Raw genomic sequence first — 60,948 nt, forward strand, 5'->3', positions numbered from 1 at the left:
TGAGAGTTTGAATTTTGTGTTGTGCGATCGCAGAGGTTTGGATGCGATCGCATAGAAGAAATCTGGGCTGGACAGAAGGGTTTTAATTGCATTTTATCCGCGAGCCTAAGTATATTTCCACCATTTTTGAACATCCTTGAGAGCTTTTGGACGAGGATTAAAGAGGGTTTCAACTGGGATTGATTGGAGGTGAGTCTTATGACCTAAAAACATCATTTAATTGTAGATTCAATATCTAAATTCATGGAAATTTGATTAAAAAGGGAAGGATTAGGGCTTGACTTATGAAATAGAAATTTGGGGGTTTGAGGGAGCATTTGAACTCGGATTTCGGTAAACTTGATATGTATAGACTCGTGGCGAGATAAGAAATTCGGTGATGTCAATATTCTGATTTTTCGAGAAGTGGGCCCGAGGCTCGGGTTTTGCCAACTTCGTGATTTTCGATATTTTTTTAGTCTTTTCGATTGGGTTGTATTCCCTTAGCCTATTGTAATGTATTACTTGTGGTTTTGATTAGACTCGACGCTCGAGGAGGTTGATTTGCGAGGCAAGGGAGTAGCGAGCTAGGATTTCGGCCTGCTTGAGGTGAGTAATGGTTATAAATGATGTTCTGAAGGTTTGAAACCCCGAATTTGCACAACGTGGTGCTATGTTGAGATGAGACACACGTTGTATGATGAGCGTGAGGTCTGTTACTACTGGGGATTTGGACTCGGTCCATCCCGTTTGATGACTCTACTATACTTTTGACTGAGACTTAATTAATATCATTATATTATGGGCTAGTTGCCATGTTTGGGGCCTTGTGCCGATCTGTAGAACCCTTAGGGGCATTTGTATTGGTTGACCTCACTTTTCTTGTCGAAATCATACCCTCAGTCATGTTCTTAACTGATAAACAAAATATGAACCAGCTTTAAAAATTCTTGAATCCTAATGAGAGTAACGTGTGGGTCGAGAACCCCGTCTTATCTTAGTGTGCCCGAGAGGCCAAGTCTATATTGACTAAGAGGGGTCGAGAACCCCATGGTGAGGGTATTTGATATGCTATGGATCGGGTTGCACGCCGCAGTAGTATATATATTTATGTGGATCGGACTGCACGCCGCAAAAGTATATTATATGGATCGGACTGCACGCCACAGTAGTATATTATATAGGTCGGACTGCACGCCGTAGTAGTATAGCGCTTGGGATGAAAGAGCCCCTCCGGAGTCTGCACACCCCCAGTGAGCGCAGTCGACTATTCTTGGATCGGGCTGCATGCTGCAGCAGTATATATATATATATGGATCGGGCTGCGCGCCACAACAGTATACTATATGGATCGGGCTAGACGCCGCAGCAGTACAAATATGGATTCGGTTATCGTGAGGAGTAAATGAAATGAATACTGGCTTAAAGGACTTTTAATTGACTTCTTCATTCAGTTGTTGTTTTTGATATTCTCACTATTTTAATATAGAACTGCGTAGTGTTTTACGAGTTTTCTTTTTGTCAGTCATTATTTATTGCCATTACTCACTGAGTTGGAGTACTCACTTTATTCTCTGCACCATGTGTGTAGATACGGGTATCCCAGAGGCATAGTTTGAGCTTTCTGATGCTGTTCAGCGTATTTCGGAGCCATCGAGGTAGCTGCATGGCGGTCTGCAGGACCCGATTTCTCCCCCTTATCCTCTTTATTTTTCGCACTCTAGACAAACTCTATGTATAAGTTGCTACACAGACTTGTATTAGAGGCTCTTGGCTCGTGACACCAGATCGGTGGGATTTATATTGATATTTTATGGATTTTCCGTTCTGTTTATCTATTACTACAGAGTCATAATCATGTTAATTTGACATTAAATCCTATTAATTGGTAATGAATTCTACATAAGGGATTGTGATTGACGAATTGGTCGGGCTTGCCTAGCATCGTGTTGGGCGTCATCACGACCGGGGATTGGGGTCGTGACATTTATAAATAACGCTAAATATATATATGATGATCTTAAGTCTGGAGAAACAATTCAAGTAGAATTTGGTTTCATATGAAAGACATGTAGTTTTGGACATGTAGTTCAAACACTTGAAAGTATAAAGTCAATGATATGTGCAATTAGTTTTTCGATATCTTATTTGTCTAGCATGACATTAAAACTTGATATGCATCTAATTAAAGTCTATTATATGACTTATATGACAATCCTTGAAGGATTTAAATTGCTTGAAGCATATACAATACTTGGTCCTAAAGTACTATATCCTAAGTGCTATCTGCGCACATACGTATCTTGCTATAACTATAAGCATGATAATGTGATAGCAAGGATTTTGAAGGTGCAACATATTCATCGGAATTAATATGGCTATTTTATTCATCAAATCTCTAGCGATGTCAACCTTCAAGAAGCTGGTGCACAAGATTGGAATGCGAAGGCTCAAGGATGTGAATTGATGCTCTTACCAGGGGGAGTTAATACGCATTGTATTCTTTTTCCCTTATAAGGTTTTGTCCCAATGGGTTTTCCTTCCAAAGTTTTTAATGAAGTAACCAAAAGGCGTATTGTTAGATATGTGTACTCTTTTTCCTTCACTAGAATATTTTTCCCACTAGTTTTATTTTAGTTAAGATTTTAACGAGACACATTATCTGTTGAATAGACATTCAAGGGTGGGGGTGTTATAAATAGTATTTTATTTATGGTGAATGTCTATATTTTAGAGAGATTTTAGGGTTTGTTACTTGGTGGTTAAATCACTCTTTCCCTATAAATAGTTCTTTTTTTTATTGATTTATAACACCTACGATTTTTATTTAACCATATATTCGATTGAAATTTCTTTAAAAAAACTTATTAGTAGGGATGTACTATATTTGTATCGATCGACTTCTCAAATTAATACAAATGCAATAATATATTATCTTACATAATTAATTTAAAATCCTGGATTCACTTGTGATTCAATCCCAAGGTCTAACCAAAGAATAAAACCTAATACTCCACTATACGGAGGCAGGGCTATAGTTCTACCTTTTTTTTTTTGATAATAAGGATATTTATATTATAAAAGCATTAAAGATTGTTCTTAGTACATAAGATCTGAGAATGCAGCTTGTCACAACTTGGTATCCCAATGTTTGTGACATTCTAGTTGCCTAGGAGTATTAGTCTATTACAAGCCATAATGTCTAGTGACTTCTTGGAAAGGTAAACAACATCCATATCTTAAGCAAGTTGAGAGTTAACAAAATGAGCTGGTGTTGGATGTAGTTTTGGTGACTTCTTGCATGGTTGCCAAAAGGCGTCTTTGTTTGCATCTGTTGCCAAAAGATGAGCTACTTGGTTTCCTTCCCGGAAGTTATGCCGTAGGGACATGTCCTTTCGCTGGAGCATCAATAACCTGCATGCATGAATAATATTAGTCATAACAAGATGATCATTATTAAGTGCATGTATAGCATCAGTGGAGTCTGTTTCGATTTCTAGTGGAAATAGGTTGTAATAGGTTGCTATTTTCATGACTTCATGGATTGCCTGAAGTTTTGCATGCAGAGGTGATATAGCCTTATCCATTTTCTAATAACCTAATATCTATCTTCCTTTGTTGTTGCGGAACACTCCCCCAATACCAGATTTGTTACCTTCGTGTTTAAAAGCACCATCTGTGTTTAGTTTGTACCAGTCGTGTTGTGGGGGATACCATTTTATGTTAATGCTGGGTTTATCCATAGTTGTTGTGCCAGTGGAGTTGAAAAAGAGGAATTCACAGGCTAGGTTAGAGATGTCTTTCATACGGGGGGAGTAGTGGGTGTTATTGATATTATTGTTGTTTCTATTGATCCAGATCCCACATAGAAGGAAAGGTAGGAGATTGTTCCAAAGAATTTTCAGGGGAATTGGGTTTATGTCTCTTAGCTTGGTTAGCCAGTGTTTGTCCGGATTAGTGTTCATATTTGTGATATTAAACTGTCTCCATATCGCTGAGACTATGGGACATGTGAGGAAAATATGAGTGATGGTTTCCTCTTGGTTTTTGCATCTAGGGCAATTGGGGTTTATATTTATTCCAATGTGATGGAGATATGAACAACAAGGAATCTTATTGTGAAGGATTTGCCAAAGAAGTATCTTATTTTGTTAGGGCAAGATAGTTTCCATATCCACACAAAGTCTTGGTTACTAATGTCCCTTTGGATTAGTAAGTTGTAGCAAGATTCTGTGTTGAATATCTCGTTTGGGCTGAGACTCCAAAGGGGTTTATCTATACTTTGGAGGGGTAAGGGGATAGAATTGATTTTGTCCATGATAGAGGAAGGGATAGTAAAAGAAGTTTCCTGAAAATTTCATTTTCCTTTGTGGTATAATTTCTTAATAGGAAGGTTAGCTTCATTTTTGTTTAGAGGGCCCTCAATGCCAGCTCTAAGAGTTAAGAGTTGAGGGATCCAGTGGGTCTCCCAACTATTAAGATTAGAGCTTTTGCCCGGAAGCCATTGAATTCCTTGGTTACAAATTTTCCAGCCAGTAACAACACTTTTCCAAATGAAGGAGGTGTGTTTGATATTCCTTTTGCAGTATTTGCGTATTAGGAGATTTGCCCAAGGTGATGAGGTATTGTTAACGAGTCTCCAAGAGAGACTACCTAGTAAAACTTTATTATTTGAAAGGGCATGTTTCATTCCTAGACCTCCTAGAGTTTTGGGCTTGGTAACAGTGTTCCAATTAATAAGGTGAAGTTTTTTCTGATTTGATGTAGTGCCCCAAACAAAATTCCTTTGAATTTGATCAATAAGTTTAAGGGTTTTTTTTTGGAGCAAAGTATATTGCATAGCATGGTTTGGGATAGAGTTGAGAGTAGCAAGGGCTAAGGTAGTCCTACCAGCTATGTTTAGAAAATTGGTTTTCCAATTTGAAAGTTTGGCCCGCATTTTCTCAATAATGAATTGGTAGTCTTTTGCTTTGGGAGCATTGTTAAGAATTGGAAACCCCAAGTAGTTGCCAAACTTATTGTCTATATTGATGTTAAAACCTGATGCAATTTCTCTGGTAACTTGAATAGGACAGTTTTGGGAGATAAAATCTTTGATTTCCCCCTATTGATCTTTTGACCAGACATATTGCAGAAAATATTAAGGCATTCTTTGATGGTTTATTTTATCAGCTTTTGCCATGAGGGTAATATCATCTGCAAAAAACAAGTGAGATATGCTAGTATTATGGTTGCTTAGTCTAATGGGGTCCCAAAGATTGATGTCAACTTGGTGACAGATTAGTCGGGATAGCATTTCCATGCACAAAAATGAATATAAAGGGGGATATGGGGCAGCCTTGTTTGATACCCCTACTTGGTGCAAAGAAAGAGGTTGTAGTGCCATTTACTAAAATGGCAATGTTGCTAGTGCTGATGCAATTCATAATAAGATTTTTTTTATGTTAGTAGGGAATTGGAAGTAAGAAAGGGTTAAGTAGATGAAAGACCATTCCAATCTGTCGAAGGCTTTTTTCAGATCTAATTTTAGAATCATGTTGCCTTTTTTCCCTTTCATTTTTTTAAAATGGCACATCATTTCTTGGATTATGATGGCATTATCAGAAGACCTTCTCCCTTTTAAGAAGCTAGCTTGGAAAGGACTTATAATTTGGTTGAGGAAAGGTTGAATTCTATTGGCAATGATTTTGGTAATGATTTTATAAATAGTATTGCAAAGTCCTATAGGCCTAAAGTTTTTCAGATTATTGGCATTTGGGACTTTGGGGGTTAGACAAATGTAGGTGTTGTTGATATCATTAGGTAGAGATTGAGTATTAAATACTTGGGTACATAAATCTATAACTGATTTGCCTACAATGCTCCAATATTTCTGGTAAAAAAAGGGATGTATGCCATCTAGACCCGGGAATTTAAATTGTTTGAAGGAAAAGACTGCCTTGTAGATTTCTCCCTTTATAAGATGATTGTCAAGGGTAGAGAGATCAAGGTTGTTAAAAAATTTTGGATTGTTTTTAATAAGAGACCAATTGGAGGCAGAATGATCAATTTGGAAGGCATTCTTAAAGTAGTTGAGTGTGTGGTCTAGGGTTTTGTTAGGTTCATTGATCCAATTACCAAATTCGTCTTTGAAATAAACGATTTTGTTTTTCCTAGCTCTATTGGTTGCATTAATATGGAAGAATTTTGTATTCGTGTCACCTTCTTGAATCCAAGACATTCTGGCTCTAATTCTCCAGTATTCATCTTCTAATTTAAGAATCTCTCTATACTCTTGTTGAAGATTAGATTCTAAATTCTAAATAAAAATTTGAGTTATAGTTATTAGAGCATTGAATGCCGTTTAGTCTAGCAATAATCCTAGATTTTTTAAGTTGAATATCTCCAAAATGATTCCTACTCCACTGTATGATATTATCTTTAAAGTTTTGGGAGCTATGAATATAGTTGGAGTTACTCCAACTATTTCTAACTAAATTTATGAAATCCGGATGATGGCACCAAAATGTCTCTAGTCGGAAAGATTTTTTAAAGGTGTTACATTTTATAGGGTTGCAAGTGATCAATAAGGGGTTATGATCCGAGTGGATTCTAGAGAGATGGGTAATGTAAGCATCAGGGCAAGATTCAATCCACTCCTTATTGGCAAACACCCTATCTAACCTTTCTAGAATGAGGCCTTTATTTTTTTTCTTTTATTCGACCACGTAAATTTAGGACCTTTGAAACCTAGGTCAATAAGATTACAGTGGTTAATAAAATCCTACAGGACCTTTGCTCTATTTTGATTAATTTTTCTACCACCTAATTTCTCATCGGAGCATATGACATCATTGAAATCACCCCTATTAACCAAGGGCCACTAATTTTACTATGAATATCTAATAAATTATTCCACATAGTGTTCCTCATTTTACTATCAGTACTAGCATAAATAGAAGTAAAATACCAAGTTTTGTTAAGGGAGAATACCTCGATTGTGGCACTAATTTCCTGGCTTCTACGCACAAAGCTATGGACCATAACCTTGGTATGATCCCACAAGATAACCATACCTCCCGACTGACCATCTGCTAGAATCTCTATCATATCTGTGAATCCAAAAGGATTGAGGAGAGAGGTGGATGTCCATCTTGGTTTCCAAAAGTGTAACCATACTAGGGTTATGTGTTTCAATTAGATCCCTGAAGCTTAGCCTAAAACTATCATTGTTACCCCCTCTTATGTTCCAAATTATTAACGTGGTTGATATATTCATGTTTAAGACCGGGTTGTTCAGGTCTCCATTTTACCTCATTCTCCTTGGGAATATGGGATTCCTCCTCTGAAAAGGAACGAGAATCACTGCGTGTTTTCCTATGGTAGGGTCTGCTGGTGGTCTTATGTCCATTGTGCACTTGTACAGGGCCAACGGACAGTAAAGAATTTGCTTCTGCTCTTGCCTTTCCATAAATAGAAAGATTTTTAGCTCGTCTAGGTTTGAATCCTCGACCACATTTTGAGGGATCAAGTTTATTGGATCGATTTCTTCCTCCATTTCCTGCTCCATTTAGTTTTGATTTTGATAAGGGTGAAGGGTTTGCATGTCTTGGACAACTGGTACATCCGGAGGTGGTGATGGGTTTGCATGTGCAGTCCAAGGTGTGAACACTAGATTCATGGTGGTTAGGAATTCCGGGGTGAAGAAGAGTAGATCTACAACCGAAATTGGATTCTAAATTTGGACAAAGTTTGGAGGCATGTTCTAGTCCCCCCCCCCCCTTATTGCTTGAATTTGGTTGGTGGTGAGAGATGGGGCTATAGGGTTTAAGATGTTGTTCAACCATATTTGGTTGATGTAATTGTTCATCGCCATGCGAACTCCTTCGGATATCAGTTGAGCAATGTAGTGAGAATTTTGGATCACTATCAATGTTTCCCTCCCTTATAGTGTGATGTTGAAGGAGAGCGCATGGCCTAGAAGCCCTATTTCCACCTAGGATAATGGTTGATGGTTCTGAGGAAGAGGAGGTTGGATCAGTATCCTCCTTAGCTGATTGTTTTGGTTCTGATTCTGGTGGTTTTGAGGAGGATTGGGTTCCATATTTGAGTTGAGTGTTATTCTTTGGAGTTGGATGAGACGATGGCGTCTTCTTGTTGAGATTGGGATTCTGGGCATTTTGATAGAATTTTGACAATTTAATGGGGACAGAGGAGAGTTAATGTTTCCTAGGATCTCAATTATTGATTTGTTTTCTTGCATGCAAACTGACTGGTTTGGCGTGTATTTATTAGAGATTTTCTGGTTCATGAGCGAATTAGGATGGGGTGTCTTTTGTAGGGAATATCAATGGCCATTTGTTCATTGGCTTGGTTATTGTTTGACAGACATTTACTGTTAGATTCTGCACGCAAGGGAGAGGAGTTGGTTGGGATAATGTTGCACAATAGAGGGGTGTTAGGGGTAGGATTAATAGGATCTTCATTAGTGAGGAGTGTGCTGTAAGGTAGGGTGGTATTATGGGTGTTATTAGGGTTTGATTGGGTGAGTGGTATGGTGGGTGTAGCTGATAGGGGGGAAGTTTGGGCGTGTGGGGTGAAAAATGGGCCCATTATTTTATCTATTATTTTATTGGTAATATCCTTGTTAGGGAGATTAGTATTTTGATTATTTTTAACGGGTTTTTTTATTGTGTATTGTGGGAATATTATCGTAATTAATATTGGTAACGTTTGTATTAAGGTTGTTACTCACGTCATTAGAGTAATTATCATCTGAGTTGGTTTGTTCCAGCACATGAAAACTACTAGAGTTTTTGCTAGGGTATGGGAGAGGGTTATTTTACCATTGTTGGAAGATTGTAATTGGTGAGATTTAGTTTTGTAACAAAACTTTTGAGAGGATAGAAATTTACCTGACTTGGCTTCAAAAATATTTACGCTAATACCTGGTCCTTGAACAATCTCTGGCAATTCTGAGACATTTCTTGGGAGATCTCTTCGTTTACCTCTTTTGAAAAGGACAGTTTTCCATAGTCCTTCCAACTTGGTTTGCCCGAATTGGATTGTGTCTAGATCTTTGATGAGTGGTTCCTGCCTTTGAATGGTTTTGGGGTGATTGCACTGAGTTGTTACATGGCCTAGGTGACCACATGTTGTACATAGGAATTTGTCACCTTTATAGTGGATATGTTGTTTGTGAGATCCTATAAGGAGGAACGGGGTGACAGGTTTGTTTAGAGTGAGTTCCACACAGAGATGAGCATATCTCCCTCGGAGGGCTGTCGACGTATAAGCATTAATTTTCAGGAGTCTTCCTATTGGGCTTCCTACTTTTTGTAGTATTTCCTTATCGTAAAATTCAGTGGGAAGTTGGGGAAGTCGAATCCAGATTGCAGTAAAAGATTGTGTTGCTTTAGATGCTACAAAATTTGGAATCCATCGTTGGACTGAGAGGAAGTGACCATAGATAAACCAAGGACATTTTGGAATACATTAGCCATGTTCTCTTCTTTAATGAATCGAATGATATAGTAGTCTTCTCCTAGATCAATTAGTGGGAAGTTTTCTGATGATTTCCAAAGATCTATTAATTTCTTTTTCAACAAATCATGAGTGATCCTCTTCCCTTGTAACTTAATGATTAAAGAGTACCTCCATGGAAGGTAGATTCTTTGTTTGTCTTCATTCGTAATAGATACTGAGATGTTATACTCGTGGGAGGGAATTGATGGTTCGCTTAGGATCTTTGTGCCATAGTGGAAATCCATTGGGACTTATTGTGGAAGTGATGAATCATAGGTTAGATCTATATTAAGGCTCATCTCTTTGTTAAGGAGTTTATCCTTAAAAGAAATAGGTTCTTTTGTCATGGATTTGGCTTCCATGGGGCTGGTGATTGGGTTGATATCCGGCAGTTTAGGGGGAATTGTTAAGGAGTTGGGTGTTGGTGGCATTTAGACACACTGGTGGTGTTTCAAAGTCTTGACTAGAGAGAAACTTTTTAGGCTTAAGGAATTATGCATTATTCATAAAGCAACTTTTAGTTAACTCCTTTAGTCTCAATAAGTTAATGCGGCACTGCTCACTCATCGACTATAGTTCTACCTATGTGTTCTACAGAACCTAATAACTTTGGCTAATCATATTATGTATTTATGTTAAAAAATTCATGAAATATATATAAACTAATTTATTTAAAACCCAATAAACTTCTTTTCTAGAGGGCAGCCTGGTGAACAAGACATTCTGTATTCATGCAGGGTTCGAAGAAGAGTTATCGTACCTCAAGGAGTGTGATGCAGACAGTCCACCCTAATGCAAGTATTAGAAGTTGTTTCCAGGGTTCACACCCGTAACTTATAGGTCACACGGAAACAACTTTAACGTTACTCCAAGACTCCCCTTCTAATAAGCTTCTTTTCTAAAATTCAAAATTTATAAACTCAAAATTTTGGATACAGTATAAAACAACTCACTATAATAGAATAAATTAAGTTCAAGAAAAGATTCAATGAAATCACCTGATAAGCTGATAGAGCTCAAACCAAGACTTGCCAAAACCAACCAAAATCACACCATATCTTTAGTCCTGTACACACAAAATATGCATGCTGAAGCTTGTTTCTGTCTATCACTCTGTGTGTGTGTGTGAATTTCTATAAATAGAATGGTATAAAGAAGAAAATGAGTTTAAGTGTTGATACAAAAACCAACATCTGAATTTCAGGACCCTATTTTTCAGGAAACTCTTAAGTTATAGGGAAAAAACACAAAAAAGAAGGAACAAAGAGAAAGAATAGGAACAAATCTTTCAAAGTATATATCAAATTGCATGAGACTCTTACAACAGGATTTAGGGGAGGATTAGTTGGGGTTGAGTTCTGCGGCGGATCTAGAATTTTAATTCTATGTCAACATTTAAAGTTTTTATAAGCATTGAACCCATTATATTTTAAAATTATTAATTCATATCTATTATTTATTATAATTTTAGTGATTTTTACATTTAAATTTATGTTTCGCGTCGAAAGTATTGGATTCAGTTAAATCCGGTAACTATATGTTGCATTCGCCCATGGTTGAGTAGATGCCGCAGCTTTAATCATTTCACCAAATACTATCACTTTTCACTATACATTTACCAAGTAACTTTATTGAAAAAAATATAAATAAATAAAAAATGACTAATATTTTATTTTAATATTTGCTAAAAATTTGTACCTGTATTTCATGATTTTTACTCATTTTATTAATGTTCAAGGCCTCGGTTGTGTAATTAGGTATTAACAAGAGTGATCATTTGTACATCTTTTTCCGCCCAAAATATATATATATATATATATATATATATATATATATATATATATATATATATATATATAAAATCTTCGCTTTTCACATCATTTTATTAATTCCTCCATTACGGTAGTCAATTAAAATATAATCCGAACATTAACATTTTGTTTGGATGGTTGTTCCCGATGTATCGTATTGTATTGTTATCCCAAAACAATATTTGTTTTAATTGTTTCATTAAAATTGATTGTGTTGTATTGTTAAATCTATTGTTCCGGAACAATGAAAAATCCCCTTTTTTGAAACAACCGATTTGGTGTGTTGGGATTGTTTCCTATTTTTCTTTCCAATTATGTCCTAACTTATTACTACACAATTCTATTTTACCGTTTAGCTTTTTTTGTTATTTTAACTCCAAATCTCCAACCTATGACCTACTTTTTTTTTAGAACTTCTGTCGCCAACATTAAAGGTGTTTTGTCGCCTTCTATTTTATTTTTTTTCCTAATTTGCTTTTAACTCAATTTTAATTAGTTGTGCTCCTTTGTATTTTCTTCTTCTGTCTCGCTCCTTTGTTCTGCTTTCATAAGGTGTTTTGCCTTCTTCTGTTTTATTTTTTAAAATTATTTTTATGCATAATTTTTGATAAATTTAATATTTAAATAATTGAGGGTATTTTAGTAAACTTATCAGTTACGGTACACTACAATACAGTCAAACCAAACAGCAAAATATTATTTAACAATAACAAACAATACAATCTATCTAAACATTGTATTCATAAAATGATACGATACATTATAAAATGACGGGAAACAATGATCCAAACAGAGTGTAATTAAAGGTCTAGCCTTGCATCAGAAATGTGAAGAAAGCCCACTTTTTGCCACAACTCAAATATATGGTGAATGAAGATCTCTACGGTGTAAGCAGAATTAAGTCTCTGAGATTGCATGAGAGAGAGGAATAGAGAGGAAAAAATGAATTAAGCTTAGCATGTAGAGGAAAAGACAACCCATCAGTTTACGACGTTTTGTGATAATGTAACACAAATTTATAGTTATATTTATTTCTGTATGTATTAGTATATGCTAATTTTGTAGAATTTCATCGACAGACTCTGATTGACCTGGAATTTTATAGGTCTATAAGAAACGGCCTAGTGATCAATACTCATTTCTTTGCCATGATTTTCGGATTTATTTTTTGGTATTTTAGAGGTAATATAACACAAATTTTTTATTATTTCATGGAGAGGCAATTAATGAATATTTTTTATTAGGTCGTTTCTGATGGGCTAACAAAATTTTACGAATCGGGGCCCGTCGCCCGAATTCATGAAGATGACATGGATTCCTGTTTTATAGCACTATAATGCCAAAAAATGAGAAACGGTCATGAAGAAGTGATGATTATTGTTAATTAGGTCATTTCTAATAGTCCCACAAGATTTTAGGTGATTCGGGGCCGATCTCCCGAATTCATGAAGATGATGTGGACAAACACGAAAAATCAAAGATCGTGTTGAATTTCTATTTTATGGCCCTAAAACGCCATCAAAATGAGGAACGACTATGGCAAGGCAATAACTGTGGTTCATTAGGTCGTTTTGTATGACCTATAAAATTTTAGGCAATTTGGGGTCACTTGCCCGAATTTACGAATATGGCATGAACATTAGCACACAAAAAATCGGAAATCGTCTTAAATTCTTGTTTTATGGCACTAAGACGCTAAAAAATGAGGAACAATCATGGCTAAGCTATGAATTAGGTTATTTTTGGTGGGCCCAAATTTTTTTAGGCAATTCAGAGTCGTTTGTCTGAATTAATAAAGATGGTGTGGACATTAGCGCATGAAAAATCAAAAATCGTGTTGAATTTCTGTTTTATGGTCCTAAAATGCCAAAAACAAGGAAAGATCATGGTGAGACAATGACTATTGTTCATTAAATCGTTTCTGATGGGCCCATAAAATTTTAAACGATTCTTGGCTAGTCGCCGAATTCATGAATATGGCGTGAACATTAGCACACGAAAAATTAAAAATCGTGCTGAATTCCTATTTTACGGTCCTAAAATGCCAAAAAACGATGAACACATATGGCGAGGCAATGACTATTCTTAATTAGGTAATTTTTATGGGCCAACAAAAATTTGACGAATCGAAGCTTATCGCCCTAATTCATGAAGATGACGTGGACATTAGAATACAAAAAATCGTAAGTCATGTTGAATTCCTATTTTATGGCCCTAAAATACCAAAAAAAAAAGGAACGGTCATGGCGATGTAATGACTATTGTTCATTAGGTCATTTTTGATGGCCCAAATAATTTTAGGCGATTCGGGCCGATCGCTCAAATTGATAAAGATGGCTTGGATATTAGCACACGAAAACCAAAAATCGTCCCAAATTCCTGTTTTATGGCCCTAAAATACCAAAAAATAAGGAACAATCATGGCGAGGCACTCATTATTATTCATTAGATCGTTTCTGATGGACCTACAAAATTTTAGGCAATTCGAGGCCGGTTGTCCGAATTCATAAAGATGGCATGAATATTAGCACACGAAAAATCAAAAATCGTACTAAAATCCTGTTTTATGGCCTAAAATGGAAAAAATGAGGAATGGTGATGACGAGGCAGACTGAAATTTCGTTTCTCATTTTTTCGCATTTTAGGGCCATAAACTGAAATTTCGCCTGATTTTCAAATTTTTGTGTGTTATAGCCCACACCATCTATATGGGCCAGGGCAATAGGACCCGAATCGCCTAAATTTTTGTCGGCCCAACAAAAGTGTCCTAATGAACAATAGCCATTGTTTCGCCATAACCGTTCCTTGTTATTTGGTATTTTAGGGCCATAAAACTGAAATTCCGTGCGATTCTCAAATTTTAGTGTATTATAGCTCACGCCATATATATATGTTCGGGGGACCGAACCCGAATGGCCTATTATTTTGCTGGCCTATCAAAACACCTAAGAAACAATAGTTATCGGCTCGCCATGGTCGTTTTTTGTTTTTTAGTGTTTAAGGGCGATATAACTAGAATTCCGCCTCATTCTCAAATTTTCGCATGCTATAGCCCACTCCATCTTCATGGGTTTGGGTGACCAGACCCGAATTGCGTAAAAACTTTTCGGCCCATTAAAAATGATATAAGAAACAATACTCATCGCATTGCCATGACCGTTCCTCATTTCTGGAAATTTTAGGGCCATAAAATTGGAATTCCGTCTGATTCGTTGATTTTCATGTGGCATAGCCCATGGCATATGCATGGGTGATAATAGGCTAGATTCACATAATTTGGCGACTGTTTATTCCCCAGCTTGACGATGTTTCACTGTTCTCGGATAGTTAAATGACGATAAATTGGCTCTAATTGTGAATTTCATGTTTTGCTGGAGCGAGTTGCGCTTATGAGGACTTAGGACTGTGTTTGGAGCTAAATTGAAGCAAGGAAAGCCCCTCGGAGTTGAGTACGTTGAAAGAAGAGAGAAAAGAGGAGCTGAAAAAATGATCAAGCTTAGCGCGACCGCGCTAACCTAGGATTTTGAGGCAGAATACTATGCCATATGCGCAGTCATTAGCACGCCTACTGGCGCGACCGTGTTAGTCCAGTTCAGAACATATAATTCGGGGGTAAACTTGGAAGTTCGAGGGTAATTTAACTTAACCTACAAGAGGTCCAGCTCGACCAAAGGGACATTATCAAGGTTTTTACAGCTTAGTTGAAGGCAAGGAGAGGTAAGAGGCAAGGAGGATAATTCAACATCGAGTTATTCCTTTCTTCCTTTTGTATTTTACCATTTATGATGAATTTTGCTATTTTTATGATGAACAAGATTATGAGTAGCTAAATATTTAGTCTAGGATTTTGATGGAACCTGTTGAAGGATGAACTTCGTGTTATGTTAATATAGTTTGCCCGGTTTAATCTCTATTTGTTCAACTGCGTCTTTGTTGTAGTTAATTGATAGGATCCTTAATTAGTTGTGCCTATTTAGTATGTATTACTGAGGAGAGAGTGTATATTTAGGTAATTGTTGAACAACACCACTCCCAAAGTATATGAGGAATCAATAACTGAGAGTTTAAAGGTGGGATTAGGGATAACGAAGCCTTGGGTGCGATCTAAAGTGAGCTGTAATAAAAGTCAACTAGTGTAACTCAGGAGAGTGTGTCTAGTAAATTGTCGTAATTACTCAGGAGAGATTTACGGTAGTAAGAGTGCTCATGATTGATAGAGACGATTAGACAATTCTATGCGAAACATAACAGGAAGGGATTCCATCAATAGGGGAAATCATAACCTTACATCCTTCTCTTAATTGCTTACAACTCAATCATAGTTAGTTGTTAGTTTACTTGCTTTTATTCAGTTATAGTTAGTTAAACCATCACCAATTGTTATTCAAATATCTGGGAAGTTGATTACAAAGAATTTAGTGTGTCTAACAAAAGTAATTGGTAGGTTAATTCTCTGAGGATTCGACTCTGAGCTAAATACTAGGATTATATTTGCAGCGACAACTTTATCCTTTTTACAAGACATAGTTTGGCGTGATCAAATTTTGGGCGGTTGTCGGGGAATTAACTATGTTATCAATTACAGTTGAAAGAAATACAAAAAAAATTCTTAGTGTAGTCAGTTTTCTTTATTTTTAATCTATACATTGAAATTTTAACGATTGTTGACTTGGTTGTACAGGTGCATGCCTAGAAGCTCATCGAGAACCGGTGAAGTATTTGAAGCATTATCAGATCCTGAGAAAGTTCTCAATGCCTTGAATCTGGCCAACCGAAAAAACAAACAACAATAATCAACTGAACAACTCGAACCAGACATGAGGGACAATATGTTAGAACCAGCTGCACCATTGGCGCCAGTGGCACCTCTTCTGCCAGAGGCTGCTCTATATGACTGGGCACAACCTACAATAAAGAATTTGGCCACAACGATATTAGTCCTGCAGATACAGGCCAAGTCATTTCAAATCACGAACAATATGTTGCACTTGTTGCAAAACAAGGGACTATTTTCGCGGTCATACATTGAGATCCGCAACAACACTTGAAGAATTTTCTGTCAATCTGCAAAACTCAGAGGCAGCCAAATGTAACCCAGGAAGCAATAAAGTTGTTGTTGTTTCCATTCTCAGTGACAGGAGCTGCCCAGACCTGGCTAACCTTACTCCCCATTAATTCCATCATGACTTGGGAGGAGTTAGTCAAGCAATTCGTGAATAAGTTTCATCCACCCAACAAGACTACTCATCAAATTGATGAAATTTTGAGATTCAAACAGAAATCAATGGAGACACTACAAGAAATGTGGGAACGATTCAAAGGGATGTTGGTTATATGTCTGCACCACGGTATTCTAGATCAGATGTTGAGGCAGTGGTTTTACATGGGTTTGATAGATAGCGTGAAGGCTAATGTTGATGCTTCAGCTGGTAGAGCATTCTTGAGAAAAACATGGAGAGAAAACCAGAGCCTGCTTGACAAGATGGCACAGAATTCGGGGTGGACAACCAGGAATGCACCTATCACTCCAGTAGTTCATTCAGTGCCCTTAGATCCATCCAACACTCTTGCTGAAAATATGGTCACATTAATGACACAGATGAGTATACTCACCAAAAAGGTGGAAGAATCTGGGCAGAAGCAGCAGGTACACATTGTTGATATTACCAATGGGGGCTTATGCACATCTTGCATTAGTCAGCCAATTGGTAACCAGTGGAATGCAGAAAGTGGGCATCATCATTATCCTGAGGACATGAATTATGTGTCTAATTATGGGGGCCAGAGACAGGGTGGTCAGAATTGGGCCCAACAAAACCAGCCATATAGGCCAGTCCAGCCACAACTCAACAATGTATATATGAAAGGTATGCGACCTCACAATAATATTGCGCCTTACCAAAGGCCACAGGGATATAACAAGCAAAATCAGCAGCAGGATTATCATCCTCCTCAGCAACAACATGGTGGAAGACAGGAAGATGGGTTTGCCAGACTCGAGGCAATGATGCAGCAGGTTATTGGGTCAAATGCAAAAATGAGTGAAAGGTTAGATGCACATGAGTCAGCTATAAAGAATATTGAAGTGTAGATGGGCCAGATTTCGATGTCTTTGAATAATCATCCTCGTGGGACATTACCTGCAGATACTCAGATAAATCCAAAAGATCAAGGCTCGAAGAAACTAATGGCAGTGGGTCTACGTCATGTCAGAGACTTAGACTTGGAGCAAGAGAGGGCTCGAGAAAGTAGACAGGCTAAAACACTTGTACCAGTGCCTATTGAGCTAGATGATTCAACGAAACTGACAGAGGTGACAATATAACTTGCAGATTTTGTGATTCTAGATTGCAAGGTGGATGAAGAAATTCCCATAATTTTGGGAAGGCCGTTCTTAGCCATAGGGAGAGCTCTCATTGATTGTGAAACTGGGGAGCTCAAGATGAGGTTGAACAATGAGGAGATAACATTCAATGTGCAGAAATCTATGAGGCGACCAAGTGAATTCGCTAATTGTTCTCTTATTGATATCGTGGATGTAATCGTAGAAGCAGATGATGAGATGTTGACCATTGAGGACCCTCTTGCTGGATGTCTGGAAAATTTGGATGAGGTGAATGGGGAAGAATTGGCAGAATAGGTGTTGGCTTTAGAGGCAGAGGGTTTTGGGATAGAACACTTGATTTCGAGCCCCTGCACTTAGAAAACAGAGAAACTCCTCCAGCCAAGCCATCCATAGAAGAACCACCAAAGCTGGAGTTGAAGCCACTGCCCGCCCATCTCAGGTATGAGTTCCTAGGACCTATCTCCATATTACATGTTATTATCTCATCTAGTTTGTTAGATGTGCAGGCACAACAACTTTTGCAGGTACTCAAGGAGTGCAAGACTGCCATTGGGTGGACCATGACAGACATTAAGAGGATCAACCCGACATATTGTATGCACAAAATTCTGCTGGAAGAGGGGCACAAACCTTCCAGGAAGCATCAAAGAAGGCTGAACCCCAACATGAAGGAAGTGGTGAAGAAAGAGGTGATTAAGTTGTTGGATGCATGAATCATTTTCCGTATCTCTGACAGCAACTGGTTTAGCCCTATGCAATATGTTCTTAAGAAGGGCGGTATGACAGTGGTAAAAAATGATAATAATGAGTTGATCTCGACAAGAACCGTCATAGGCTGGAGAATTTGTAAGGATTACAGGAAATTAAATCTGGCCACCCGGAAAGGCCACTTCCCACTTCCCTTCATTGATCAAATGCTTGACAGATTGGCAGGGAGGTCCCACTTCTGTTTTCTAGATGGGTACTTAGTGTTGATATCCAATTTTTCCCTATATATTTTAAATATGCATAGATATTTCCAAAATAGTATATATATGCATATATAAGCATGCACAATGTTTTTATAATTTTTTCCATAATTTTAAGTATTTAAATTGATTTATTTCCTTCCCTTTTATTCATAAAATCCCCAGTAATTATCCCTCAAATTATTGTTATGGTGATTTAGTCATTTAATTTCTATATTTATGCCAAAATATGGTAAAAATATTTTTTATATATCTTTATAATTGCATTTGGTATTTTTTAAAACTAAATTGCATATAATTACAATATTAGCCCCATTAGTATATAATTACATTTATATGCGTGAAATTGATCTCCTATATTTTTAAAATATTAAATATCTATTTTAAATCATTTTAGTATATAAAAATATTTTCCAAAAATTATTTATTATTTATTATAAATTATATAGGGAAAATTGGCTATTTAAAATATATCCAGATTTGCATTTCAATTGTAGACCAATTTAAACCCAACCCCAACCCAATCTCAGATTAAAAACACCCGACCCAAACCCTAAACCCGCCTACCCGACCCAAGACCCATCAAATCCTGGCGGTTGATCTAAAAGATCAACGACCCTCATGAGTTCTTACTTTTTTGATCCCAAACGACTCCCTAACCCTATCTCATTTCTCAATTCTGTCGCCTCTGTATTCTCTCATCTCCTCTCCTATCTCAACCTCTCAACCTAACCCTAGCTCCTTCAACCTCTAACTCCCTTCTTCGGTCTTCTAAGGTGATCTCCTTTCAACTCCTAAGCCTCCAATGGCTCCTCTATTGTCATGGCCTTCTCTGAGGCCTTCAAGGGCCTGGGCCACGCTGACTTGCATCTAGGGTTTGCTTTTATCTGTTCTTGGCTCCTTCAGTGTGATTTCAAGCAAAATCATGATGTGTTTGGCACGATCCTTGAGATTCTATACAGGTTCTTGCATCTCTCTATGGATTTCTTCTAAAACCCTAATTTCTCCTGGTATCTCCTAGATCTGTACAGATTTAAGACGATTCGAGTTGATTTCTTTAGTATTTAACATTGTTCTTGAAACTCTTTTACGAGAATTATCAATTTCAAAGTGTTTTCGTCTTCTTCTAAAATTAGGGTTTCGGAACTCTTTTTAAAACTTTGTTTAAACTGATTCTTTATGTTTAAACTTCTATCTCTTGCATATTTCTACTGATTCTATGATTTTACTCCCTTTTCAACTCGCCTCTTTTGAAAACCCTAATTTCTTAGTTCTAATCTTGGGGTTTCTGAGTTTTGTTTGGAAAACGTGTTCAGTTAATCTATATGTTTCCGTGATTCTGTGATTTTACCCTATGATTGCTTGTTAAGGTTCCTAATTATGGTTATCTCTGCCTATTGTGTGATTTTGCCCTATTTTGTTCACCAATGTTTATGTTTCTTCACTTCTCCTACCTGTATCATGCTTATTCTACTAATTCAGACTATGCTCTACATGAATCCCTAATTTATACATGATTTTTGTCCTACTCGACCTCTTAGAGTTCTGGTTTTTGCTTACTATGTGCTTGTTCTTATAAAGTTGTGCTAAATCAGTGCTATTTTCTACTTTTGAATCCTTGAGTCTTTGTGATTAATCTTTCACTGATTTTACATGATACCTCTACTAATTTTTAACCTTGTAAAATATTTTCTGACCTTATTCTATGGTCAGTTATGCTATTAATTGATTTCCTAAGTATTTTTCTTGATTGAAATATGTTGAACCTAGCCTCTATTACATGTTGTGTACTTGTACTATGCTGAAAATATTTTCTTATTTGTTATGTTCAGCCTTATACGATTTCCTTCCTTATTTGTCACATATTTATTACCGTTTAGAAGTTAACTCCTCAATTAAAGGGAGTACTTGCCTTAATTTCATGACTGATTGATTCTGAGTCCCCATAATTACTGATGAACTTTGATTTTTACCTTATTTGCTACCTGCTTCAAACTATATATACGCATTCTCTTATTAGCACAAACACACAAACAATTTGGTTCAAAAGCTCTCTCTCATACTTAAACTTTCTGCTCTCTTTGTGCTACTTGCTACTATTTTAAGTTGGCCGGCTGCAAGCCAAGGCTAACCATTGTGTTCTCCTGCTCCTTCACTTTTGTTTACTGTTTTCTCTACTGGTATGTTCTAGTTTCAATTCAAGTTCCAACAACAATATGGTTTTTTTATTCCTTCAATTTATCCTATTTCTAGTTTGCTTTTATCTATGGTTTTGTTGTGAGACTTGTAGTTAGTATGCTTACATGACTAGCATGTTATGAACTCCCCTTCCTTAGAATCAGTATAAACATGTTCCCCCTCTATGTCTGATCAATCGTTTCTGAGCATGTCTGTACCAATCACCTCTGCATGTTATGTGTTTATCTTCATATTCTCCATGTACCCCAAATCCCTATCACCCCTGTATGTAAGTTTGTTCTTTATGTCTAGTTCTGTGACTATGTCTAGTTAGTTGTGTCTGAGCATGTCTGCACTAATCCCTAAGACCTTTGCTTGTTATGTGTTTACAATCAAGTGTTCTATGTATCCCCCAATCCCTTGACCCCTATTTGTGATGCTTTGGTTCTGTGGCCCCTGACTGTGTATGAACCCGTCCTAAAGGTGTTGTGTTTGGACTGTTGTTCACTACTCCACTCTCTTTTCAAACTGCCTTGTTGTTTTACTAAATTATTTCAAACAAACTTCCTTTTAAAAACCTTTCAATTTGTGTCAAGAACTCTCACTCTACTCCTAAGTCAATAAGTTCTGCCCCCTCTAGTATGTGTACTGTCTTGAGATCCTCTTGAGAACCCTCTGAACTCTGGCATACTGAGGCTGGCCCTTCCACACTACACTTATTCAATTTTGGTTACCAAGTCTGGGTGTAAGCACTGTCCGGGATCCTTGAGATACTTAGAAAACTTTGATGCACCTAGACTATGAATTTGTCTATGGAATTGAGGCATTTGAGGCTATTGAAGTCTTTGGAGATCTGGGCCTATCTATAGGCTCCCTATATAATAACTTCTTATTTCCTTTATATACTTATGTAATTCATTCATATGGCCTGTAATAACCTGTAAACAAATATTGGGGTAATTAGTGAAAAGGGATGGGTAGCTACATGTATATGGGGTAATACGGGTAGAAATCATGTTTATAGGACTTTACATTTTGATCTGATTGCCTTACCACGTAGAAATCATGCTTATAGAACTTTACATCTTCTCATGTTTATTTCACCACGTTAAAAATCATGCCTATAGGTTTCAAATAATTACGTAATAGAAATCATGCCTACAAGTCTTAAAATCAGCTTCACAAATAGATGTCATGCCTATAGGATATAATTTAATCCAAATTCTATTATGACAAGTGTTTACATGTGTTCATGCCTGCAAGTTTCTAAAATTAGTATTCGACTAGATATCATGCCTATAGGAGACAACACCAGAAATTCTGCATGTCAATCTGAACTAATTCGGTTTAAATAAACTAAGGATTATCTCACTTCTGAATTGGCTTAATTAGCGGTTTATATTTCCTGAAACGAGTTCTTTAAAAACTGCCTTAAACTGTATTAGACAACATGCCTATAGGGATTAAAAAGTCCGTTTCAAAACCTGCCTTGTTTCATTCTATATAAAGTGTAGTCTAAGGCTGTATTGTGGTCCGGGACCGGCCCAGGACCGCGGGCCCGGTCTCTAGTGGTGCATAAGCCCGTAGCGGGCCGGTCCAACCCAAATAGCCCGTGAGCCCGGGACCGGCAGGCGGGCCTGGGTCGGTTCAACCGGGCCAAACGGGCCCCAATGGCTATTTTGTAAATTATTTTTTAAAAAAAAATGGCCAACGGTCAGATTTTTAAAATCTAGTCGTTGGCCATCAAAATTCAACCATTTGGCACTTTAAAAAATAGCCATTTGGCCCCCAAACTTTGTTTTAACCCCAAACTTTTTATAATTATATTTTTTCCCAATTCTCAACTATAAATACCCCCCCCCCCCATTCTTTCATTTTTACTCACAAATTCATCAATCTCTCTCTAATTTTCTTCTATAATTGCTTACTTTATTATTGCAATTTCGTGAAAAATTGTGAAGTTGGTGAATTAAAGTATTCAAGTCTTCAACGATATTCAATTTTCAAGAAGTTGTTCGTCAATTCGGTAAACTCGTTCCAACTCTTAAGTTTTAATATTATAGTTTTGTTAGTTTTATTTAGTATAATTATAATTAATATGGCATTTTCTTTGATTTTTTTTGGTGGTAACGGTAAGGGAAAATCTAAAATTGGTGAATCTAGTAGCCAAGCTACTACTCCTCCCCTGGCTCCCCGACCCAGACCTGTTACCTATCCTCCCCCACTTGTTATTCTTGATAGTGATAACCCTTGTTTTCAATTTTTCGATAGTCAATTTTGCCATGATGTTGCACCAGGTCAACAATTAAATGAAGAAGTTATGAATGCTCTTTATCCTAATAAAACTATCTTTGAAAATGATGAGGAAAATGATGATTTAGATGAAATGCAACCGGATTTAGATGATACACCTACTAGTCCTGTTAATAACCCAAATGATGTCTCGCCTGACCCTCCTGTAGTAACCCCTACTTTTAATAGACAATTTGTTAAACGGCTTGAAACATCTTTTGTTTGGCACTTTTTTACTCAACTAAGAGAACAAAATAAGGCTAAGTGTAAAACTTGTGGGTCTCAACTAGTTCATAAATTTACTGGAGACCGTAGCGGTACGGGTAGTTTGACTAGACACATATTGAAACACCCTAGAGATAAAGCTAGATTTTTACAAATGAAAGCTGCGCAAGAGGGGACAAATGTAGATACTACGGTTAACCCTAGTACAGGTTCAAATCTAGTTCAACCGGAAATTAACACTGTTACCGGTGGCATTTTATATTATGATCCAAATAAAGATCGTGAAGAATTGGCGAAAATGGTTACTGTTATGTGCTTACCCTATAGTTTTCCTTCTAACCCTCATTTTGTGCATTATATTAGAAGAGTTTTTAATCCTACTTATAAAGGATGGCCTCGCGCAACCGTAAAGAGCGATATTTATAAATATAAACATGAATATGAACAATATTTGCGCTATTTATTTACTCATATAGATTGTCGCATTGCTATTACTACTGATATTGGTAGAAGTGGTAATGACTGTGATTATCTAACTGTTACAAGTCATTGGATAGATGAGGAGTGGATAATGCAAAAGCGCATTATTGCTTATAGAATAATTAATTCACGCCACACAGGTAAGTTTATTGCTAACACAGTTGCAGATATTTGTAGATATTTTTGCATTAGAGATAAAATTATGTCGGTTTCAATGGATAATGCTTCTAGTAACACTAACGCTATAGGCTTGCTTACAACTACACTAAATCCTGCATTTAGTAATATTTTTCATGTTAGATGTATTTGTCATATTTACCATTTAATCGTCCAGTGCTGGTATGAAAGTTTTAAATGTAGAAATTGAAAAGGTTAAAATGGCTCTTAATTGGCTTTTTTATTCAAACCGTAGAAGTAGTCTTAGAGACTATTTTAAAAAATATGATAAATTTGGCCTTAGAGAAAGAAATATTCCTAAACCTTGTCCAACTAGATGGGAATTACATGTATGAAAGTTTAGTTGTTGTATATGAATATAGGAACCCAATAAGCGCAATGTATAATGCTTGTGTAGGTGATGGTGATGATGATGATGATGAGCACCTTACAAATCAAGATTGGAGTAATGTTAAAATACTTGTAGACTTTTTAGAACAATTTCATATTGCTACAAATGAATTATCTGGCCAATATTATCCTACTATTTCTAACTGTTTAGTTTATATTACAGCACTTGTAGATTTATTTACTCAATTTTCAGAGGGTGAAGTAATTTATCAAAAAGCTATTAATTCTATGAAAGCTAAGTTTAAAAATATTTTTTCCCTATCCTCCCTATTTTTGGTGTTGCTGCATTGTTAAATCTTACAATGAAATTAGAAGGTCCTCACTTTTGGTATTCAAAAATTTATAACACTTTATCACTTTCAGCTGAGGAATTTGCTACACTTGGAGATGCAAAAGCCTCAATTAAAATAAATGCTCAAATGATTTATAATGCTTATCAACTTGCCTTAGATCAAGCTAGACCAAATGTTCCAACTCCTACTTCGTCTAGTTCGAAAGCATCTAAAAGAACTGTGGGTCTAAAAGCCTTAGTTCTTGGATGGAGTTCAGGGGTTCTCAAGGTGATAATTTTGGTGATAGTTCACAACTAAATTAGCTTCAAGTTTATTTGTCGCAGGGACTTGAATCAGAGAATCCCGACGGCTCCTTCAATGTTTTGGAATGGTGGAAGGACAAACAAAAACACTATCCGCTTCTTTCAAGAATGACTTGAGATATTTTAAGTGTTCAAGCTTCAACAGTGGCATCAGAGAGCACATTCAGTCAAGCGAGACTTCAAATCGGTGATCATAGAGCGTCTATAAGGGAGAGCTTGGAAAAATCATTACTCTTCAGAGATTGGATCCGTTCGGAAAGAAGAAATTTTGGACTTGCAGAATCACAACCGGAGATAGATGAAGCTTATGAAGAAATGCTAGCGGAACTTGCGCAGGATGCTGCTTCGCCCGGAAGCGGTGATGAACAAGCTTCTTTTCCACCACCACCAACAGAAATTCCTCCGGACCTTGAAGGATTTATGAGATTTGTTAGAGATAATACATAGACTAACATGTAACTTGTATTTTGGCACATCTTCCTTAGTTTTTTTCCTTTTAATGGTGGTATTAGTACCTTGTTGTGCTCATTCCATTGGGGGAGGAAGACTAAGAATGATATTGCCATTCTTTGTTAATGTCGTAATAGTAAAATATATAAGATATTCCCTTGAATATTTCTTTGCAATTTATTTTGCGTTTAAATTTGATATAGTATATATATTATATATCTAATATATATACACTATTTATATATCTAATACATAGAAACTATACACACACACACACACACACACATATATATATATATATAAGGCACTCAAAATATCTCTAATACATATAAACTATATATATATATCTAATACATATAAACTATATATATATACACACACATACATATATATATAAGACAATACATACTATACATACTATATATATTTATATAGCTATATATAAGCAATTTATACTAGTATATCCATATATAGTTTACAAGAAAGTGCCTTAGATAAAAAAAATTTAAAAAAATAGCCTATATATATATATGTGTGTGTGTGTGTGTGTGTGTGTGTGTGTATATATATATATACATACATACACATATATATAAGGCACTATATATATCTCTAATACATATAAACTATATATATATATATATATATATATATATATATATATATATATATATATATATATATATATATAAGACAATATATATTACATAAGGCAATATATAATTATATATACACATAATACACCCTTATATATACATACTATATATACTATATATATTTATATAGCTATATATAAGCAATTTATACTAGTATATACATATATAGTTTACAAGAAAGTGCCTTAGATAAAATAAATTTAAAAAAATAGTCCGGAACGAAAAAAGCCCATTAGGCCCGCGGGCCCGACCCATTTAGCCCGGGACCATGTGGGCTTAGGACCACCGTGGGCCGCTTCCACACATTGGGACCATGAAGCCCGGGACGCCTCAGCCCGGCCCGCCTCAAGCCCAGACCCGTTTAGGCCCGTTTGGCCTGGGCCCGGACCACAATACAACATTAGTGTAGTCATCAGTATTCCGCGTATAGGTAAACCTGTAGGGCGTTTTCAAAACATGCAATTCTGAAACTATTTCTGTGACTTAATGTTGTCCTGTTTAAGCAAGCTTTAAGATCAGTATGTAACTGATAGAGTCATTACTTCTGAGTTTATAAAACAAACTGCCTGTTTTCTGTACATTCATTTAGACATTATGCCTTAGGGTACTGTTTAACAAAAGGCCTTATTTGTGCTTGAGTCGTGCTGTTTATGTGCCTTGTTTGAGGAGGAAAACTTTGAGCCTCTAATTGCTCCCTTTTGTTCTTATTTGCTAAGAGTCCTAATTGTTCTTTGCATGTCGCCTTAGTATTTTCACCTTTAAAACCTTAGGGGTCTGTCTAGAACCACCTATAGGTAAAGGTCCTAACTCTCTCCAGGACCATTAAGAAGGGACGGGTAACAGCACACAATAGAGATCGTTAACACTCGCTTTGAATGACCACTAAGGGGATAGGAAGGGTAGATATGAGATATGATGACTACGCGCTAATGTCACGTGTAGCCCCTCATTGAGGAGTGTTTACCAGACATTATGTGTGGTGATCCTATAGGCTAATCAACCTAGGATTCCTTCTTTTCCAAAATTCCTTTTTCCATTTAAAACCTTTGTTTTATACAACTTGTTCAAAAAATCTTTATCTTATTACTTGAGTCATCCAACGTGTTTTACTTGCAACCTATTTTGATTCAACTATTTATTTGTAATGGACTAATTTGTAAATATAAGTTCAGTCAGGACCCGCAGCTGTGGACCAAGAGTGGTACCTAACACCTTCCCCTCGAGGTTATTTCGAGCCATTACCCTAATCTTTGGTAATGCAAACCAATCCAAGAGTTAATTGCTCTAGGTACCCTAACGCACCATAACTCGTTAGGTGGCGACTCTTCAAATACCCAATTCCCAAAAGGAAATGAGTTATCACACCCCATGGAATGTCGAAACTTAGACCTCTCTCTCCGTAGAGGGAAAAAAGGGGGCGTGACACTCAGGGTACAATCAAATATCCATTTCACCAGAGGACAGAGAGAAGACCTCCTTCACATGCCCATATAGCATTTATGCTTTTCGGAGGATGCCCTTTGGCCTATGCAATGCACCTGCCACATTCCAAAGGTGCATGATAGTCATATTCACTGACATGGTCGAAGACATAATGGAGGTGTTCATGGATGATTTCTCAGTGGTGGGAAACTCATTCGACGAGTGCCTTATAAATCTAATCCGAGTGTTGAAACGATGTATTGAGACTAACCTGGTACTTAATTGGGAGAAGTGCCATTACATGGTACAAGAGGGCATAGTCTTGGGACACCGGGTATAAAGCAAGGGAATAAGGTAGATCTTGCTAAAGTTGACGTGATAGCAAAGCTGCCAGCCCCCACTTCAGCAAGGCAATCAGGAGCTTCCTCGGGCATGCCGGGTTCTACCGGAGATTCATAAAAGACATCTAAAAAATTGTCAACCCTCTCTGTAAGTTGTTAGAAAAAGATCACCCTTTCTTGTTTTCTGATGATTGCAGGGTAGCATTCGAGGAGTTAAAAAGAGGCTAGTCACAGCACCCATCATTGTCGCCCCCGACTGGGAGCAACCATTCGAACTCATGTGTGACGCTAGTGATTATACAATGGGGGCGGTGCTGGGACAGAGGAAAGACAAGCTAATGCACCCAATCTACTATGCCAATAGAATGCTGAGTGGAGCCCAACTGAACTACACTATGACTGAAAAGGAGATGCTGGCTGTGGTGTTTGCATTCGACAAGTTCAGATCATACTTGATTGGCTCTAAGGTAATTGTATATACTGATCATGCAGCTCTCAGGTACTTGATTGAGAATAAGGAGTCCAAACCGCGCCTGATTCGTTGGGTGCTGTTACTGCAAGAGTTTGACCTTGAAATTTATGACCGTAAGGGCATAAAAAACCAAGTCGCTGATCATCTATCACGACTTGAGGGAGCTGAAAACTCAGTTGAGGTTGAGGATATTCTGGAAACCTTTCCAGACGAGCAGCTACTGCTACAAGCCTTGAGGAAGTGCCATGGTATGCAGACTTTGCAAATTACCTAGCAAGTGGTATAGTTCCCTATGACCTTTCCTCTGTATAAAAGAAAAAGTTTTATCGTGACTGCCGCATGTATTACTGGGATGAACCTTATCTATTTAGAATATATGTTGACAATATAATCCGGAGGTGTGTCCCCGAGATAGAACAATCTTCTGTTTTGCAGGCATGTCATACATCGATGTATGGCGGGCACTTTGGAGGAGTCAGGACGACAGCAAAAGTACTAGAAGCCGGGTTCTGCTGGCAAACAGTGCTTAAGGATGCACATCAATGGGTAAAGGACTGTAATGAATGTCAGTGAACCGGGAACATTTTCCGTCGCCATGAGATGCCCATGAACCCAATTCAAGAGGTTGAAGTGTTCGATGTCTGGGGGATAGACTTAATGGGCCTCTTCGTCAGCTCATTTGGCAATAAGTACATACTTGTTGTTGTAGATTACATGTCCAAATGGGTGGAAGCTACAGCACTTCCCACCAATGATGCAAGAGTGGTGGTGGGGTTTTTGAAGAAGAATATATTCACTCGTTTCGAGACCCCAAGAGATATTATCAGTGACGGAGGCACTCACTTCTGCAATCGAGCCTTCGAGAAATTGTTAGCAAAGTATGTTGTACGCCACAAGGTGGCAACCCCGTAGTGTACTGACCAAGACTGGGAATGCCACAAGAACTGATTGGGTGAAAAGCTAGATGATGCACTCTGGGCCTATAGAACTATGTTCAAAACACCAATTGGTATGTCACCATACAAGTTGGTGTTCGGGAAGGCCTATCACTTGCCAGTGGAACTAGAACATAGAGCTTGGTGGGCAATGAAACAACTAAATCTGGACATTGAGGCTGCGGGAACAACTAGAGTCACAAAATTGCATGAGCTCGACAAGTTCTGATATCTTGCTTTTGAGAGCACAAGGTTGTACAAGGAAAGAATGAAGAGGTTGCATGACAAGAACATTGTTGAGCAAAATTTCAATCCTAGAGACATGGTATTGCTTTATAACTCAAGATTAAGGCTATTTCCGGGAAAACTCAAGTCACGATGGTCTGGACCATTTCGAGTGGTCAAAGTATTCCTCTCAGGTGCTGTAAAGATTGCCTTAGAGAAAGACTCTCATACATTTATAGTCAATGGACAGAGATTGAAACTATATGTGGGAATAAATGAACCAAAGGGAGTGTCATAGATCCATCTGACTGAACCTCAAAGGTCGAGCGAGCCTTAATTGCGCTTATCTGTGTCGTGCCGCAATGTTAAATCAGGCGCTGCATGGGAGGCAACCCATTAATTTGTTGTAACTATCGTGCCACGACATTAACTAAGGCGCTGGTTGGGAGGCAACCCAATGATAGTTAGTAGTTGTTAATTTTGATTTTGGGAAGTACTAACCAATGCAGGTGAGCTTGGGCAGGTGATAAGTCCATCGGACGTGAAAAGAACATGTGAAAAAATGGAAAATTTTCGTGCCCAGGAGCGCGCCCACGCTACAGGCCGCGCATATGGGCAAACATTCTGCCTCAGCTTCTCCATCACTAGCGTGACCGTGCTATGACCGTGCTAGTGGCCACGCATATGGCCATGTACACTGTTTTGACTAGCGCGGCCGCGCTCGTACCGCACTACGACCGCGCTAATTCCGCCTGTTTAACTTAATATTTTGTTTTATTTTTTTATTTTATTTTGTATAATTTTTTAAGTGTATTTCCCCTAACTATTCTCCCCCCTTCTCCATCTAATTACTCCCCTCTTCTTCACTCTTAAAAGAAAATCCCCAACGCAGAAAGCCCCTTCCCCAACCCTAACTCCCTTCTTCTTCAAATTCCGTCTTCTTCAAACTCCCTCTTATCCAAATTCCCAACCCAAATTCCCCAAGGCTCAAGCCCACCTCCCCTACTCCTCTTTACTTCTCACCATCTTCTCTCACTACATGTAAGGTTTCTCTTTTTGCCAATTTCTTTTTTTTTTTCAGATTTTCGTTTTTATTTTTTTATGTAGTAGTTTTTCTTTTCTTAAGTAGACATTTATAGTGTATGTTGTAGTGATTGTGGGCAGTAATGTTGGTGGAGTTGTATCTTAACTTAGTGGGTGAATTTGGGGAAATCATGGTGGTATTGGGGTTACAACATGTTTGAATTCGGTGCGGGTATATAATGCCCACAAGGTATTTGCTTAAATGCCACAGTTAGTGTAAATGAGTAATTGTGACCAATTGTGCGCGTGAAGTCTGAGTAACCGCATTGAGTCACAATTTTTTGGGTTGTGCTAATGTTATTCCTTTTCCAGGTACTATGGCTCTGTTGAGGCTATATGGAGGATATACCAGCTGCCCCCTCATGTGGATCCATATGAAGAATATTATGAGGGGTATGGAAGATCACACACGTAGTTGGGGATGTTCTTTGAAACAATCTGTGTACCCGAAAAGGAAATTAACTGGATGAAGTATGGTCAGAAGTTTCACTCCGCGGCGCTAACCTTTGAAGGGAAGTACTGGTTGTATGTTATCAACAACCGCCTAATCCCGTCTTCCAATATTACGGAGGTGAATGGTCCTCGAGCGGCTCTGATTTGGTGCTTTATAAATGGTCACAACTTTGACGTGGCCAAGGTGATTCATGAGGAGATGTTCACCCGTTGACTGGTGAAAAGGTATGGGTTCTTCTTCCCTTCCTTAGTTACTCGACTTTGCCGGGCAGCTCGGGTGCTAGAAAATCTAGATGTGGATGGGAGAGTGCCAAAAGACCACAAGTTCCGAGCAGATAAGGTCACAACTGGGAAGGAGCCGGTGACAGTAGGTGGTGAGGATAGTAGTGAATCTGATGACTCTGAGGAAGAGGAGGCTGAGCAGGAGGATGTGAGGGCCGAGCCACAGGCCCATGAGCAAATTGCAGCAGCTGCAGCACCATCTGGGACTGCAGCACCATCTAGGGCTGCTCGGGTTACCCAGTTCATAGCTTTGGAGCAGGAGGTGGTTAGATTGCATACTTTGGTCGCTGACTTGGGTACACGTGTTGACGCGGTGGATGCCCAGCAGGTGAAATCGGAGAAGAAAATATTGGGTTGGCTGAGAGCTCTGGGTCGTGCTTGCAATCTGAACCCAGACACGGTCTCCGATCAAGAGTGATCATTTAGGGAAGTTCCTTTACCTCACTGTTCTTTATTTTGTATACCATGAGGACATGTCTTCCTTTTAAGTGTGGGGTGGGGATACTTCAATGTATGTGTGTATATGTAGCAACTTGACTGTTTGATGTTTTCTTTGTTTTTCTTGATTGTTTTTAGTGATTTTGAGTAGTAGTCAAATTAGGTAAGTTCAAAGTAGGTAAGTTGACTTGTCCCGATGATGGATCTCTTTCGACGAGGTTCTTGAGGGTCTAAGTTGACGTGAAAAAAAAATAGAAATATGTTGGACTCTTCCTGATGACGGATCTTCTAGATAGTTTTCTTGAGGAAAGTAAGTCTAAAGAAAATACCAAAAAGATATTTTTGTTTTAGGTAGTGTAGTAACTCCCCTTTGATTTTTCTTTGGGCCACGGTTCTTTTTCAATGGTTTTGCTTAAACCGGGTGTAGTTAGTTTTTGTTTATTTTGTTTCTAGTTTTTAGTTAGTATTGATGGGCTACGAGCTGAAATAGAAAGAGAAACCCTTAGCGTTGATACACTTGAACACAGTAGACACTAGAGTGTAACGCTTAGTCTCACTGGTTGATTCTTGCTAGAGTGCCTTAAATTGTATGTTTGTAACTGACTTGAATACTCAAACGAGAGTGTCTTGATAAGCCAATTTGGAGTGAGTCATGTGCCATGTGTGTGTGAGTTGTACTGTATTCTATGCTCTGCATTTGATGCCTAGAACTTGCCCTGTGTGTTTGCAAAGTGAAATAGTAGCTTTATTTAGTCTTATAAGTGATAGAGGCATTTTTTTGTTAAGCCAGATATATAAAGTAGACCCACCTTAATGCAATACATCAGACCCACCTTAATGCAATACATCGTAGTTAATCCCGTTGAGCCTATAAGCCTGTTTCTTTGGCAATCACATTACGAACCTTACCCAATTGTTTGAACGGCCCATCTGTTTAAACCCTTTTACCTCCCATGAGCACTTGAATGGTTATGAAATATGCAAAAGATAAAGTGTGGGGTGGTGGTTTGGTTTTTGAGTGGAACCGATGAACTAGAGAAAAGGAGCAGTATTTAAAAAAGTAAAAGAATAGGCACCACTTAAAAAAAGAAAAAGAAAAAAAGAGAATGAGTAAATGTAGTATGTGATAAGTGGTGACTTGATATAATTGCACCTAATGGAGTGGGATGTTATAAATAGAAGTGTGGTGGAATGTTTGGTTTGACATAAGTATGGTTTCTAATGTTAATGTGATTATATTAAAAGTGCTTAGAGAAGTTAGTCACTATATCCAAATATATCATACCCGTCCCTTAGCCTACATTACAACCAAATAAAGACCTTTGATCTTAAACTGAATGGGTTCGATTAGTATAGTAGTACACTACGGGCAAGCCTATGGTGCATCTGTGTGGCATGTGAATGTTCTTTTTTAGAGTGAGCGAATTTTGTCTATCTAGGTTCCTAATTGTTCTTAATATTATTATTTGTGGAACTACTCTCTTGTGTGATGTGAAGGCATATGATTCACGAAGGAAAGGTAAGTCTTGACTTCTGTATAGAGTAATTTGAGTAAGTACGAATATTGCACGACATATGAGAGTCGACTTTTGGGGCAAAGATTGTACACTACTAGACGTTACTTTGGTGATTTGTTCTTGGTGTGATACGTTGGAGGGAAAAACTTAGTAAAGGAACCTTTATAGAGAGTGGTGGATTGCTCGAGGACTAGCAATGATTTAAGTGTGGGTTGCTGATAATAGGCTAGATTCACGTAATTTGGCAACTGTTTATGCCCCAGCTTGACGATGTTTCACTGTTCTCGGATAGTTAAATGACGATAAATTGGCTCTAATTGTGAATTTCATGTTTTGCAGGAGTGAGTTGCGCTTATGAGGACTTAGTACTGTGTTTGGAGCTAAATTGAAGCAAGGGAAGCCCCTCAGAGTTGAGTACGTTGAAAGAAGAGAGAAAAGAGGAGCTGAAATGATGATCCAGCTTAGCGCGACCGCGCTAGCCTAGGAATTCGAGGCAGAATACTATGCCATATGCGCGGTCATTAGCGCACCCACTGGCGCGACTGCGTTAGTCCAGTTCAGAACATATAATTCAGGGGTAAACTTGGAAGTTCGGAGGTAATTTAACTTAACCTACAAGAGGTCCAGCTCGACCAAAGGGACATTATCAAGGTTTTTACAGCTTAGTTGAAGGCAAGGAGAGGTAAGAGGCAAGGAGGATAATTCAACATCGAGTTATTCCTTTCTTCCTTTTGTATTTTACCATTTATGATGAATTTTGCTATTGTTATGATGAACAAGATTATGAGTAGCTAAATATTTAGTCTAGGATTTTGATGGAACCTGTTGAAGGATGAACTTCGTGTTATGTTAATATAGTTTGCCCGGTTTAATCTCTATTTGTTAAACTGCGTTTTTGTTGTAGTTAATTGATAGGATCCTTAATTAGCTGTGTCTATTTAGTATGTATTACTGGGGAGAGAGTGCATATTTAGGTAATTGTTGAACAACACCACTCCTAAAGTATATGAGGGATTAATAACTGAGAGTTTAAAGGCGAGATTAGGGATAACGAAGCCTTGAGTGCGATATAAAGTGAGCTGTAATAAACGTCAGCTAGCGTAACTCGGGGGAGTGCGTCTAGTAAATTGTCGTAATTACTCGGGAAAGATTTACGGTAGTAAGAGTGCTCATGATCGATAGAGACGATTAGGCAATTCTATGCGAAACATAACAGGAAGGGATTCCATCAATAGGGGAAATCATAACCTTACATCCTTCTCTTAATTGCTTACAACTTAATCATAGTTAGCTGTTAGTTTACTTGTTTTTATTCAGTTATAGTTAGTTAAACCATCACCAATTGTTATTCAAATATCTCGGAAGTTGATTACAAAGAATTTAGTGAGTCTAACAAAAGTAATTGGTAGGTTAATTCTCTAAGGATTCGACTCTAAGCTAAATACTCGGATTATATTTGCAGCGACCGCTTTGTCCTTTTTACAAGGCATAATTGGGCGTGATCAAATTTTGGCATCGTTGCCGGGGAATTAAAACTGGACCCGAATAGACTTAAATTTTACCAGCCTATCAAAAACGATCAAAGAAAAAATAGTCATCGGCTCGCCATGTCCGTCCCTCCTTTTTGGCATTATAAGACCATAAAACTAGAATTCCGTCGATTCCCAGATTTTCGTGTGCTATTGCCAACGCCGTATGCATGCCCGAATTGCCTAAAATTTTACTGGTCTATCCAAAGCGACCAAGAGAATAATAATCATCACCTTGCCATGATAGCTCCTCGTTTTTTGGCGTTTTAGGGCCATAAAGTTAGAATTATGCTAGATTCCCAAATTTTCATGTGCTATAACCCACGCCATATGCATGGGTTCGGGTGACCGGACCCGAATCTTCTAAAATTGTGACGACCCATAAATAATAACCTAAGCAACAATAGTCATTGTTTCACCATGAACGTTTCTCATTTTTTAGCGTATTAGGGCCATAAAACCTCTAGTTCCGCTTGATTCCACGATTTATGTGTGCTATAGCTCACACCATCTGCATGGGTCCAGTCAACCGGACTCTAATCTCCTAAAATTTTGTCATCCCATAAAAAATAACCTAAAGAACAATAGTCATCGCCTCGCCATGGTTGTTCCTTTTTTTTGTATTTTAGGACCATAAAACTAGAATTTTGCCCGATTTCCGAATTTTCGTGTGCTATAGCCCACGCCATCTCTATGGGTCCAGATGACCAGACCCGAATCGCCAAAAATTTTGGTGACCCATAAAAAATGACATAAGGAACAATAGTCATCGCCTCGCTATGACCGTTCCTTATTTTTTGGTGTTTTAGGGCCATGAAACTGGAATTTTGCCCGATTTTCATATTTTCGTGTGCCATATCAGCAAAAAAAAATTTGGGAATCGGACGAAATTCCAATTTTATGGTGCCAAAATGTCCAAAAACGAGGAACGGGCATGGCAAGGCGATGACTATTGTTCCTTAGGTCGCTTTTGATAGGCCGACAAAATTTTAGGCAATTCCCGGACCCATGCAGATGATTGGGCTATAGCACACGAAAATTTTGAAATCAGGCAAAATTTCCTAAAATGCCATAAAACGAGGAACGGTCATGGCAAGGCAATGATTATTGTTCCTTTGGTCGTTTTTATGGGCCGAAGGAATTTTATGCGATTCGGGCCTGGTCGCTCGGACCGATGCAGATGGTGTGGGTTATCGCACACGAAAATCAAGGAATCGAGCCGCATTTTAGTTTTATGGCCCTAAAACGCCAAAAAATGAGTAACGGTCATGGCGAGGCGATGATTATTGTTCCTTACGTAACTTTTTATAGGATAACCAAATATTAGGCGATTCGAGTCCGGTCGCCTGTACCCATATAGATGGCGAGGGCTATAGCACATGAGCATCTATGAATCAGACAGAATTCTAGTTTTATAGATCTAAAACGCCAAAAAAGAAGGAATGGTTATGGCAATGCGATGACTATTGTTCCTGAGATCACTTTTGATCGACCGATTAAATATTAGGTGATTCGAGTCTGATCGTTGGAACCCATTCAGATGGCGTGGGTTATAGCACACGAAAATCTAAAAATCGGGCGAAATTCTAGTTTTATGGCCCTAAAATAGAAAATCTAGGAACGGTCATAGCGAGACGATGATTATTATTCCTTAGGTCGCTTTTGATAGGCCGGCAAAATTTCAGGTGATTCAGATCCACTCGACCAGACCCATGCAGATAGCGAGGGCTATAACACACAAAATTCTGGTAATCGGAAGAAATTCTAGTTTTACGGATCTAAAACGCCAAAAACGAGGAACAGTCATGGCGAGGTGACATAAATTATGATTATATTTACTTTTTCATGTGTATTAGTACATGCTGATATTGTAAAAAAAATTAACGGACTTCGATTAGCATGAGATTTCGTAGGTCCATAGGAAACAGCCTAGTGAGCAACACGCATCGCTTCACTATGACTTCTGGTTTATTTTAAGGCGTTTCACGGTCCTGCAATACTAATTTGTAATTATATCCAATTTTTCATATGTATTAGTACATGTTAATTATATATAATTTTTTTAACGGACCTGATTGGTCTGAAATTTCTTAGATCTATAAGAAATATCTTATTGACCAATACTCATTGCTTCGTCATGACTAACGTCGCTTTTTAGCATTTTTTTTGGGATCATGCAACACGAATTTATGATTATAGCCACCTTTTTATATGTCGTAGCACATATTGATTAAAAAAAAATTAACGGATTCCGATTGGCCTGAAATTTCATAGATCCATAGGAAACGACCTATTAATCGATACTCATTTGTTCATCATAACCTTTGGTTTATTTTATGATGTTTTAAGATCATGCAACACGAATTTATAATTATATCCACTATTTTGTGTGTATTAGTACATACTAATTTTGTAAAATTTTGTTGACGGACTTCGATCGGTCTGAAAATTCGTAGGTCCATAGAAAATAGCCTAGTAACCAATACTCATTATTTCGCCATGACTTTTGGGTTCATTTTATGGTGTTTCATGATCATGCAACATGAATTTTGTATTTATATCTACTTTTTCATATATATATATATATATATATATATATTAATTTTGTAATTAAAAAAATTGACAGATTCCGATTGGCTTGAAATTTCATAGATCCATAAGAAACGGCCAAGTGACCAATACATATTGCTTCGCCATGACTTTCGAGTTTATTTTATGGTATTTCGGTATTATACAATACGAACATACAATTATATCTACTTTTTCATGTGTATTACTACATGCTGATTTTATAGAATTTTTTTTACGGAATACGATTGACATGAAATTTTATAGGTCCATAAGAAATGGCCTAGTGACCAATACTCATCGCTTTGACATGACGTTCGAGTGCATTTTATGGCATTTCCAGGACATACAATACAAATTTATGATTATATTCATTTTTCCATATATATTAATATATGCTGATATTGTAGAATTTTTTTAACTGACTCTTATTGTCAGAAATTTTGTAGGTCCGCATGAAATGTCCTATTGATCAATAGTTATTGTACTAACGTCCTAAATTTTATTTCCTCCGTTATAATTTATGTATAGTATATTACTGGATATGAAGTTAAAAAAATTGAAATTTATAGTTTAAAAGAAGTCATAAATATTTGTGTGGCTATAAATCATCTCATTATAATAAAATAAAAAGTCTAAATTTGAAATAATATAAAATGAAATTTCTTCAAGAATTTGTTCTATCACTAGTAACCACAAAAAGAAAAGCAAGAAGAGGATATATTCTAATGTAATGATAAGATCTTTGAAATTGACATTCCCAAAGTTCTTATCCTTTGGAAAAAAAATGCACTAACAATTGACTAATATTATCAAAAAAATTACCGTTATTAGTTCTTGTTTGAGATTTAACTGCATTTTCTGGTGGAGTGGCCACAAGGCCAAGGGCTATATATGCAGCACTCATCCATCTACTACGGTCAACCCTCTCTATAAAAATTTTCGTTCGTTTAAATATTTTTTGATTTTTATAGTAAATGACTATTATACACTTATAATACCATTTGCCATTTAAATATTTTTTGGTTGTTATAAATAAAAGTTATTCAAAATTAATTATTTTTCATTTTGTAATGTTCCATATAGAAGATAAGAAAATTATTCAATAAAATCTCAAAAGATATGCATATTTCACTAGTTAAATATTGAACAAAGCTAATATATTATTAAAATATTCATAACTAAACATATAAAAATTTAAACTATAAGGCACACATGTTAAAGCTACCTAGAAAAATAAAAAAATTCAAGATTGACGGATGAACTTTGTAATTGTAACTTGTTTCGTAGATTTCATTCTCTTGCTAGCGATATAACGTTTGAATCGGCGCATGTCCAAATTTTCAGCAAAGAGGTATCTGATAACTTTCTCTTGAATACAATCTAAGAGCTTAACAGTTAAATCTTCTATCTAAATACTTTTTAGAATTTGTCCAATGAAAAAGATATCTAGAGTAAATCTTCAAATCTTATATCTTATGCAAGATAGAAACTTTGTTCAATGGAAAAGATCATGTGCATATTTTTAGAATTACTATTAGTAATCTTAAAGATTCCATATGGCTGTTAGGGTAATTTTACAAAGAGCGTTCTGCTATAAATTTGGCAGTTGTCGTTATAGGTAAAAAGCTCTTATAGAGAGGTAAAATATAACTTAAAAAATCGATTCCGAGAAAAACTTGACTTTTACAGTGAATGATTGTTATGTAGAGATGTTGTTATAAAGAGGTTTAACTGTATACACAAAAAGTCCTAATGAATTTCCTATATCATATGTTAAAACTTATAATATGATAATAAACTTGATTATGATGAGATAAATATAAATTAATGATTTAATACGACCCTTAAAAAAAGAAGTGAGAGCATAGCCAGCACCAGTTCAAATACCATTATTTTCATTTTATCTTGCCGTCAGTTGTTTTAATAGCTGCAAATGTTGTACCTCATCAATAGGACTAGACGAACCACTAGGCGCATTTGGTTTGCAAATAAGTTATTTCAGGATTAATTATTTTGAAATTAGTTATTTTAAGAAGTTATTCCACTCTTCCATAGGGATAAAAATAACACTACAATTCCGGGATAACTAATCCTGTGATTAATTATATCGCAATTTTATCCCAAATAAACTTGTCACGACCCTAAACCCGGACCCGATTGTGATGACGCCTCTCATGAAGACTAGGCCAGCCAATTATTCCTAATTCGATATTAAAACAGTTAAACATCAATAAAATAGCCTAAAACATGATTAATAATACGGAGTAGCAGATAATACCAATGAAAATGCGGAAGTACAACCCAACACAGCCCTAACCGGGGTGTCACTAGTCATGAGCATCTATAAAACCTAATACAAGTCTGAAAGGTCTACAACACTATTACAATGTCTGATAAGAGATATAAATGATAAAGAGGAAGAAACACGGGTCTGCGGACGTCAAGCAGCTACCTCGTAGACTCCGATATCTGCCGGGAGCTCTCAACTCGCATTGGCAGGATCCGCAACGCCTGAATCTGCACACAGGGGTGTAGGGAGTAAAGTGAGTACTCCAACTCAGTGAGTAACAAATGTAAATAAAGACTGAAAGCAAGAAATCACATAAGGCACAAAGCATTCTATAATGAAGCAGTAAAACCATTTAAAAACAGTAAACCAGTGAAATATAGGTAGAACTCTTTAACTCAAATGCAGTTTCATGAAAAGCCCTTTTAAATGTTTAAGCAGGTAATTGACAGTCAATTATGCATAAATGCTCGCCCCTCGGGCACAGTATCAACAAATACGCCCCTCGGTCAACATCTCAGAATAGTACCAGCCCCTCGGGCAACATCTCAGAACAATATCAGCCCCTCGGGCTCAATCTCATATAACAATGGGTACCCATGCTCACTAGGGGTGTGCAGACTCCTGGAGGGGCCTCTTACGTCCCAAACACAATATTAAGCCATCTCGTGGCATCATCACTCGGCCCTCGGCCTCATATCAATCAAGTCATCTCGTGGCGTACATATCTCAGGACCTTGGCCAAATAATCAGTATCAAATGTTTCCTCACAACATAGCCCTCGGCCTTACTCAGTTAAAAACCCTCACAAGCCACTCGAGCAGTAGTAAAACATATTTCTCAGCCCAAAATATCATTTAAAAGAGCATATAAGTGTTAAAACAGAGTAAACCTGGCTGAGTACGAAAAATAGTGAAATATAACATGACTAAGTTCAAGTATAAAGTCAAAACAGTGAGGAAATACCAGTTAAAATCCCCGAAGGATTCAAATAGTTGGCACAAGGCCCAAATATGATATTCAACCCACATAATGATGAGAACAAGTAGATTTCAGTTAAATACGTAGTAAAAACATCAATCGGGATGGACCAAGTCACAATCCCCAATAGTGCACGCCCCCATGTTCGTCATCAAGCGTGTGCCTCACCTCAATATAGCACTACGATATGAAATTTGGGGTTTCAAACCCTTAGAACATCATTTACAATCATTACTTACCTCGAACCGGTCAAATCTCTAGTTCGCGACGCCTTTGTCCCTCGAATCGGCCTCCATGCGCGTCGAATCTATCCAAAATCAGAACGAGGACGTTAAAATATGCTAAGGGAACGAAACCCAAGCGAAAACAATCAATAAATGGAACAAATCCCAAAATTACCAAAACTCAACCCCCAGGCCCACGTCTTAGAATTCAAAATTTTTTATATCAACGGAATCTTTATCCTCCCACGAGTCTATACATATCAAGAACACTGAAATCGGAGTCCAAATGACCCCTCAAATCCTCATTTAAAAGCCTCTTAAACTCAAGCCCTAATCCCCAATTTTTTTCCTTAATCTCCACTAAAACCATAATTAAACAATGGAAAATGACCTTAAACTCAAATAAATAAGCTTAGGGAACTTACCCAACTGATATTCTTTGATTCCCCTTGAAATTCTATGCCTTAGCCTCTTTCCCATCTTCAAAAATGATGAACTTAGCAAAATTTCGCGAAGAAGACAATCTACACCTTCTGGGCAGGGATTTTCGCATCTGCAATCCTTTAACCGCTTTTGCGGTACCACATATGCGGCCAAATCGCCGCTTCTGCACTCAGCCTTCCGCACCTGCGACTCCACAGGTGCGGTCCCATACCGTATCTGCGGTTCCTGGTAAATCCTCAAAAATCCGCTTTTGCAGCTCTTCTCCCGCACGTGCAGCGCCGCACCTGCGGTCCCCAATCCACAGGTGCAAAAATATCAGAAACAGCAAATTCAGCAGCTGCAACAAAAATCCAACTTGTCCGTTAACCATCTGAAATCACCCCGAGGCCCCCGGGACCTCAACCAAAAGCACAAACATATCCCAATACCTTATTCAAACTTGTTACAATCACCAAAATACCTCAAACAACATTAAATCACCTAAAACACATCAGATTCAAGCCAAACTTTATAAAATCTTCTAAATTCTGCTTTTGATCAAAAACCCAACCAAACCACGTCCGAATAACCTGAAATTTTACACACACATCCCAAATGACCCAACGGAACTACTGCAACTCTCGGAATTCCATTCCGACCCCTATGTCAAAATCTCGCCTACCAACCGGAAATCGCCAAAATATCAACTTCGCCAATTCAAGCCTAAATCTACTACGAACCTCTAAAACTCGTTCCGATCGCACTTCTAAGTCCCAAATCACCTCCCGAAGTTAACCGAACCATAGGAACTCACATCCAAGCTTTCTAACACATAAGTGAACTATGACGACCCGGCCAGTCGTCTCATGAGTTACCGCTTTATTTTTTCCATTTCTGCCTCTTTATGCTTTGTTTATCCGTGTTATGTGGACTCGGGTTGGTCGGATCGAATTCGGAATGAATTTGGTAAGGTTTGAGACACTTAGTCTCTTTTGAGGAAGCTTAAGTTGGAAAAGTCAACCAGATGTTGGCTTATGTGTTAGAGGGCTCGAATGTGAGTTTCGATGGTTCGATTAGTTTCAGAAGGTGATTTGGGACTTAGGAGTGCGATCGGAATGAGTTTTGGAGGTTCAAAGTAGATTTAGGCTTGAATTGGCGAAGTTGATAGTTTGGCAATTTCCGGTTGGTAGGCGAGATTTTGATATAGGGGTCATAATGGGATTCCGAGAGTTGCACTAGTTTCGTTGAGTCATTTGGAATGTGTGTGCAAGATTTCAGGTCATTCGGACATAGTTTGGTTGGATTTTTTATCGAAAGCATAATTTGGAAGATTTTAGAAAGTTTGGCTTGAATTCGATGTGTTTTGGGTGATTTAATGTTGTTTGAAGTTTTTTGGTAATTGGAACAAGTTTGAATAAGGTATTGGAATATGTTCGTGCTTTTGGTTGAGGTCCCAGGGGTCTCGGGGTGATTTCGGGTGGTTACGGAGAAGTTGAGATGTTATTGCAGCTGCTGAAATTGCTGCTTCTGGTGTTTTCACACCTGCGGTTTGGGGACCGCAGGTGCGGCGCCGCATGTGTGAGAGGGTGGCCGTAGAAGCGGATTATGGGGATTTGTCAGGGACCGCAGAAGCGACTAAGAGGACCGCATTTACGGAGTCGCAGATGCGAAGATGATCGCAGATGCAGATGTGGCCGGTTAAGTGATTTCCGCAAAAGCGGAATAATGACCGCAAATGTGGTACCGCAGATGCAGAAAGGCCTGGGTAGAACATATAAGTTATTTCATTCGCAATTTTGAGCTATTTTCACCATTTCTACTTCGGCTTGGGAGCTTTTTGGGCGATTTGAAAGAGGGAATTCAAGGAGACTTCATTGAGGTAAGAGATTTGGACTTAAAACTCATTTCAATGCTATTATTTCACGGATTAGAGCTAGAAATTATGGAAATTAACGGTGAAAAATTGGGAAAACTAGGGCTTGGAAACTTAGGCCTTTAATTGTGGATTTGAAGGACCATTTGGGGTCAGATTTGAGAACTTTTGATATGTATGAACTCGTGGGGAGATAAGGAATCTATTAATGTAAAAATTATTTAATTCCGAGACATGGGTCCGGGGGTCGGGTTTTGGTAATTTCGGGATTTGTGCCCTTTATTGATTGTTTTTGCTTGGGCTTCATTCCCTTAGTATATTTTGACGCCCTCGTTCTGATTTTGGATAGATTCGACGCACGTGGAGGCTGATTCGAGGGGCAAAGGCATCGCGAGCTAGAAATTTGACCTGCTCGAGGTGAGTAATGATTGTAAATGATGTTCTAAGGGTTTGAAACCCCGGATTGCACATCGTAGTGCTATATTGAGGTGAGGCATATGCTTGATGACAAGTGTGGGGTCGTGCACTATTGGGTATTGTGACTTGGTCCGTCCCGATTGATGATTTTACCGCGTATTTGACTGAAAACTATTTGCTATCATCATTATTTGGGCTGAATGCCATATTTGGGCCTTGTGCCAACTATTTGAACCCTTCGGGGATTTTTAGTGGTATTTCCTCACTGTTTTGATTTTATACTTGAACTCAGTCATGTTATTTTCCACTGTTTTCGTACTCAACCATGTTTACTCAGTTTTAATACTTAAATGATATTTTTAAGTAATGTTTGGGCTGAGAAACACTATTTTACTATTGCTCGAGTAGCTTGTGAGGATTTTTGACTGAGTGAGGCCGAGGGCCTATGTTATAAGGGAACATTTGATACTGATTATGAGGCCGAGGGCCTGAGATATGTACGCCATGAGGTGGCTTGATTGATATAAGGCAGAGGGCCTAGTGATAATACCACGAGGTGGCTTGATATTGCGCTTGGGCCGTAAGGGGCCCCTCCAGGAGTCTGTACACCCCCAGTGAGCGCGGATACCTATTGTGATGTGAGATTGAGCCCGAGGGGCTGATATTGTTCTATATGATTGCTCGAGGGGCTGGTACTGTTCTGAGATGTTGCCCGAGGGGCGGATTTGTTGAAACTGTGCCCGAGGGGCGAGCCTTTATGTGTTTACTTTTCATAATTAACTGTCAATTACCTGCTTAATTAATGAAAAAGGCTTTTCATGAAACTACATTTGAGTTAAAGGATTTTACCTATCTTTCACTGATTTATTAATTTTAAATGGTTTTACTGCTTCATTATAGAATGCTTTGTGCCTTACGTGATTTCTTGCTTTCAGTCTTTATTTACATTTGTTACTTACTGAGTTGGAGTACTCACTTTACTCCCCACACCCCTGTGTGTAGATTCAGGCATTGCTGATCCTACCAGTGCGAGTTGAGATCTCCCGGCGGACATTCGGAGTTCACGAGGTAGCTGCCTGACGTCCGCAGATCCGTGTCTCTACTCCTTTATCACTTCTATATCTTTTCAGATAGTTGTACTAGTTTATTGACTTAGCAGATTTGTATTATGACTTATAGATGCTCATGACTAGTGACACCCCGATTAGGGATGTGTATGAGTGTTCTTCCGCGTATTTATGTTATCATGGTTATTTCGGATTTATTTTGTCATGTTTAGACCGTTTCTTCAATGCTTAACTGTCAATAATTGGAAAATGGGAAGTGTCAGCTGGCCTTGTCTTCATGAGAGGCGCCATCACGACCGGGGTCCGGGTTAGGGTCGTGATATCAATGTCCGGTTGACTTTTCCAATTTAAACTTCCTTAAAAGAGACCAAGTATCTCAGACCTTACCAAAATCATTCCAGATTCGATCCGACCAACCCGATATCACATAACACGGATAAATAAAGCATAAAGAAGCAGAAATGGGGAAAAGGGAGTGGTAACTCATGAGACGACTGGCCGGGTCGTCACATCCTCCCCAACTTAAACAAACGTTCGTCCGCGAACGAGTCAAGAAACATACCTGAAGCCTCAAACATGTAAGGGTATCTGCTCCGCATCTCCTACTCGGTCTCCCAGGTAGCCTCCTCCACGGGCCGACCTCTCCACTGCACTTTCACTGAAGCTATATCCTTTGACCTCAACTTTCGAACCTAACGACCCAAAATAGTTACTGGCTCCACATCATAAGTCAAATCATCATCCAACTGAACCGTGCCGAAATCCAAAACATGAGACAGATCTCCAATATACTTCCGGAGCATAGAAACATGAAATACAGGATGCATACTCGACAAGCTAGGTGGCAAAGCAAGCTCATAAGCCACCTCCCTAATCCTCCGAAGCACCTCAAAAGGCCCAATGAACTGAGGACTCAATTTCCCTTTCTTTCCAAATCTCATAACACCCTTCATGGGCGGAACCTTCAACAGAACCTTCTCGCCAATCGTGTAGGACACATCTCGAACCTTCATGTCAGCATAACTTTTTTGTCTTGACTGTACTGTACGAAGCCTCTCGTGAATCACCTTCACCTTCTCCAAAGCATCCTGCACCAAATCTGTCCCCAATAGCCTAGCCTCACCGGGCTCGAACCAACCAACTGGAGATCTACACCACCTCCCATACAAAGCCTCATATGGAGCCATCTGAATACTCGACTGGTAGCTGTTGTTATAAGCAAACTCTGAAAGTGGTAGAAACTGATCCCATGACCTTCTGAAGTCAATAACACAAGCACGCAACATGTCCTTCAGTATCTGAATAGTGCGTTCGGACTGCCCGTCCGTCTGAGGGTAAAAAGTTGTGCTCAACTCAACCTGAGTACCCAACTCTCGCTGTACAGACCTCCAAAACTGTGATGTAAACTGAGTGCCCCTATCTGAAATGATGGAAACTGGGACACCATGCAAACGAACAATCTCACGGATATAGATCTCTGTCAACCGCTCTGAAGGATAGGTAGTACACACAGGAATGAAGTGCGTGGACTTGGTCAGCCGATCCACAATCACCCAAATAGCATCGAACTTTCTCAAAGTTCGTGGAAGTCCAACAACAAAGTCCATAGTGATCCTCTCCCACTTCCACTCGGGAATATCTATTCGCTGTATCAAGCCACCCGGTCTCTGATGCTCATATTTCACCTGCTGACATTTGAGATACCGAGCTATAAATCCCACGATGTCTTTCTTCATTCTTCTCCACCAATAGTGCTGCCTCAAATCCTGATACATCTTCGCGGCACCCCGGATGAATGGAATACCGCGAGCTATGAGCCTCTTCTAGAATCAACTCCCGAAGCCCATCCACATTGGGCATACAAATCCGGCTCTGCATCCTCAACACCCCATCATCACCTATAGTCACATCTCTGGCAACATTATGATGAACTCTATCCTTAAGGACAAGCAAATGCGGATCATTATATTGGCACTCTCTGATGCGATCATATAAGGAAGACCGAGAAATCACACAAACCAATACCCGATTGGGCTCAGAAACATCTAATCTCACAAACCGATTGGCCAAGGCCTGAACATCAACCGCAAGAGGTATATCCCCAACTAGAATATATGCTAAACTCCCCATACTCATTGCCTTTCAGCTCAAAGCATCAGCCACCACATTGGCCTTTCCCCGATGGTACAGTATAGTGATATCATAATCCTTAAGCAACTCCAACCACCTCCGCTGCCTCAAATTGAGATCCTTCTATTTGAACAAATGCTGAAGGATACAATGATCAATAAATACCTCACAAGACACGCCATACAAGTAATGCCTCCAAATTTTCAACGTGTGAACTATGGCAACCAACTCCAAATCATGCACGGGGTAGTTCTTCTCATGGGACTTCAACTAACAAGAAGCATAAGCAATAACTATACCCTCCTGCATCAACACACAACCAATCCCAACTCTCGAAGCATCGCAATACACGGTATATGAACCTGAAGCTGATGGCAAAACCAACACTGGAGCTGTGGTCAAAACTGTCTTAAGCTTCTGAAAGCTCTCCTCTCACTCATCTGTCCATACAAATGAAGCACCCTTCTGAGTTAACTTGGTCAAGGGTGATGCGATAGATGAGAACCCCTAAACAAACCGGCGATAATAGCCTGACAAACCAAAAAAGCTGCGAATCTCTGTGGATGAGGACGGTCTAGGCCAACTCTGAACCATCTCTATCTTCTTCGGATCAACCTGAATACCCTTGCTGGATACCACGTGCCCCAAGAAAGCCACTGAACTAAGCCAAAACTCACACTTGGAGAATTTTGCATAAAGCTTCTCCTCTCTCAATCTCTGCAACACAACTCTCAAATGCTCCACGTGTTCCTCCTGACTACGCGAATACACCAGAATATCATCAATAAAGACTATGACAAATGAGTCAAGATAAGGCCGAAACACACTGTTCATCAAATGCATGAACGCTGTTGGGGCATTGGTTAGCCCAAAACACATCACCAAGAACTCATAATGACCATATCGGGTCCTGAAAGCCGTCTTAAGAATATCTAAATCCCTGATCTTCAACTGGTGATAACCTGAATGGAGATCAATCTTGGAAAACACTCTTGCTCCCTAAAGCTGGTCGAATAAATCATCAATACGAGGAAAATGATACTTGTTCTTAATTGTTACCTTGTTCAATTGCCTATAATTAATGCACATTCTCATTGTGCCATCCTTCTTCTTCACAAACAGAACTGACGCACCCCAAGGTGACACACTAGGCCGAATGAACCCCTTATCTAGGAGTTCCTGAAGCTGCTCCTTTAATTCCTTCAACTCCGCTGGTGCCATACGAGACGGCGGAATAGAAATGGGCTGAGTTCCCGGCACCAGGTCAATACCAAAATCAATATCCCTGTCCGGTGGCATGCCCGACAGGTCTGCAGAAAACACACAGGGAAAATCCCTCACAACTGGAATAGAATCAATACTAGGAGTCTCAACACCGACATCCCTCACAAATGCTAGATATGAAAGACAACCCTTCCCAACCATACGCTGGGCTTTCAAGAATGAGATCACTCTACTAGGAACATAATCAGTCACACCCCGCCACTCGATCCGTGGCACACCTGGTATAGCCAATGTGACTATCTTAGTATGACAATATAGAATAACACGACACGAAGATAGCCAATCCATGCCCAAAATGACATCGAAATCCACCATACATAATAGTAAAAGGTCCACACGGTTCTCCAAACCCCTAATAGTCACCACACACGACCGTTACACACGGTCTATAACAACAGTATCGCCCACCGGGATATATACATGAATAGGTGAAGCAATTAATTCATGGGGCGTACCCAAATAACGAGCAAAGTATGATGACACATAAGAAAAGGTGGAACCGGGATCAAATAATACAGAGGCATCTCTGTGGCAGACTGAAATAATACATGTAATGACAGCATCTGAAGCAATAGCATCGGGTCTGCCTGGAAGTGCATAGAAACGGGTCTAACCGCCACCTGATCGACCTCCCCCTCTGGGGCGACCCCTAGCTGACTGACCTCCACCTCTAGCTGGCTGGGCGGGTGGTGGTGAAGTAACTAGCGCTGAAGACGATGACTGACCCCTCTGCTGGGACGAACTAGCAACACGACGAGGACACTGCCTCCACATGTGACCCATCTCACCACACTCATAACGACTCCCAGGTGCTGGAGAAGGGGACTGAAGGGAACCCCTCGCACCAGAATGACTAGCAGACGTACTCGGCATAAGAGAGACCTGAATAGATAGAGCACGGGTCGAACTCTGAGCTGGAAGGGCACTAAGTGATGACTGGCCCTGCTGAGAATTGTGATGGCCATGACCCGAAAATACCCCATGATAACCTGGGCGAGCTGGCTGAGTAGACCTAAATGGACGACCCTGCCGTGCTAAAACTGACCCCTCGAAGGAGCACCACTATAGCTACCAAATCCTCGAGGCCTTTTGGCCTCCCTCTCTTATCGCTCCTAGCGACGAACAGACTCAATCTCACGGGCGATATCCACAACCTCCTCGAAAGTAGAACCAATCACCCTCTTCTTGGTCATAAGAATACAGAGCTGATAAGTGAGACCATCAACAAACCTCATAATCCTCTCTCTATCTGTCGGAACCAACCAGATGGCATGACGAGCCAACTCAGAGAACCTCAACTCATACTGCGACACGATCATATCCCCTAACGCAATCACTTAAACTGCCTACGCAGCTTCTCTCTACGAGACTGCGGCACATACTTCTCCAGAAAGAGAACGGAGAACTACTACCAGGAAAGGGGTGCTGCACCAACAGGCCTACGCCTCTCAAAATTCTCCCACTAAGTGAAAGCAGCTCCTGAAAACTGATAGGTGGTGAAAGCGACCCCGCTGGTCTCCAGAATACCTGCTGTACGAAGCATCCTCTAACACTTATCCAAGAAACCCTAGGCATCCTCGCCCTCTGCACCACTAAATGACTGAGGCTGAAGTCTACCAAACCTCTCCAACCTACGCTGCTCATCCTCCGGCATGGCAGGAACTACATAGTCCTAAGCAGTTGCAACCGGCTGGGCTAGTTGTGCCCCCAATGTCTGATGTACTTGCATGACCTACTCGGGTGTGCGAGTGGCGGGAGTCTGATTTCCTCCCCCGGCCTAAGAAGTAGTTGCGGCTGTAGTGGCTGAAACTGCTTGAGCTAGGCCAGTGCAAACCGATAAGATCTGAGATAAGGCCTCCTGAAAACCCGGAATCATAATGGGCACAGCTGGTGCTTGAGCTAGTGCTGCTGGAGCGCCGATAGCTGGGACCTAGTCCTGAACTGGGGCAGCTGATGGATCTACATGTGCTACCCTCGCTGCTCTGCCTCTACCACGACCATGACCGCGTTCTCGGCCTCTGGTGGCCACAGCTGGTGGCACTGGTGGTTGTCCTTACTGTCCGGTGGCGCATGTGCTCACCATCTATGAGAGGATAGAATAACAGAAGTTTAGTACTCGAATCAGCAAGTTTGCACGACAAGAATTTCAAGAATATGAAGTTTTTCCTAAAGGTTCTACAGCCTCTCGAGGATAAATACAGACGTCTCTGTACTGATCCGCAAGACTCTACTAAACTTGCTCATGACTCATGAGACCTATGTAACCTAGGCTCTGATACTAACTTGTCACGACCCTAAACCCGGATCCGGTCGTGATGGCGCCTCTCGTGAAGACAAGGCTAGCCAACTATTCGCAATTCGTTATTAAAACAGTTAAATAGCAATAAAATAGCCTAAAATATGATTAATAATACGAAGTAGCAGATAATACCAATAAAAGTGCAGAAGTACAACCAAACACAACCCTAACAATGTCTGATAAGAGATAGAAGTGATAAAAAGGAGAAACACGGGTCTGCGGACGTCAAATAGCTACCTCGTGGACTCCGATATCTGTTGGGAGCTCTCAACTCGCACTGGCAGGATCCACAATGCTTGAATCTGCATACAGGGGTGCAGGAAGTAAAGTGAGTACTCCAACTCAGTGAGTAACAAATGTAAATAAAGACTGAAAGAAAGAAATCACGTAAGGCACAAAGCATTCTACAATGAAGCAATAAAACCATTTAAAAATAGTAAACTAGTGAAAGATAGGTAGAATTATTTAACTCAAATGCAGTTTCATGAAAAGCCTTTTTAAATGTTCAAGCAGGTAATTGACAGTTAATTATGAAAAGTAAACACATAAAGGCTCGCCCCTCGGGCACAGTATCCACAAATCTGCCCCTCGGGCAACATCTCAGAACAGTACCAGCCCCTCAGGCAACATCTCAGAACAATACAAGCCCCTCGGGCTCAATCTCATATCACAATGGGTACCCGCGCTCACTAGGGGTGTGCAGACTCCTAGAGGGGCCCCTTACGGCCTAAGCGCAATATCAAGGCATCTCATGGCATCGTCACTCGGCCCTCGACCTCATATCAATCAAGCCACCTCGTGGCGTACATATCTCAGGCCCTCGGCCTCATAATCAGTATCAAATGTTTTCTCACAACATAGGTCCTCCGCCTTACTTAGTCAAAAACCCTCACAAGCCACTCGGGCAGTAGTAAAACATATTTCTCAGCCCAAAATATCATTTAAAAGAGCATATAAGTGTTAAAATAGAGTAAACCTGGCTGAGTACGAAAAATAGTGAACTATAACATGACTGAATTCAAGTATAAAGTCAATACAGTGAGGAAATACCAGTAAAAATCCCCGAAGGTTTCAAATAGTTGGCACAAGGCCCAAATATGGCATTCAGCCCAAATAATGATGATAACAAGTAGATTTCAGTTAAATACGCAGTAAAAATATCAATCGGGATGGACCAAGTCACAATCCCCAATAGTGCACGACCCTACGCTCGTCATCAAGCGTGTGTCTCACCTCAATATAGCACTATGATGTGAAATTCGGGGTTTCAAACCCTCAAAACATCATTTACAATCATTACTCACCTCGAACCAATCAAATCTCTAGTTCGCGATGCCTTTACCCCTCGAATCGCCCTCCACGCATGTTGAATCTATCCAAAATTAGAACGAGGATGTGAAAATATGCCAAGGGAACGAAGCCCAAGCGAAAACAATCAATACATGGCATAAATCCCAAAATTACCAAAACCCGACCCCCGGGCCCACATCTCAGAATTCAAAAAATTTTACATCAACGGAATCCTTATCCTCCCACGAGTCTATACATATCAGGAACGCTAGAATCGGAGTCCAAATGACCCCTCAAATCCTCATTTAAAGGCCTCTTAAACTCAAGGCCTATTCCCCAATTTTTCTTCCTTAATCTCCACTAAAACCATGATTAAACAATAGAAAAATGACATTAAATCCAAATAAATAAGCTTAGGGAACTTACCCAACTGATATCCTTTGATTCCCCTTGATCCTATGCCTTAGCCTCTTTCCCGTCTTCAAAAATGATGAACTTAGCAAAATTTCGTGAAGAAGATAATATATACCTTCTGGCCTGAGATTTTCGCATCTGCGATCCTTTAACCGCTTCTGTGGTACCGCATATCCGCCCAAACCACCACTTCTGCCGGCCTTCACTTAAAAGCCATTGCCGCTTCTGCGCTCAGACTTCCGCACGTGCGACTCTGCAGGTGCGGTCCCACACCACATCTGTGGTTCTTGGCAAATCCTCAAAAATCCGCTTCTGCGGCTTTTCTCCCGCACCTGCGGTTCCCAATCCGCAGGTGCGAAAATATCAGAAGCAACAAATTCAGCAGCTGCAACAAAAATCCAACTTCTCCGTTAACCATCCGAAATCACCCTGAGGCCCCCGGGACCTCAACCAAAAGCACAAACATATCCCAATACCTTATTCAAACTTGTTCTAATCACCAAAACACCTCAAACAACATTAAATCACCTAAAACACATCGGATTCAAGCCAAACTTTCTAAAATCTTCTAAATTCCGCTTTTGATAAAAAAAACCTAACCAAACCACGTCCGAATGACCTGAAAATTTGCACACACATCCTAAATGACCCAACGGATTTACTGTAACTCTCGGAATTCCATTCCGAACCCTATGTCAAAATCTTGCCTACCAACCAAAAATCGCCAAAATATCAACTTTGCCAATTCAAGCCTAAATCTACTCTGAACCTCTAAAACTCATTCTGATCGCACTCCTAAGTCCCAAATCACCTCCCGAAGCTAACCGAACCGTCGGAACTCACATTCGAGCCTTCTAACACATAAGTCAACGTCCGGTTGACTTTTCCAACTTAAACTTCCTTAAAAGAGATCAAGTGTCCCAGACCTTACCAAAATCATTCCAGATTCGATCCGACCAACCCGATATCACATAACACGGATAAACAAAACATAAAAAAAATAAAAATAAGGAAAACAGAGCGGTAACTCATGAGATGATTGGTTGGGACGTCACAAAACTCATCTCAAATTTAATCCCGGGATTTATTATCCCTTATTTCTCATACCAACCGAGCCCTAAAAGACATCAAGGACTATTATGACATGACAAAAGCACATTGAACGGCCATAATTTGACTGTATTTTTGGAATGTAATTAAATATAGATATCATGAACACGAGATCCAGAATACCAAGACAAGAAATCCGGGAGAAATTAAAAAATAGCCAGATTTACAAGTGGTCATTTAAAAATAGCCACAGTTTCAAAAGTAATCGAAATTTAGCCACTTTTCATGTAAAGATAAATCTGAATGAAAATACTATTCAAAATCCGGAAAAATACTCCAGCATAATATATTGGAGTTCCAGTATAATACATCGGTCCAGCATAATATACTGGAAATTGGAGCATTGATGCTCCAATCTCCAGTATATTATACCAGAGCCATCAAAGTATACCGGTTTAGCATAATATGCTGGAAGTTCATACATAGGTGCACCGAACTCCAGTATATTATGCTGGACCATCCTTTGTTGCAGCAAAATAGTGAGCTATTTTTCAATGACTTGGCAAATGCTGGCTATTTTTGAATAACCAGTCCGAAAACTGGCTAGCCCGTGTTATTTTAACAAGAAATCCGAGCAACCATTTTCATTTGAAAAACTCAATTGGTAGCATACTCCTTATTCTAGCTCGTTCTACTACACCTGTGAGAAGAAGCCACAAATAATTTGTGTGATTGACATGAATGGCTCCGTGAGGGGCTGATCTTAGCCGAATGTCCTCAAAATTGATGGCATTTAAAAAATAGCCCCCACCTACACATATTTATTGCTCTTCAGAGTTTTTCAGCCGAATTGGTAGAGTTTGCGCTATATTTACTTTACCTATCCGTTAAGTTATTCATCAAAGTCTACCATGCTGACATAATTTCGTTGTATAGATATTTCTTTGCTGGATTGGTAGAGCTTATGCTATATTTGCTCTACCTATCTGTTAAGTTAAGTTGTTCATCGAAATCTATCGGATATGCACAGTTTTTTTGTGTTATTTTAATAAAGTATTTTCCAGACCCCACTTGTGGGAACTCACTAGGTTGTTGTTGTTCTTCGTATCTGCAACTTTAATTTCAATCAAACCACCACCAAATCCGCTCCAAATGATCTCAAATTTGAAAAAAAAACCTTTCAAATACCAATACAAACAATCCCTAGTCACCAATTTACCTAAATAACGCCAAATAAAAAAGATTCACTTTGTCTTCTTTACTGCTTTCTAAGGTCCAATAATGGAGTTTTGAGGTTCTTACAGTAAAGGTGTTTGAACTAAAAAATTTAGAAAATATCAACACTCTAATGATTTTAACAATAATGGATCATTAACCTTCTTTCCACCATTAAATAAGAATTTCAAGCTTTAAATATTGAAGAACTATGGCGTTCAAGTAAAAATGTCAGGACTTTCGCTAACCATAAAAATGAGAATATTCCGCCAAGATCAGTCACGTTTGAGACATGTCGTGTAATTTTTGGTTTAAATTGTGTTCCACAAGGTCATAACAATCGGGCATTTCCTCGGGGGACATTAAAGGCCAAATTCCAACCGTTCATCTTGGTTAATGGCATGGCATAGCCATTTTTCTGCGTGATTATTGAAAAATAGTCGGTGTTTGCAAAGTTAATAAAAAGTAGTCATTATATAATGTTGAGATGAAATCTGAACAAAAGTACCCTAGCTGAAACACAAAAAATTAAAGCATAATATGCTAGATTATGAAACTTTTGTGTATGACATATTATATTAGAAATCTAGCAGATTATGAATTCTAACACATTATGCTGGAATCTCGTATGTAAAAAATTTGAATTCCAGAATATTATGCCTTAATTTTTTGATTTTTAGAGTAATTTTGTTCATATTTTATTTTCACATGAAAAAATAGCTAAATTTGACTTATTTTTAAAACTATAAATAATTTTCAATTAGCAGTTGTAAATCACCCCCTTCATCTTATGACTAATAACTGGATTCTAGAACAATTTGGATTTTGACTCTCAAGATTGAGTGAAATTCAAAAATAGCCAGATTTATAATTGGTAATTGAAAAAATAGCCACAGTTTCAAAAGTAATCAAAATTTAGCCACTTTTCATGTAAAGATAAATCTGAATGAAAACATTATTCAAAATCCAGAAAATATTCCAGCAACATATATTGGAGTTCGAATTTTTTACACATGAACTTCCAGCATAATATACTAGAGTTCCAGAATAATATATTAGAGTTCCAGCATAAATATTGGAGTTCCAGTATAATATGTTGGTCTAACATAATATGCTGAAAGTTTATACACAGGTGCTCCAATCTCCAGTATATTATGCTGGAACTTTCCGTGTGCTGGATTTCTAGCATAATATGCTAGAAGTTCATACATAGGTATATCAATCTCTAGTATATTATACTAGAATTTTTCATATTGTAGCAAAATAGTGACTATTTTTTATGACTTTGTAAATGCTAGCTATTTTTAAATTATCAATCCGAAAACTGACTAGCCCGTGCTATTTTCACCTGGAAATTGGGCTCTGAAATGAAGTGGGGCTCGAGAATTCCTCTGAATAGTAATCTCCGCTTATCCAAACAGAACTTAATTAAAAATTAAAATCGGGTCAGCTTCTTTCTCCTCCTTCTTCACCCTGCCATCTCTGTTAATTCAATTTCATACAATTCAATTCCAAATTTAGGGCTTTAATTTGGCTCCTAGATCAGAATACGACATCGTTTTAGAAGAATCCTAAGATGGCGAATCAAGGAGCAAAGAAGCGAAAGGAAGAAAACGCTCGTCATATGAAGAAACTCTTTCAAATCATCCTTGCCTGCAACGTAAATTTCTCATTTTTTTCAATTAAAATGAATTTTTTTAATTAATTTTATTTTATTTATTCATTTTTCTGTTGTTGTGTATAGGTGATTTATTTATTGGTGAGAGCTGGAATTTTTCATTCAAGTTTCACATGGAAGCATGTCGTAGGATTATTGTTGACTTCGTTGGCTTATGCTTTACCATACAAACAATTAGATTCAATGTCAAAACCAAGTTATGGTGATGATGGAGAGCTCTTTGATGGTGGATATGATATGAGTACTGGTGGTATTTGTGGGTAATGTGTAGCTTCATTCCCAATTCATTTTCTTTATTTTATTTTTTGGAGTTTTGAGTTTTTTATACTTTTTTGAGCTGTTTTAACTTGTGTTTGATAAAATATTGTCCTTAATTATTAAAAAATGTGAGCTACGATGCCCTTTACACATCAATTTCCTTGTATTTTTTTGGAGACTGGTGTCACACCCTAGGCGAATCTCACATCGACAAAACATGGAAGAGATGCTCTGTATTTTAGTAGACAAGCCTTAGACCCTAGCGACACGTTTTAAAGTCGTGCGAGTCTAGACCCAAAGCAGGCGATATCACTAATGGCTGAGCTGTTACATATGGTATCAGAGCCACTTTGCTTGCAACCTTGAACAGTGGTGGGGCAAACCTCAACGAGGACGCTGAGTCCCTAAGGGGTATATGTGACACCCTAGGCGAATCCCACATCGACAAAACAGTAAAGAAATGCTGGGTATATAAGTAGAGAAGTCGTAGACCCTAGCGACGCGTTTTAAAGCTGTGCTGGTCTCGGCCCAAAGCGGACAAGACATTATCACTAATGCGCTGGGTTGTTACAGGTGGAGGAGTGGGAGAAATTAAATTCTAACTACTAATGCAATAATCACTATCTGAAGTTTGAACTCGATTCCAAGCTGTAGATTTTGCTTGTAATATGCTCAGTTTTGCTAATATTATATTCCTACTCAAAGCACGAGCTTTGTGGTAACTTGATTATTTTCTGCTCCATTTTGTTTGGAAATATATAAAAAATCTTATCTTGTAATGAATCTTGCTTGCAGATATTTACATGATGTAATCTACATTACATGTTTCGTGCAGTTGGCTTCTATCATCTCCGACAAGTTCTGGTACACATATCTAGTGGTAAGTTTATTCTTATACCTTTATCCATGCATTACTTACATGTCACAGTCATCGTTATGCATTTTGAGCATGGATTAGAGCTTGTAATTAGTAGGAAACATCCATATCCATTGCTGCTAAACTCAATTAACGTAAAAATTTGGTAAGATGTTATTTCTGTTGTCTTATCATTGGTATGATCTATAGTTTATCTAGCCATCACAATAAGGTTTTAGTGAAAACGCTGGAAAAACAGTCTACTTTTGGATCTTTTGTGAATAAAGCAAGGATGTGTAGAAAAGCATCTTACGAAAGAAGAAATAAGTTAACTTTCCCATCATTCTTCCATTTATTTGGTTAGGAATTACTAATTAGTATAAGTTTCAGATAAATTTAGAGTAGGTTTTACTGTGTACCAGAGGAGCTTTGCATGAGCTTGCAATTTATTTTATATTCGTTAATAAAGTTGAAAAGTTATCACAATATACATGTTATGTTTTGGTGTTGCTGAAATCTCAGGGCAATTGTTTCGTGCTTTCTTTCTTTTCAGTCAATGAACTCGAGAAATTCTAATGCAGAAATGGCGCCCACCACCCAATTTTATGTTGTGATGGTGCTTGCTTTTGCTTTCTTTGTTTTTAAGTCAAAATTTCAGAAATTCTTCTACATGAATAGAGCCCACTTCCACCCAATTTTAGAGCCCGCCTCCACCCAATTTTATGTCTTGTGATGGTGCTTGACAAAGCATTCTCTGTCATGATCCCAAAAGGAAAAGAAAAAATAAAATTGTAAGAAGAGAGAAAGAGAGAGAGAGAGAATTCTTGTGCGTTTGAGGAGAGAGGGAAAGAGGAAGGAGACCAGAGATACAAAGAGTTTTTGTCCAAAAGTTATAACATCTTGTCGTCCAGCGGTATTCTCGTCTTTCACAATGTGGTAAATAACCAAAATTGGCCCTTTTCTAGTGGTCTTCTGACGTTTTTGCGAAGATTTTGTCTTTAAGCCTTGAGGCGAAACCAATGATGTTTTCGTTTAGGGTGTTTTTTGCTTTCAAGGAAATTAGTAACTCAATCTAGCAAATTCTCAGGTATGAAGGGGGCTAGTTCTCTTAATTTATCAATTCTGTGTCTCATATTAGAGAAGGAACTGTTTTTTGACATACTTGACCTTACTTTTGGAGATTTGGAAGTTGCACAGTTTTCAATCAAGTTTTTCCCACTCCAATTAAAATTCAGAGCCCTCTATTAAAGTGAGGTATTGGCTTAATTAATAGACTTCCTGTACCAAGGACCCAAGTACTCTTCTTCTTTCGGCCTTTTGTCCATGGACTGTTAGACTTTTATCATTTACAACAAATTAGTGCTGGTCAAATGTATGCTGGTTTTAATACATACATCCGGACAGAAAAAGGTGCAATGATGTCAATTAGTTGTTTGGGACTGAGGTTAGTTGTTGTTGATGTCATTGTGGTTGTCTTGTCAATCTGCAGAATACTAAATGGTATAACAAAGGTGGTCATGCTAGCTTGTTTTAGCCATTTGATTTTGTACCTTTTCTAGAAATTGCTAATAAGTTATTCCAAGGGGATGCCTTAGTGGTTAAAGCATTGGGGTAACCTGGAGATCCCAGGTTCGGATCCCAATCCCAGCATCATCAGCGTGAACCGATCTGCAACCCCCCCCGGTTGGGCAGATTGCCCAGCTGCTTGTGGGCTATAGCAGGCTGCCATGTGGATGTGTGTGGATTAGTTGAGGTGCACAGAAGTTGGCTGGGATGCACTAGCATCCCAAAGGGAAAAAGAAAAGGTTAACAAGGGCTAACAAGTTCCTCAGAATGTGAAAGTGGTCTAGCCAAATTGCACTTCTCTTTTTTGTGTACTTCTGTTAATGATCATTCTTTCCCTATTATCTTTTCGAGGGGTGATACTGTAATTTCTCTTGTTGCAAAGAAGGTATCCTGTAATAGTAGTGCTTCATTCATGTCTAGTAATGGGACAGGGACAGCTAACTTCTGGTCCAAGCAGCAGTATTAGTTCATATGCATGATTGAAAGGATATATATAAGAAATGGTGACAGGGACAGATAACTAGTGAGATTTTTAGGTTATTATTTGGTTGATTTGTACTAAATTACCATTTCCCTTTCCAGATACCTGCATTTGCAGCGTACCAGCTCTCTGGATTTATCAAAGGATTTTTACCTCAAGGTTCAGAGGTTCGTGTTAACAATAGGGAATGAAATCTTCATAGATTAACAATGTCTTTAACTGAGTGGCCTAATATTTCTCATGATTATTCAGGATGCTGAAGAGGATGAGAAGACCAGAAAAAAGAGAGAGAAACTGGAGAAGAAAGCTTCAAGAACCAAATTTGTTAAAACAAGAGCTCGTTAACTCAGCATCGCAGTGAAGTAGACTGGTGTTGCTGAGACTTATGCGTTGGCTGATTGACTACCATTGCTTTTCGATGTCAGAAAATTGTGCTCTAGCACACAAGTTGTCTCGAGACTGGAGATCGATGTACTCTTATCTTGTTGGAAATTATGGTTTTGAATTCTCTGTAGAATTGCCATAAACAGATCGATTTCTGTCTGTTTAATGTATTTGTGTATGTCTTGGTCAGCAGCCTCATTTCCAGATCTACTTCTGAAACCTGTACCATGACATAATCAAGGATTTAGCTACATTTTTGTGCAATTTACAACTTGATCTTGAAACCCCTTCTCAGGTTTAACATATAACTAGTATCCGTACCCGCGCGTTGCGCAGAGAATAATAAATATAAGAATTTTTTATAAGAAAATATATGTGAAAGACGGTAGATACAAACGAATATGGAAATGCTATTATTTTTTGGAACATATAATCAAACCTCCCTGTACATGACCAAATTAAAACGAAAAATATAATCACAAATAAAACATAAGAATAAATTTTATAAACTTATTGTATCTTTCCTATCAAAATGGAAAGTATGGCTGCATTTGTTACATAACGCATTGCCGTAATGATAGCAGATGGATTGTCAAAAAAATTAGTGGTCCGCCTTGATATGAATCTCATTTTAGAATTTAATTTTAGACACCTTGATACTTTAGTGGTCCGCCTATACACTATGCAAGTTCATGGAATGTAAGAGCTAATAAGAAAACATTAATTGTTCATAAACTGTTGGAAATAATATGGATGTAATATATAAACAACATTATAGTAGTTCCTGCAACACCAATCACCAGGAAAGCCAAAGTAACTTTACCTCCATAGTTCTTTAATTATATTATAAAAAAAAAGCGTGAGAAATTATAGCGAAGAACAATTGACAGAATATTCAATAAGAATACTTTAAATAAAAGATCCATGCTCACTTTAGTATCTTGTTATTGTAATTGGATACATGCTTCACCATATCAAACCAATTATCAGGGACTACATTTGAGAGTAAGTATCATTATAAAAATATTAATTTTTTAAAGATGGTTATTGAATGCAATAGAACCAAGAGCTTCAGCTAAGGACAACATGAACTAATTTCAGCTCAAGACCGACAAAATAATTGAGTTTGCTTGCATTTAGAACTATTAATCCATAACAATAGACAACTAAGCAAAAAATTATAAAATATGCTATGCAAGTGTAAATTAACTAATCAGCTAATGCAATATAATGGTGTTTCCATTACACGCCTTAAGTTCATTAGAATGAAAGAGTACTAAGGTTTAGAGCCAAAGGAATGAAGCACATTAGTCTGACTTTGTTGACCAGTAAAACCTCTGATTTAGTGGAGATCAAACAATACACCAACAGTCAACGATACAGCTGCAAACTCTCATTTTTTAATCTCAAAGTTTATATTTTTCAATGCTTTTTCAGTACTATTTTCATCAT

General features: G+C 38.4%; 1 protein-coding gene across 1 annotated transcript; it reads left to right on the forward strand.

The window, feature by feature from the left end:
* Positions 1–55,693: 55,693 nt before the first annotated feature.
* On the forward strand, positions 55,694–59,767 carry LOC104243007 (uncharacterized). Its single transcript, XM_009798123.2, has 5 exons — positions 55,694–55,933; positions 56,018–56,211; positions 57,005–57,089; positions 59,214–59,279; positions 59,365–59,767. The coding sequence occupies exons 1-5, from the start codon at positions 55,850–55,852 to the stop codon at positions 59,455–59,457; spliced, it is 522 nt and encodes a 173-aa protein (XP_009796425.1). The 5' UTR covers positions 55,694–55,849; the 3' UTR covers positions 59,458–59,767.
* Positions 59,768–60,948: the final 1,181 nt, after the last annotated feature.

Source organism: Nicotiana sylvestris, chromosome 11 (assembly GCF_000393655.2).
Source record: "Nicotiana sylvestris chromosome 11, ASM39365v2, whole genome shotgun sequence".
NCBI lineage: Eukaryota > Viridiplantae > Streptophyta > Magnoliopsida > Solanales > Solanaceae > Nicotiana > Nicotiana sylvestris.

Coding starts and splice junctions, on each gene's coding strand:
- LOC104243007 (XM_009798123.2), top strand. CDS start 55,850: ATGGCGAATCAAGGAGCAAAGAAGCGAAAGGAAGAAAACGCTCGTCAT. Junction 57,090..59,213: donor TCTGGTACACATATCTAGTG/GTAAGTTTATTC, acceptor TTCCCTTTCCAG/ATACCTGCATTTGCAGCGTA. Junction 59,280..59,364: donor TTTTACCTCAAGGTTCAGAG/GTTCGTGTTAAC, acceptor ATGATTATTCAG/GATGCTGAAGAGGATGAGAA.